Here is a 69,985-nt window from a genome sequence, read left to right as displayed (position 1 = left end):
CACCAAATAAGACTGTCAGGACCCTACATGTACTTTCTCAAGAAAGAGATATATAGAATAGGTAAATATAACTCCAATCCTCAAGTGAGAATGATTATATTCTTAGAGACCAGATATAACCATTTTACTTACTATAAAACGATGAACAAGTGTCATTTTTTCCTGTCCAATTCGGTGGACCCTGTTAATTGCTTGTGCTTCTGCAGCAGGATTGAGAAGTGGCTCTATAAGAATGACGTGTTGTGCTTCTAAGAGATTAAGACCATTGGCTCCATGTCGAATTAAGAGTAATAGCACTTGAAAGGATTTCGTTTCTGGTTGAAGAGTCCCATTTGCAGTGGTTTTCTGTCCTTTGAACTGTGTGACTGCAACATGTGATTTCCTGTTGTTTCAATACCCAGATCAATTTCAGAAAAGAACTAACACATAAATCAGCTTAACCATCCAAAAAATAGAGATTTTAGGGACCTTCAAACAATGTTCCACATGACTTTCATATACTAGATGGTTAGGGCCATCTGATTAGACTAATTTGTGGTTCTGAGATCTTTTAAGTGGGGTCCAACAATGTGTTGCCCCTGCTGACAACCTTTGTGGTAGGATAGGATGATTAAGCACAACTGGAGGAACTATTCAACAGAAGCAAGACTTTATGTGTCTCAAATTCTCTCAATCGTACACTCCGGATATTAAATCAAGAACTCAAACTCAAATAGTTTCATGGAAGAAATAAATTGAGATTTGTAAGGCTCATTAAGACTTAAACCCCTTATAGTTAGGAATTCTTAATCCTGCACTCCAAAAATTGAAACAAAAAATTAAATCCAATTTAAAAAAGAAAAAAAATGGATAAATGGATTATCCTCTAGAACACTTTCTTGAACAAGCAAAAAACTATTCTTTTTTTTTTTAATAGATAACAAGAAAAAACTCTGAAAGTTGAGTAGATTTGACAAATCAATTCATCTCGAGGCAAGTTTAACTCCAAGTTGAGTATTGCGTTACCATACCAAGGCTCAAGCTTAGTAGGAGATGCTTCTTAATTTAAAACTTCAGCCACATTTAGTCTGAAGCAACATGACACACTTTAAGAAGAGATATATCAAGTTAACCAATATGATTGAAAACATGACCATCTGGACCCACAAGACCTCATATCTAAAGAAATAGGATTTATTTATATTTCCACGGCAGATTAACTGAGTGTGAGCCCAAAATGCAACTTGAAAATGTTACAATGGAAATTTTTCTTGAAAATATATGGAATAGGAAGTTCAGCTAAGTGAAATCCAAGCCAGAGGGAAATTGCAGCTGAGTCATAAAACTTGAGGGTGCCAGCTCATTAAGTTGGTAAGTGGTAACCCAGGTTCAAACCCCCCTTCACACACTAGCCACTAACCATATACTCTTTTGTTTATCAAAATAGAGGATTCTAAACCAATAGCTTCAGCCTCAGAAGACCATATTTCCAAACCTCTACTAGGTGGCTCCGGCGAGTTCCATGTTGAAAAAAGTTTCTTAAATATGCTACAGGCTACACATTATATGCACAGTACAAGTGGAGCACATACAAGAGTCTGGCAGCCAGTATTTGATGAGTCCCACCTAAATGATATTTCAAGAGCCAAAAATCAACCCAACTGGATGATAGTAACTACAAGATTCTCTTTGGATCTTTCAGCTTTCACCAAGCTTCTTTGGCAATCCAAAAGAATGTGATACATGGCTGGGATTCTCTAACTGGGAACCATTTCGGTGTATGATATCTCCTACACAAGGCCTAAATTGGTGGTTTCTATCCCATGCAGGTGTGCAAATATATATCATCCTGTCAACAAATTTTCCTTACGTCCAACCAACAGGTGCCAGGAAATCAGGGATATTATTCCTAAAATAGGCAGTTCTTGAGCTCATCAGACATCTGGGAATGCCAATGGACGGCCACTTAACGATGCTCGATTGGAAAAGGAACAGATTATCCCGGTTTGAAGACTATCTGTTTCAGTTCCAGGAACGAAACCAACATGAACCAGAACCTTTGGACTATATTAACTTCAGGTAATAGGTGTATTGGCACCTGAAGCAAATTGGAGCTGGAACCAGCATAAGTAACAGTAGCAAGGAAGTTAGGTTTCTCCTAAGAAAGCTTTTTTTTTTTTTTAAACATTTTGTAATCCAATAGGTATACAATATCTGATAGGGAACTGGGATATTTGTCGTTTCCTGTCCTTGGCGCATCCAATACAAGGACCAAAACTGTTGAACATAAAAACGTTTTGGTTTCAGATACATTGATACCTGAACAGGAACCAACCCATTGACATTCCCACAGACACCACAGAAGCAGCACAGATTGATTTACCAGAATCGACTCTTCACTAGACATACATACCTGCCTCCTTTCATTCTGATATAACTGATATGATTAGCAGACAAAGCATGCTCCAACACGTCAAGAACATCATTCCAACTTGAGAAGACAAGAACTTTTGCTTTTGAGTCAGTAGCCTTGATCCACAGGATTCTCCTCGTGACTGCTTCAATCTTCATTACATATGAACAAAATCCAGTGTAGAAAGTTTAAGACTACTTTATCAAATATTATAATAACTTAACTCACAAGTAAACTTAAGACAAAAGAAGGAAAGTTGTAGCCAAAGCTGGACAGCACATGATGGATCTAGTAAAAGGTACTGTCAAGACCACTAAATTCAAGACTTTTATGAAGACTATAGTTTAGGAACCAACATGAAATATCACTTCAAACGTGTGTGTGTGTGTATTTCTATATGTATGTATATAAAAGTTGCTGTTCATTTCAATCAAACTTATCATTTTCAGTGATAAGTTAAATAAAAGGTTCAAATGGGAAGACAAACCTTCGTTCCATATGAACCTTCAACATCTATAGAAGCTTCAGTCTTTTCATGACCCTGGAATGTACTTGGCATAACAGAATTATAGGCTTTGTTTTGTCTATCATCAGCATAGGCAATATTCCCAACACATGTATGTTGTCGACACGTTGGGCACATAACCCATTTATCTCGAGACTTTCCATGAGAAAAAAATCTCTTCTCTGTCAATGCAACCAAACCTGCAGTGCAGTAATTAGAGATCATCAGAATGAAGAAGAGGGTACAATCCCTTCTTGTCAACAAGTAATTGTTAGTATAAAAGTGGGGCCGATCTAGTGCCCTAGTGGTTAATGACGTGAAGGTTACAAAATTAATGTCACGTGTTAAATTCCACTTCACCCAATTATGCATACATGTATATTTGTATTATTTTTTAAGGGGAGATAGAGTATTGCCACATGGTGTAAGGATGGTCTAAAACAGCATTGCAATACGCATGCTGCACACACAAGGCAGTTTTCATCACTTCAAGGATCCTGCCTAGGATATTTCCTGCAGCTAACCTAAAATTGAGCAAGACTAACTCATAGACTTAAATTTTCATCCTCCATTGTATTTCTTCGGCTCATCCATAAGAATGAGATAGATTGGATGTCCAAATTTTAAAAACTAATCCCCACTATTACTACAACCAAGGTTGGTGGGTCTCATTGAATGCTAGGTCATACAACCCTGACAAGGTTGCTGCTACTAGTCCTTCACGGTCTATAAAATGGATACCTAGTTTCAAGTACTTGGCATTTGGGATTAGCAACAAAAGATAGATAAGTGATTTTAATGTGTTCAAGGAACTTACATCTACAGCAAGTAACATGCCCACACTGAAATACCATCTTCTCGTTGCTGAGACTTTCATGACAAACTGGGCAGGTTTCATCATCAGCCGTAGACATGTATTCACCTTGCTCTCTCATAAGAGAAGCAGCTGATGAGTTATCTGTATCTATGTCCATGGATGAATCAGGTGCGTCCACCGGTGCTTTTTGTTTAGAAAGAACCAGTCCCTGGAAAGAATTTGTTGTAAGTACTCCGGATGCACCAAAATAAGTTCATACATATTAAGAACTATTTTGAGAAACTAACTACATAAAAGGTAAGCTTAAGGTTTCCCCAAGGTAGATCATAAAGGTCTATTCAAAACATCCAAATGCACGATGGACCATCACTTAAGGAGATCTCCCTACACTAGACATCACCCAACCATATGATCCAAATCATCCAATCTACAAAGAAAAAAGTTTGAATAGTTAAAAGAAACACAGATAACTTTCCATGAATAGACTTCAGATTTTACACTCATTCTTGGATAGATCTTTGTCTCATGAAATCTCCTATGATCAGCCTACTGAATGGTGGATTCCACCCTCCCATATGTGCCCCCAGCTGACCGTAAAAAAAAATACTAATAAGAAATTCAAAAAAAAAAAAGAGAGATAATGGTCGAGACAAGAGTCCTTAAGACAAATCGCTACAGAAGTGGCCAATATTTCGCACTGATTATTAGGTACAACCATTTGGTAGTCATCCTCTGAGTACCTTAGCAATCCTCATTATGCAACAACTAACAATGGTAGTATCTTGAAGAAAGTTCAAAGTATACAATAAAAGTTGAGAAAGAATACATATTAGTACCTTTAAATAACGAAGTTGCCCTTTAATACGTGATAACTGGGATAAGGACATAAAATTTTCACTAGAGAATTGCACATTAGCTGTAACTAGTTCTTCTGAACTTAATGCGTCGATAGAAGTATCATTCTTGGTATCTCTTAGGCGTAACCGTGATGTTGCCATCTTAATTTCATCATGAGCACACAGAATTTGCGCTTGAGCAGTTGCCAAGGATCTTGTTTGCACATACTCCTTGCGCATAGCCTGAACCAAAATAAGCAGATTTCGAAAGAGACGTCAAGCATGCAATCTAGAAATATGAAATAAATAACTATGATTACACAATTAAAATGGATGATCAAATACAAAAAGGTAAGTACAAAGAAATTATGTAGAGTAACATAGTCTCAATATTTGACATAATTCAGTTATATATATAATAATTAGCAAAGAGGATTATGACAATAAAAGCAATAGTGCATAACACCCCACAATACAGAAAGAGCACAGGGAAAGTTATACCTCAAAAAGAAGTAGCTGCTTTGCAGCTGCTGACATACCCTCTTTCCCTAGCAGTGCTTTGGCGTAACTCTTCATAACCCCAAGGACTATCTCCAATTCTGAAGGAGATCTTGAAACCTTTCACAGATATGTGAACAATATCACCACAAGGAAAATGACCAACTAGAACGAAGTTTGTCATATAATCTTTGTTTTGATTGTCAGTTAGTTAAGATAAAATAGAAACTAGAGATTCTTGGAAGCAATAATATGGCATTAAACTCAAATCAGATTACAGAAAGATTATTTCACGATGTAAGCATGATTCTAACAGCACATTAGCACACAAATGATTGGAGATTCTTCTGTGACTTCTGGTTCATGCCGGTTATTCAAATGTTGTATTGGCCACAATCCATTGTCTAGCATCAATATACAATGAGAAGAGTAATGAATCAAATTTTTTGACAAGAGAGAGCATTCAGGGCGCTATTTAAAATGCATGAGACTCTTGATGCTTCTACATCACGAATGTGACAGTTAAAAAATGAAGTCCCTCCATCAAATGAACATGTTGTGGGACATTTCAAATGTCCAATATTAGGGTGGCTAAACATTTGAGCACTCTGGATCACCAATTATATTGATATCGTCCAATGCGTGTATGGAGTTCAGAACCTAAATTAAATGTTTAGGCTAATTTGGCCCTACTTTCGTTCCTTTTCTGATAAATACGAGGTGCTTCAAATGCAGGATGCTCAAATATCTATAAGCCCAAGGTTGTCAAAAAAAATTGTTCAAAACATCAACAATATGAACAATTAGAGTCATTTAATCTGGTTTTTGGTGTAGGAGATTTCCAAAGTGAGACCCCCCCTATATTCACCCAATATGTACACTTATGCTGTTGTAGTGACTGCTCTTTGGGTCTGCACTTAGCTACACTAGATTTTATCACACATATTAAATGACACATGTAAATTGAAACTAACCCTTGACAAATAGAAAATTGGATGGGGGTAAGGAACTAACCACAACTTTTGCCCTGACATCCCTCTGTTTTTTATTCTCTTCATTGCTAACAATGGATGAAGTTGAGTCTTTATTGGGATGTGATAAAGACCAATAGAAACGATTCAACGCAGACCTCTTCTTTTGCAAGTCAACCGCCTCCTCAGCTGATGCAATCACCTCTCCATCACCTCCTTTTGTAAGACGAAATAGCCTAGCCTCATATACCTGAAGAAAGAAGGGTGATAAATTAAAAAAAAAAAAAAAAATAAAAACAAGAATTCAAAATCATTTGGTAGTCAAATATCTAGAGTTAAAAACAAATCAAGTAGCTGACCTGAAATAACTCATCCAGTTCACAGAGAACACAGATAGGACCGTCACCATTATTTTGGCAATTTCGACAATATCTCACACGCACAACATCTTCATCCCTTGGTTTCTCCATTGTCTTGTCAATTTCCAAAATTAGATCCAGTAACGCTTGTCTAGAGGTTTCCAATGTATCCAGACTAGCCTGGATTAAATACTTCAGACCACTTACACTTCGAAACCTGGATTAAGACCCAGACACAAAGTAGACACATGCTTACACAAAAATAAAATCCATTCATTGTTATAAGAGGTCATTTCTACCACAAGTGAAGGCAAGAATCTTTTTATGTATGAGGATCTCTAAAATAGGGTCGGCTTTTCCCACTGTACGCTAATTTATTAGTTACACTCAGCTAAATCTACTCACATTTATAAAGTCATTGCAGAGCTTTATAGTGCACGGAAATACTTTCCTTTAATAATCTCATATAATTCTTTCCATTTTTTTTAAATAAAAAATCATCTGATTTATGTATAACAAAAATATTTTATACTAATACAGTTGTATGGACGTGTCTAGATTGGTCTTCTCAAGGTTGCTCTATCAGACAACAACGTCCATGTTAAATACCAATTCATGTGACCATTCATTCTTACAAATTACACAAGCAACCAAAAAATGAGAACTAACAACTAACCTTGAAGCAATTCTCGATGACTTGGAACTGTTCAAAGTTCCAGAAACAGCCTCACTAACTTTTCTAATCAATTCATTTGAGGAATCATTGTTCTGCTCTACATGATCAAGGGTTTCCAACCACCAATTTATATGCTGATTTTTTTGCTCATTAAGCGCATTACATACCTGCAGGGGCATGAAAAACATTGTAGACACCAACTAAAAATTGTCAAAAATAATTGAAAATAATTTCAGGATGAAACTAGAAATGACAAATCACAGGACAACAAAATAAGGATGTAGATTTGTCAGTCAACTGAAACTTGACGAACGACAAATTGAGTCAGTTATTGATGAGATTATTGGTTAATGTTCATGACTCTTCAATTCAGAAAGCAACTATAAAAGAAAAAAACACAGGACGACAAAATAAGGCTGTAGATTTTTCAGTCAAATGAAACTTGAGGATGAAAACTTAATTCAGTCACTGGAGAAATTATTTATTCATTTTCATGACTATATTCAATTCAATTATAGAGTAGTAGAGCTTCAATTAAAGAAAAACATGGTGAGAAGTGAGAACCACCTATGCACATACTATATACAGCATATTAATCATATGATAAACTGAAAAAGCCAATTAAAAAAAAAAAAAAAAAAAGTCATATGTGAGTAACAACTTAGAGCATTAAAACATTTAAGAAGTCAACAAGTTCATTTTACAGGTTATTTTTGACATTACATACATCCCCAATTGCAAATGATCTGAGTACTCAACATTTTGGCATGGCAAGCAATATCCATTTTCCAAATATCAATCTTTTTTTCCAAATGATCAGAACACTCAACGTTTTAGCATGGGTATTTCTGTCTCCAGAGTAGGATCTACAGCTCAAATAAAAGTCATGAAACAAGTAGCTGGCAAATCAAAGAACTGGCTCAATTCATGGAGGGGAGGAACAATTCGATGTTCTATTTACTAGGCTTCTTCTCTTGCTTCCAAGAAGGTGCTCTGCTCACTAATGAATGGAAGGAACGAAAGAAATGTGTTCCGACTTCCGACATCAGACATATTGAAGAGTCCCAATGAACCACTAGATAAGAGGATTTTATCAAACTATAAATAGATTGGAAGAGGCTTTTATTCTGATAAAAAAGAAGATGCTTGTGCATGGATATAGACCCCTAAAGGGCACTTCTTCATTCAATCCTTGCATTTCACTTTATGGAAGCTACCTAGGACAAAGATTTTTTAAATGGTCATCTGACACGGTCTTTTAAATGAAATCACCAGTGATTAATATCAATAGTGTTTTGATCTACAACAAAAAGATGACGAAAAAAGAGGTCCAGGATATCTCAATCCCACGGTGCCTACAAACAGTCGTTAGATTAGGTGTAACAGTAGTGAAAAGATTTGGGGGCACTTAAATCATTATTAGAAAAATATTTAAGTCAGTTCAGATGGACGGTTGATATTTGTCTTAAGTCCTACGTTAGGTTCTAGAGTTTTATTTACATATATGTTATGAGAGCATTTAAGGGAGATTTTTTAATTATTAATGAAGTTTTGCCTTTGGATTCATTTTGTTCATCTAGGATTGCTTGGATTAGCAACCCTGCATGAAATTTTTCCTAGATTTACCCATCAAAAAGGTTTTTCCTAGTTTTTTCCCCTAAGAAATATTTGTTTCAACGGTGATCCAGGTTATTTTCCTTACATCTCTATTTCATTGTTCTAGCTAGATAGCATCGGTCCCCCTAGCATCAAGTGATATCAGAACTAGTTCTTGCCACAGATTAGAGAGCATATTCAACGGTGTAGGTTACGAACTGATCAAAGTCAGATGTGCAATTTAATACGTGAGCTTAGGCAATCTCAAGTTTTAGAAGTGAACATGGTAGAAGATTTTTTTTTTTAATAAGAAAATATGGTTGAAGATGGACACATTTGCAATTTAATGTGTGAGCTTAGGAAATGTCAGATTTCAAGGGAGATGCTACATACTCTCAGGAATGCAAATAATTGTATTTGAAATACATGGAACATGGTAAACATGCTATTAAATCAAGATTAAAGAGAAACATACCTGCATATATGAATTTCTAAATTCTTGCTGAGCCAAGGATAGCTTGGAAATGAATACAGACAAGTACTTCTGTCTAATATTTTCACATGTTGTTCTCAAACAACCATCATTAAGGGATCTTGATGATACTTGGGGCCGAGTATCATATTCCGTACCCTTTTCCCCCTTTGCACCAACCACTAATTGTTCAGAAGTAAAATCAATTAGTTTCTCCTGATGTTCTAGATTCCCATCCTCGACAGTTGAATCTGAAGTGCTCCCCTTGTTAATCTTCCGTCTCTTCACATAGTATTGATCAAACTTGTCAGCTCCAGACAATCTGAAGGCTTTTTCTTCAGGGTTTTCAGGGAATTGTCCTACCATTGACTGGCATTTTTGTGAATAATTTGATGTAACTGGGAGTATCTCAGCCAGATTATGATGAATGTGAAGATTCAACAAAGGGTCCAAGCGAAAATCATCTGAGTGCTCTTCAGCTAAATTCAGTGCTTCTTTGTACAGTGATGCCGCTCGACAAAAATCCTGCTCAATCATAGCTATCCCTGCAAGCCCATTCAATGCAACAACTGATTTCCTGAGAGCTTCCTCTCCTTCTACCTTGGTTTTACCTACGAGAACCTACACAAACAACAAAACGAAAAGAACCAATTGATATAGGTACACAGCTAGGATCTGCAAAGTTCTTCTGTGAAACTCACTCCTAAAATATCCTCCATGGTCATTGGAGACTGTTGCATAGAACGCAATCCAGAACTCCCTACTTGAGGATGGCAGCAGGCTTGGCGCAGCTTCAAGAGTGAGTGCAGCAATTTTGAGGCCTCGTTATGGGTAAGAATATGATCACATGAAGCATCCAATGATTCAGAACCTGGATAGGAATAGGCATGGTAAGAAATTAAATGAACTGACCAATTTTTCTTTAGTAATTAAAATTAGCATGAAAATTATGTATTACCTTGGACTTTCCTTTTATGAATATCATCCTTAAAACTTGCAATAACTTCACGGGCATAACTCACACAAGTTTCATGTTGCCTCTGGTAAAAGTGTGCCTCAACTGGTGAGAAAGAAAGTCGGGACACCCACTCCTCCTGTGGGGGCAGCTGTAACTCGTCTGCCACATGTACTTTAGATGAACGCCACATTAGTTGCTTAAAGAACTTGTGTGCAAATTCCATAGCTCCCGGTTCCCTTCTCTGAAAAGGGAAGGGGGGGAAATTAGGAAATAGGGGTAAAATCAAGGAAAGTAGGATCCACAAGCAGCTTCAATGAATACAAAAGGGTAGGAATAGCCAGGCTATGTTTCTAGAGAAAATCTGAAAAAATACTATCTATGAAGAATCTAAATATAAATCCTAGGATGTAGAGCAAGAATTAAATGTAGGCCTGCGGCAGGCGTATTTGCACTGAAAATATGAAGTTTAGCATTCATAAGAACAGAGGACAAGTGCTTTTAAAAGTGTGACAGGCATAAGCCTCGAGGTGCACCCAGTTGAGAACAAGGAAGCTCTTTCCTGACAGCCAAGGATCAGTGTCTGCAGAATTTAACTCTTTGATTTCAGATTATTTTTTTCTACCCTTCAAATTCTTCTCCAAACTATTGTAAGCCGTTTTACAAAATCATGCCTCAAAATGCCTGAGGTCAAGTGCAAGGATCGAGCCTGGTATTTTTATTTTATTTTTATAAATAAAAAATTCATTAGGGAAAAGATGGTTGAGATGACCAGCTACAAGAACAAAGAAATACAAAAACAAGAGCAACTAAGGGTCAGCTATACAACAAAACCAATCCTATCTACCCACAAAATCTCCGAAGGATTCTTTGAAGACCTTGCACCAATAAAACAAAATAATCATAATTGACATAATCAACTAGTTTCCCTTTGAAGAAGCGACGGTTACGTTCCAGATTCCCCAACAAACCGCAAAGGGAGCAATACTGCAAAGCAATCTCTTTGACCATTTGAAAGAGAAACCCCACCTTGCCCAAGGCTGTGATAAATTTGGGGGTCCAATTCAGAACCAATTGGCTATGAGTGGAGAGGCCCAGGAGCTTATAAGGAGACAAACAAGGCAATTTGCGTCTGATGTGGGACTAAACTCAACACGCCCCCACCCGTGTGGTCCAGATTGAGCCAAAGCGCGTGGAGATATGAACTGGGTGATGTGGAGGAGAGAAAGACCCGCTCTGATACTATGATAAATTTGGCAGTCCAACTCAGAACCAATTGGCTATGAGTGGAAAGGCCCAGGAGCTTATAAGGAGAGAGACTAAGGCAATTTGTGTCCGATGTGGGACTAAACTCAACAGGCTGAAGTTGATTTATTTATTTGATCTCACTTCTTAACCAACCCCAATCTTTGGGATAAGGTTTTATTGTTGTTATCACTTCTTTCTGCAAAATAACCCCTCCCCCCAACCTTTGGAATAAGGCTTTATTGTTGTTCTCACTTATTTCCACAAGGTACCCCAAAGCTAACTTTATTGCCCTACTTTTCCCATTTAGGAGATACGTTCATAGTGATCAAATTTCCCATCCAACTTTGTTTAGTTGCTTCGTACAAATTCCTAGAATCCATTAAATATTAAACAAAGTATTACATGACCTTTGGTGTAACAACTTGTAAAACTATTACTAGGATCTCATTTTTCCAGTTTATAAAAATGTAAAAATAGCTCCAATAAGAGAAAGTGGGCTAAAATGGTTTAGGCATGTTCAATGAAGGCTGATTACAACCCCAATTAGAAGAAACATTCTAGTTGAAGGTCTTAAAAGAGCAAGAGGAAGACCCAAAGGAACGTGGATGGAGAAAGTGGAAGCAAATATGAACTCGCTCTCAATAGCAGAAGACTTGACTTCAAAATTATCAAAAGCTAAGGTAAATCATCAAAAAGATGACAAGATTATTTGTTCTTTTCTCATTGATTATATTTGATTCTTTCATTTTCTTTTTATTTATCCAAAAAAATAAGTTCTTTTCTAAAATTGTTATAATATAAAAATTATTATGCCTCACCTCTTAAGAGGGATACCACCTTGTATATGCCTTGAGTTCCTTAAAACACTAATTTTTTTTTTTTTTTTTTTTTTTATCAGTAAAAATATCATCTCATTAAGGCAGTCAAGAAGACCAACGAAAAGAAACAATACAAAGGGGACACTCAAGAAAACTCAATTCTACAAACTTAAAACACAAATTATACACATGTACGTCATTTGTATTAAATTCACCGAACATTCAACTAAATAGATAACATTGTAAACCAGACCTGGAACCAAGCAAAAGCTTAAGTTTGCAAGGTTAAAACCTACTATAGAAACAAGTAATAAAAATATATCACACACATTTACAAAAAACCACTTTGCAAGTAGTTGTAAGAAGACCGGGGGGGTAAGACATAAAATAATTCTATATTACCTCATATGGATCCCGAATAACTTCAAGCCACCACCTATGGACTTCGAAAGGACTTGCATTGAGGAATCTCAAAAGTCCATACAAGTCTTCAAGCCTACGTTGTATGGGAGTCCCTGTAATACACCAACGATACTTAGCATGTAGACGCAATGCCATTTCTGGCGCAGCAGCTCCATTACTCTCTACCATTTGAGCCTCATCCAAACAAATCCTCAACCAGAATATTCTAGTAAGCAAAGTTGGAATGACCGGATACCTACAAAAAATTGACAACTCTTAAGGGAAAATCATTTACATAGAAATATTTTGGATAGTCCACTTAAAGAAACACCCCAATTTGCAAGTGGCCCAAAATAAAACTTGAACAAAATCATTTAAGCACAGCCTATCACATTTTAGACAAAGGTATGACTATAAAATAACGTACGTTCATTTTAACACCCCCCCCCCCCCCCCCCACACACACACACACACACACACCGCCAAAAAAGGAAAAAAAAAAAAAAAAGATCATGCAAGTGAACATGAAAATAATATTATTATGAAGTATCAAAGGAGATGCTTAATGACTTTTTTTGTATAGGCAACACTTAATGAGTAGACCATTCGCAAAAGTTGATTGAAGGTCAATCAAGCTCCCATTGTTGGAGTCAAAAAAAAAAACAAAAAACAAAACAAAACAAAATAGAAGAAGAAGAAATCAGTGTAATACTTAAAGACTACAAATAGTACGATTGAAGGCTTAAAAAACTACTTCAAGGCAAACAGAATGATCAAATGACAGTAAGTGTTCAGGGAACAGCAAGATTACAAAAATCTTACAAAGATTTTGAAGAAGCTTCTCCAATTGAATGATGTGCATTTTGGAGCAATCATGCATTGGGAATTTGAAAACATAACAAGAAAGGTACTATAAATGTAAACAGCTCAAATATAAATGTTGCTGCTACAAAAAACTCCTTAAGTGCCTGTTGAAAGCAACATCCCATAGTATTTGTAGCTTATATACTGAAGTAATTATCCATTTTTAAACTAGAACCACCAAAACATTTGTGGTTATTGAAACAAAAATCCAGGTCAGAAGTTTAAAAAAGAAAAAAAGGAATTCTGTGAAGGAACCTCTTCTTGAATCTCATTAAGCGGCGATCTCCTTCATGCCTATCAACATCGTGAGATAGGTCCTCTTTCAAAACATCATACGTTGTTAAGACAATATCAACATCAATAAGTTCGTTAATATCCATTGCAGATGTGGCTGAAAGGGAAGCTTTTCCTACACCTTCGTAAACACAAATTCTGAGAGAACCTGGTCTTGTATGACTAGGATAAAAAACATAATAAGTAAGCTCCATCTGCAAAATGTGATGTTTCAATTGTAATAGCAAAAAAACAAAACAATTTCTCAGTGTGCAATAATTTGAGTAGTGTGCTTTGGTTGAAAATATCATTTGAACAATTTCCTATTTGAAATTGGGAAACAGTACAAGCAACCAACCTTGGCGGAAAAACAAATAAATATTAAATGAAAATGTGATGCCACCAAGGAGTGACGGAAATGTCTCGTCTAATCTTTTCCAAGACTGTCCATAGCCAGAAATCGAGTTTCTCGTTAATGTTTCCTTCAGAGATGAGTATCATTTAGGGCCTGCTTCTATGGCACTTGGTTACATAAAGTTGGAGTGGGTCCGACAGGGACTCGGGTGTAGTGGTATGGAAGTTACTTTTGCAAGCCATTTTTACTACAATTATCTTAAGAAGTGGGAGCAGGAGCAACATAAGGAATGGAAGCGACACCCAGGTAGAAGTTTCCTGCAACTAAGTAGATAAATTTCCATTTTTGTCAATTAGTTACAATTAAAGGAAGAAAAAGAAATGTTCTCACCATTTCTCTTAAGCTTATTTGAAGGAAGTTTTTAAATTTAGCTGCCATTCCTATCATGAATTCTCATCCAGGCTCCCATTTCAAGAGTCCATCTATCAATTGCTTGCGGCTTTTAATTTGTACTATTTGTAGTTCTTTATTATATTAGGAGCCTAGATACATTAGAAATACATCTGCACTAAAACAGTTAGAAAGATGTAGAGTTATTGTATTTTTATTAAATTAAAATGTCATATTTTGTAAATTCTATGTGATATTTCACATTATATTCCTAGTAGCTCTGAATTCCCGACTCTCTTCAAACCACAGCTTTTACTCTGTTGCTCCCACTAACTAAAACTAAGATCCTAAGCATCAGATAAATTTCTCAGATAACACGGGATCCTAAGTTTTGGTAAATCGAGCTATTTTTGGTAGCTGGACTTGAATGTTCATGACCATATACATATAGAAAATTCTAAAAAGAAGGATAGCCAAAAAGAACAGCATAATGAATTTAATGCACTTAAAAAAGATGCTATTATTTGCTGAGTAACAAAGATGGTAGGAGAAAACGTAAAGATCATACCGGATGATTTCAGAGTGCCATTGGTGTAATATTGAAGATGGACACACTATAAGAGTTGCACCCGTGGTAACTGGAGAGTGAGCAGCTTGGATCAATTCCAAGCACAGCGAACAATTATGATTTCCATCCACCTCAATTATGTTATTAGCATCTTTCTTTTTCAAGTGTTTCCATAACTTTACAGACGAATCATTTTTTTGACTTCTTCTCATGGAAGCTTTTTGAGATTCTGAAGATTTTCCAGCCGGTGAGTAACCAACACAATCTGCGTGTTGCCAAGCATCACAAATATCACACTGTACCCATAATCCTTTATATTTGGGGCTTTCAGTCACAGCCCCACATATACACTCGACACGTTCTCTTTTCAGTCTTTTCGGGATATTTGTCTGACCTCCACTACCTTGGGTTTCATTGTCAGAAATGATACCGCCTTCAGATGTTGACTTACGGTGAGCAAAGATGCAAGCAAGCAGTTCAACAGTTTTACCCAGACCCATCTCATCTGAGATAATTAAATCATGTTGAATCATGGTTAAAGCAAATAAAGACATGTCAGATTAGACCAGGTTTACTACCTCAAACGAATGTAAGCAATACAGCACCATAAGAAAAGATAAAGCATCATACTAAGAATGTCAAAAACTTACATAAGTGTAAATGAGAAATTAAAAAGTTAAATTTCTGGTAAGATAAATCCAATTTCTGACTAGGGATTAATGATTTTATCATTTTGTGAAATCTCAAGAAGTGATGCAAGTTTTTATCTAAATAAACAATGAAGCTTACCAGCAAGGATCCCACCAGACACATATGACGATGATGATTCTGGGAGCAACGAAACATTTCCACTGGAATGAAATGTAACCAACATGAGTAAATGAAGATGGTAATACAGTTCCATGAAGCAAGTAAGAGATAATTTTTCTTTCAAAAAAAATCACCATAATTGCATGGAAATAAAATGTTGGGAAAAGCAAAGTTTAAGAACATGAAATCTATCTTGATAATAAAAAGGGAAAAAACCCTTACAATCCTTATGAAAAATATTATTTATCAAACAAAAAAAAAAATTCCCACGAAAATGTAATCAACATGATATTTACATTTGCAACGATGGTTAGTGAGAGGTTAAATATGGATGTTTCGGAGTAACAGCATTAGGTACACTCATGATATGGAGGCCACAGGATTATCAGAGAGAATCTGGATTTTCAATGATTTGGACCTCGCAAAAATGGGTCCCTTTTATTTTTTACAAGTAAAGGGTCCGGTTTTTGTGGAAGTAATTTCCAGAGATGACGTGATCAGGAAAATGTAAAATATCTGAATATTAAATTCCAAAAGCAAAATGAAGTGCTAGCCATTTGCCAACCAGAAAATTGTCAAAAGTACGGTGAAAATCATACCTGAATGGATTGTAGAACATTTTAGAATGTGTGTGAAGGAAATCCACAGGTACACAAAGAGGCCTATAGAACTGAATTTGATCCCTTTCTCCCCAATTCCCAAAGGCCCCTTTCTCTCTTTGAACCATCCAATAAGCTGCACGCCGCTGGTATGGTCTCAGTTCAGGAAGCAAGTCAGGAAGTTCGTCCTCCAGCATTGGCTCCCCTCTGTAAGCAAGACGTGATACTTGTGAGAGAAAAACAAGTATTTGCCGAATAAAAGGTTTAGTTCTATAAATACTAGAACTCACTTGGACGGCTTAATGGCTTCGTAGAATCCAGAAACATCAAACCTAGTATGCTTTCTTGCTAAAGAAACAGTGGCTCCCGTCTGCATATGTGGATCAAGCTCCATGACCTCGGAATTATTAATTCTATACTTTGTCTCCTGAGTCGTAACTTCAGGTCGCAACCAAGTCATGACACTCATCATACTCTTTTTCCATAGTTGCCTGGTGTTCTCCAAAAGTGACTCGCATGCATCAAAAGTACTCTTAAGTATCTCGACCCTCACCCTAAGAGTTGAAACATCCTCCAAAACTCTTGTTTCCATAATTGGCCTCACCATCAACATCTTCCGACTAACCAAATAAACAAGACCGGAAACGCCCTCATCCGGACCATCAAAACTCCCTGAAAAAATTATAGAGTCCATCACCTTATCCTCCAACTCACATTTATCTAACAACTCCAAAAAGATATCACTGTTGGGGATCACAGGCCAATGACCAAATCTAAGCTGATCCTCGTAGTCCTCTAGGTTGCGCAATCGAAACCGAAAAGAAAACTTAGAATCCTGATAACAATCCTCGGTCAACCCCGAAAACCCTTCTCTACACATCGAATCCGTGACAACAACTTCTGCAATGTCGAGGTGCTCGTCCGAAGTCCAATGACTCTTATCAATTTCCACGAATCGACTAGAATCACTAGCTTCTTCTTTAATTTGTGCATCTGTGGTTTCATTGCCATTAAAGTTCTCTGGTTTCCCCTCAGAACTACCAATGTTCACTAATATTCCTCCCGACCTGTGTGGTCGAGCCTGTTTCTTTCTACCCATCACTACATGCAAATTGAAAATGATATTAAAACTTATTCAGAATTCTAACAAATCCAAACATAAAATTTCAACTTTCAAAAGCTTCTCAAATATTGATTATAAGTAACGGAATTCGAATGAACCAACGAGATTTAAACTGAAAGTATGGTTTTCTTAAAAAAATAAAACAAAGGGGGGAAAGAAACAAAGATGACAACTGGATATTATCCATTGTAGACTGCACAACACTAAACTTCGCTCCAGACTTCCAAATTAGACATGAAAATGGTTACATGGAACTTGAAAGAGGAAGGTTGACTGAAGAATTGGGTTGGACTTAAAATAAGTAAATAAATAAATATAAATATATTTTCATAAACTGGGAAAGGCATCAGACCAGAGAGTGGGAAACTATTGAATGGCATGTATAAAGGTCGATGATTTAAGAACAAATATATGAATAATTTGATTCTAACCTGAAATTCGATAGATTTTTGTGATTTGTCTTCAAAGCTCAGGTTGGGAGAATTTGAGCATTCTATGTTGACTGGAATTTCAGAGAGAGAGAGAGAAAACGAGAGAGAGGTGTTATGGTTATGGATGTATTTTGTTCTTTTGCTCTCGAGGTTTTTTCGTGGCGTTTATAGGCTTCAGCTGCGAGGCCAGCGCCAAATATCCACGTATCCGGCGATCCAACGAACAGTATAGCTTGATTAACTTTTAAAAAACAAAAAACAAAAATATATACAAGGGTGGGATCTTATGGTTATAAGTTTTGGAATGGTAAATATTTTGTGAGTATGGTTGGAGGTTTCACTTAACTTATAAATCATGACGGGATTTCAAGTTTTAGAATGAACTAATTTTTTTTTTTTTTGTTATCGTGATCTCCTCACCATAGAGATTATATTCACAAAAAATTGGCCCATTCCAATTTTTACAAAATGGTCAGTCCAATGTTTTTATATTGTCACTCTATACATCCATTCACGAGTCAATGTTTTAGATCTCCTAATTCACATAATGATCAAGCATTTTAAGATAGAGGCATTCATTATATTATTTTCAATTTCATCATCTCAATTGTTATTGATATTCATTTCAATATCTTCCTCTACTTCTCTTTGTGTTTGTAATAAAAATAAAAAAAAGTATCTCAACTATACCATGGATGTCAATGATGAAAGAATACAGTTGGGGGCACCCATACATCTATACTAGAAAAATTATAGAAACACCATTGTAACTATGCATTTAAAGATAATATTGGCTATGGAGTCTATTTTGATTACAACCTAGAGAATTTATGTGTGTCCCCATAATAAATTATTGCAAAACCGACCCAAGCATCTGTAAGAGATACTCACCAAGGTATAAAAGAAACAATAACATCCAAGCTATTATCTCGAATACAATAAGATAAAGAATTCAAGGCGGTCTAAATTATAACTAAAGATGGAAATATTCACATTTAATACAATATCCATTAATACTTATTAGAACTAAACTAACAACGACATGCCCTAACTCACCAACCCCAAAATGAAAAAATCGATTCAACTCATCAATTAATGTATCAGGATATTTTTTTTTTATCAAACTCAAGTGCTAACATTAATAAGGCTTATGAGTAGAACCTGAGAACGTAGCCACTTGTTCTAACCAGCTTATGACCTACTCGACTTGTACACTTGGACAAGTCATGTGGTGACATGTGTCCAAACTCGAGGTTATAAAACTCATGCTCGAAGTAAGGAAAAGGGTTCAAAATTTTGAAAGGCGAAAGCAAGTTTAACACAAATCTTCTTTCTGAGATATAATGTTCATCGTCTTTTCTAAACTACCTAAATTCTAGATTTCTTCATTAGCATCATTCTAATTTTTAACTTGACTTTTGGATAATCATTGGCAAGTATCATACTCGGGCCTCGTCCTTCTTCATCCACATCACCAAAAGCTCGGATCTGACTTCACCACCTAGAGCAAAAACAAGGAAACATCAACTAGAGCAGAAGAGTCAATGGATCAAGATCTTCCAGACCTGATCAAAGAGCATTATGCATCTTGGTAAGTGGGGCCTAAAAAACCCTCCACATTGGTGATTCATATTTCTTGTAGTTGAAAATTATTGAAAAATATAATCTTTTGTAATTGACCAAATTGGAACTTTTCCCATCATACCAACATAAAATTAGTTGAAATACTAGTTGGCATTTGAAGGGAAATAAAAATATAAGAGGAGATTTTACATGGATATTTAAAATAATAATAAAAAAGGGAAATTTACTTAAAAGACCCTAGCGGATGGATTTATTTCTAAATAGTCCTTAAGTTTGGGCGTTAGCTTGGTAGGACATTTAGTAATTTTTTTATTTCGTAATGGTCCCTCGTTATTGGCGAACTCACCATTTTTTATTTATTGTTGAGTTTACCACTTTTTATTTATTGTCGAACTCACCGCTTTTTATTTATTGTTGAATTCACAATTTTTATTGTCGAACTCACCACTTTTTATTTATTGTCGAGTTAGGTCCTCACTCCTCATTTTGGGGATCTTTATCATTTTATTCATGGGACGCTTTACTTGCATTCACCTTATGTGCTCTATACACCCACTTTCTATTTGCGCTTTTTAAAATCCCTTCAATCTCTACACACCCATCATCCAAACCTAACGTTGTTTGTTTACTCTTTGTACTCACCACCCCCAATCTTTATTGCAATATTCAATAATCGTTACCTGGGCTATTGGATGAATTTTCATTTGATTTAATTTTTTATTATTATTTTAAAATCCCTAATAACCCCTATATCAAGAGTTGAAGTTTTCATGATAATTTACAGCCGACTTTGTTAGTTCTAAGCATAGTGCTTCTTATATCACAAAATCCTCGTTGAAACATTTGTTGAAACCTTCGTAAATGCAAATAAGAATGAGATAGTGACATGAAAGGCAGAGCAACAAATGAGGGTGGGATATAATGCTTTGTAATCATGAACTAACAAATTGAACCAAGCTTTTGTAATGTTTAAATGATGTTTTTTTTTTTCTTTAATTAAAATGGGATAAATAATTTAAGAATTACCAACTCTCTTATTTAAAAGACCGGCACTATATACACCCACTTAAATATTAAATGTCAATAATGTGTAATTACGTAAATACCTTTTGAGGTTTATTGTGTTTTACTACATACACCTACCTAGCACTCATCGAGCAAACACGAATTTTTCTTTATACTGATTCGAAGCATATCAAACTCTATAGAAAACATCCATATCCAAAATCCTATCAAAGTTCAATTGAATCCACATAACTAACTGATTTTTCTTCAGAGATTCATCAAACGATCATGTTTTGATTCATTTGTGGTGACATTATTCATTAAAATCTGATTTTTTTTTTAACCATTATTTGATATAATTAAGTATTTTGATAGAAGAAAGTGAGTTTTTATAATTTATTTTCATCATCTTTTGGTATTGGAATTATTATTTTTTCATCGTTTTGCAAATGAATCATGTTAAACATTGATTTTATCTTTATTGTTTGCATCAAATTGTTTTCCAAAATTACACTTATCAAATGCATTTTTTTCACATGGGATCCCTATGTAAAGAACTATTTGATATGTACCTACCACATGATAGTATATTTTTCAGCATGTTTCTATTGAATTCATCGTTCTTAGATCGATGGTTACATACCAAATAATTTCTTACATGAAACCCCATGTGAAAAGTATTCAATATGTTATTTATTGAAAAGTTCGATAGATTACAGTTTGTTTTAAAATAAGAGTCCCCTTAGATAAAAAGTAACTAGGAATAAAGTAATTTTAAGAGAAAAGAATTTTTAAAAAATAGAAAGTAATTTATTTTTCTTTTTTCTTTTAAAAAAATTAATATTTTTTACTTTTAAAAATTAATTTTCTAAAATGAATCGTTTCAACTTTTTAACATTAGAAAGTGTAAAAAATTACTTTTCTATATGTATTCAAACGAGCTGAAAATAAGTGGGTGAAAGTAACTTACAAGATGCTGCATACACCCACAAGTACAATGGGTGTGTATGCAGTAAGTGGGTGTATGAAAGATTATTATTATTCTATCACGTCACGTATCGCGTATGTTAAATTGGTGGATTTTTTATTCTAAAATTCCATATTTTGCCCTTGAAATTGCAGAGGATATGTGACATCTCAACTTTTCGTCGGATTTGCCGAGCATCGTCTCATCCCAACCGTTCATGTAATAGAGAGCCTCAGACGTCGTTTGACACAAATGTTTCTCCAGCCGTCCAGTGTCGTTACTTGCAACTTCAAACTATGCTGGTAGTATGCTGTGATTCATGATGCCACGTGGCATCCCGTCACTCACGCTTTAAGTAAAAGATCGTAAATGAGGCAACCAAATCGTCCACACTTTCTTCGCGGCAAAATACGAGAAGCAGACCCTGAGCGAGTTCCATCAGACTCGCTAATGGCGGTTTCAGCCTTCAGAGGCGTTGCTTACGGCCGTCTACCCCTCTTCCATCATTCTAAGGTTTACTTCTTGTTAACATCCGCACCCCTGTTTCTTCAATTTTTATATTATTTAGGTGTTTTACTTGTTCACGACAAAATCGTGCGTTTTCAGTGTTCTTTTCTGCTCGAATTGTGATTTTGCGTTTTCAGTGTCTTTTACCTTCGTTATAAACTATTGGGGTCAATCTTACATTTTAACATGTTTCTTGAGTAGCCAAAATTCAGCTCCATAAGGCATAGTTGGCTTTAGTATCATCTCGTAAAATATTTATTCTAATTCGATTGGGATTTGTTGGTTGTATAACACTCTAGAAGCACTTTAACCAAATCTAATTATATGGGCAATATCCTCTTCAATCTATCAATCCTTATGGATGATAAAACCAAACTAGAAAAATGGCCATTTTAGGATAATCCTTATGGAGGACAATATCCTCCTCAATCTATACTCTACATACCACCCAATACTATATGATCGACTGCGTCATTGGTCTTTCTAAAAGAGAATTCAAAAGCTGAGTGGGTTCCTTGTTTTAGTTTGTAGGGTTTCGTTTCCCCTAATCGTTGTTTGTCACTGTTCGAGCATGTACACTCGAGCTTATTTATAGGGTTTTATGTGATAAATTATTCAATTTTAATATTTTGATTTACTATACTCCCTCAAGTGCCCTACCGACTAATCTATTCCAATGCACTCATTGATAACATTACATGGTATGGTCATTTCATTGGCTTGAATCCGAGATGCGGCCCTTCCAAGAGTTAACCTACCAACTGAGTGTGTGTGGAATCGATGCAAAGGTGGTTCATGTTTGTTGATTAGAAATTCTCCATCATTTATGTTTTTCATATATTTTCACTGTCTAGGGACTTATCTTCACCAATGTTTTGTTTGGTAACAATAATTTTGTTTCTCTTGGTTATAGTTGCCTGATATAAGTACATCGGTCCGATCGAGGAAGATAAATGGTCACTCAAATAGATTATCATTGTTTGCCCGGTATTCGGCAACCCAAGATTTTTCTTCCCGTCTTCAAGGTAATAAACTGTACTTTGTGATTTGATCCTCCCTCGCCCATCTTTTCTTACTCATTCAGGGAAACCATCCTTTGCTTTGTAACTTCTTATTCTTCTTTTAACTTCACACTTTCCGTCATGGATTGTCACCAAGGACTTGCCTACCTTGCATGGGATATCTAATCAATTGTTAGCCAACTCATTGCAAATATGGAGATCCTTGATATCTTTTTGTCAGAAGCATTCAATTAAATACTTTTCTGATGAAGTAAGCAAAATAAGCAGTGATGGAATGGGTTCTTGTTATGTACACTGAAACCATTGAGTCATTGATTTCACCATGTTCTAGCAAACACACCATCCTTGTGTAATTCTTTTTCTTCCCTTCTTCGAGGGTATCAACTATCTTGGTCTTTGGCCCTTCCACATGTCAGGTCCTAAGACCAATTTTTGAAAATTTATTCACCTATGGGAGCTTGATAGGAGTATATCCAGTGATTCGTTTCAATGTTTCTTTTACTGTCTTCTAATTTCATTTCTTGTCTCTCTTACACTAGTGTAGTATATCCATAAACCTAGGTTTGAATTATGTTTGTCTCATTATTTTCCGATATTGTTGCACACATTTATGTTCAGGTTAATGATTAAGTCAATAAATTCTTTACTTTCCTCCAGACAGTATCGACAACTTGCCCAAGTTGGTGGAGGACATTGTCCAGACATCTTTAAACACAGGGCCACGAGGAGCCATGAGGCTAGCTCAAGGTATTCGAGCTGTCATTTGGGTTGGTGGAGAGTGGCTAGCAGATGTGTCTAAGGTATCATTCAACTTAGTTTTGTGGTGAGGGTGTTTCGCAGCACATTTCTTATTGAAAATACTTTTCTTCTCCATTGTTCTTCTGTATATCAATTTGTAGCAAAACAAGAGAATTGATAGGTGATATTATTAATTTACTACTTCCCAGTTGTTGGACCCTTCAATTTTTCATGTTCTTTATAAATCTTTGCATTATTGGTGGTTCACATTGTAAATGGACAAGCTCATTTAACTCCCCAAGGATGTAATTAGAGCCATCAAGTGGCATAAAATATTATGGAGATGAATGTACTCAAAAAGTGTCATGTTATTAAATTGAGTGTACCAAAGACGAGGATGTTGAGAAGTGAACTGAGATGGTTCAAACATGTTCAACAAAGGCCAATTACAGCCTTAATTAGAAGAAATATTCAAGTCGAAAAAGTGTGAAAAGATGACCCGAAAGAACATGAATGGAGATAGTCAAAGAAAATACGAACTCATTCTCAATAACATAAGACTCGACTTTGGGCACAGTGGAATGGAGGAGCGTGATTCATTTGGCCGATCCCAAATCTTGGGATAAGGCTTTGCTGTTATCGGTGATGTGGTATCGGAGTATATTTGGGTTATGGTTTTTTGTGTGGGTGACTAGTAAATGACCACATGACTTATGGAGGCTGAGGTTGTGAGATATTCTGAAATTGAAGAAGCCTTACAATACTTGGAGCTTCCAAAACTTGACTCGAGCCTCATGTTGATGCTTACAAGTGTTCTATTCTAAGTGCAGTTTTGTTCTCTATCCAACAACGAAATCAACCATGACCTCTGATGGGGATGCATTCAACCATGGATGCTAAGTTGATTACTTGTTTGCCTACTCTAACTTATCTGAAAAATCCATGACGAAGATCTTGATTGGAGCAATCACCTTATCAAGGCGATTATTAACCAAAGAGATCTCCTTGGTGGGTCCACGTGTGTGTTCTGACTTGTGCAGGCATTCTTGTTTTCTGGTACTTCACTGATTAATGGTAATTATTGCCTAAATTAAAGATTTTCCCATAATTTATGTCACGAACTACATCTGTAAATAGATAGGAAGAAAGTAGAAAATGAAAGAGAACAGAGACAGATTTAGGGTTGAAATGTGTCCAGAGACCTCCTCAGACACACATGCACACACACCTACACACACACACACACACACACACACAAATGTATGCCTTTTAGCAGTTTATTTGATATATTCTAATTTGACCTTCTCTTTCTTTCTCTCTTTCATTTATCTTTTTTTTTTTTTTTCTCTTCCCTTTTAATTGACTAAATAATTTAGACAGCAATAAATGTTTCTAAATTTTCTGCAGACAGCGAATGCATCTACAGGATTGCCAACTCAAATGCAGTTTGGATTACTTTCTCCCATTTATTTAAGAAGATTATTTGAACGCATGGGAGCAACCTATATCAAGTTAGGTCAGGTGAGCCTTTGTTGGTTCTCTTACTGAGTTTTATTTATTGCTCTTACAGTTGAAATCTGTCATGGCTTATCCAGTCTTCTTGTTTTTCTTCTGATACTTCATTCATATGCTGAAGCTCACTATTCTATGTGTTCACGCTGCCATTAAGTGGTAAACTTTTGATGCTCTTAGTTACAGACTATCAGCATCATCTGGCAGTAATAAAATCACTAAAGGCAATCTCCACAATTCTGTGTGGCTGCCCTGATAAATTTGTAGCACACAGGTTTTAGTTTCTTATAGTTTGCTGTTATTTTTCTTGATTAATCTTGGTATACACTTTAATGTCTGTTGATGGTTATGTAATCTTGCAATTGGCAGTTCATAGCTTCAGCACCAACTTTGTTTCCTTCAGAATATGTCCAGGAATTTCAGAAGTGCTTTGATAGGGCTCCAACAATTCCTTTTGAAGAAATTCAAGCTATTCTGCGAGAGGAATTGGGGGGGACAATAGATACTGTCTATGAGTATGTTGATCCGGTGCCAATTGCCTCAGCTTCAATTGCGCAGGTTTGTATGTATATGGCTTTCGAATTGTATAATTTTTTTATTTATTTGGAGCAAGTATTAGGAATTGTAAACCATTTTTCTGCAGGTTCATGGTGCAAGGCTTGTAGGTTCCCAGGAGGATGTTGTGATAAAGGTATTAAAGCCTGGAATAGAGGACATATTAGTTGCAGATATGAACTTCGTATATATTGTTGCCCGCATTTTGGAGTTCTTGAATCCAGAGCTCAGCCGTGCATCTTTGGTACGTAGTGGACTAACATATCTAAATTTTACCCATGTAATGACTTCAATTCCATTTTCGAATGAAAACTCTAATAGTTCCTTTTTCTTCTTCTTCTTCATGATTTGGTAAGTGCTTGTTATGATTTTCTGGATTAGACAATACCATTGTGATTTGTGAATGACTGCAACACCTCACGTTATTGGAACATTAAACAACAAATACCTACTTATGCTTCATTAAAATGCTAAAATGTCCCCTCTAAAAGATTGCAGTCGTTTTAGTGTAGAAGATTCACTGAGTTAGTTGTCTGCAATACCAGTTTTGGTTTTTTCTTCTTCTTGGTATGCTCAGAAGTAATTATGTATTGGTAATCTCCATTTTGAAATGACAACAATGTTCCTGAAACTAATAGATGTTACCTTTGGGTTAGTACTTAGTGGAGGAGCTAGAAAATGCAGCTGGGATTTTTTGGTGACTCGTTTTTCTTTCTTTCCCCACACACCATCTTTCTCCTTTTTTTATGCTGTAAACCTGACTCAGCTAGGGGTAATTGGCACATTTTCATATTTATTTGTTTGTTTCTTCCTAAGGCTTTAAGACTGGCCATACTTTATAGTTAAATTTGGGAAATCAAGAAACAACATATGCATAGATTAATTGCGATAAAAAAAAAAACATTTGCATAGATTAATGTAGCAGAGAAGAGGACGCTGAGATGGATTAGTTGAAAAACTGGGAAAGATTATGAACGTGCCGCCTCGGTGAGGTGGTAAGTCTGCATGCGGTAATATCAAAGAACTGGGACCAAAACCCTGCTTTCATGCTTAAGCTATTGAAAAGAAAACAAAGAAAGATAAAATTGTAAATGAGCGCATTCGGGAAAATGTAGGACTAACCTCTATGTGGTAAACTAGGGGAAAATTGATTGGGATGATTTGATCATGTGCAATGAAGGTCAATTACAGCCTCAGTTGGAATATTCAAGTTTAAGGTTCTCACATAGTAAGAGGAGAACCAAAAAGAACATAGATGGAGGTAGTGAGAGCGGATATGAACACGGTAAAATTGACAGAAGACTTGGTTTTAGATAGAATTGAATGAAGGAACAAAATTTTAGCCAAACCCAAATATTTGGGATAAGGATTTGATGATGATGTCGGTGGTGATTTGTATGTTTCTTTTCCTATTCTTTCATTCTGAAAAAGAGAAGAAAGCTAGATTTTCTGTTATCAATCTTATGTCCTCTTTGTCATCTATTCTCTTATTCTTATAGGATAAAATAGAAGTCTGTAGCATGTACTATAAATTTTATGGATCCTTTCAGTAGGTTGCTATCGTCAAAGATATAAAAGTATCAATGCTTGAAGAAGTTGACTTCAAAAAAGAAGCTGCAAATATTGAGTCTTTCAGAAGATATCTAGAAGCTATGGGACTCAGAGGGCAGGCCACGGCTCCAAAAGTTTATCAGCACTGCAGCACCCGGCGAGTATTGACCATGGAGAGGCTTTACGGAGTTCCTCTCACAGACCTAGACTCTATAAGTTCCCTTGTTTCTAATCCGGAGACAAGTCTTATAACTGCGCTTAACGTGTGGTAGGAAATTAAATAAACTACATTTGCACTTGGCAGTTTAATATTTCAATTGCATTGACTAGATTCAAAGTTTTTTATGATGTTAAGTAGTGCTTTTTGTCAAACTTATATTAAATAAAAAAATGCTGTTATCTCATCATTTTTATGCAGGTTTGGAAGTTTGCTTGCCTGTGAAACCTTCCATGCCGATGTACATGCAGGAAACTTGTGGCTTCTTCGTGATGGTCGTATCGGTTTTCTTGATTTTGGTTTGTGTTCAACTCCGCTGAAAAGCTATCTTTTTTCATGGAATCTAGTCAGTTGAAAGAAATGTCTTTGAGATAACTGCCAGATTTCCTGCTTAGTCGAAGTTAAACCTTGAAATACTGTAGGCTTGCTTAGTTGCATGCCTTTTGGTTACCATTAGTTTGCTACTTCACTGGATTTCTGAGTTGTTTATGGTATAAATCCTCTAGATTTCGTGGATTTGTTCCAATATGTTGTTCAAAACTCTGCAAGAATGTGATTATCTATTCTGAGTAAGTTTCTCTGATGTCTCTGAATATTCTGCAGGAATTGTTGGACGCATATCCCCTAAGACATGGGCTGCTATGGAAGTATTTTTGACATCAATTGCAAGTGAAGAATATGAAGCAATGGCATCTTCCTTAATTGAAATGGGTGCCACGGACAAGGATGTGGATGCTAAGTCATTCGCTAGAGATTTGGAAAAAATATTTTCATCGATACAGGCAAGCACTCATTATTTGTGTATGACATCGTTTCAGCATTAGGAATATAAACTCACCCATTGAAAACTCTGCATTTTAGGAATGTCTTACATTTGGTTAGACCGATTCCTCATTCTTAAAGGATTAGTGCCCTGCATGTCATGGTATAGATATGGGCATTGTCCACAATCAAATAACCAATTCATGGTGTTGCCCCTTAGATGAATGGTCTGCATGGCCACATTGTCCCTCTTATTCACTGTTGCATTACACAGTTTACTTTGACATATTTGAGACAAGTGCACTGACAACAATACTTGAGTAGCTACACCAAAATTGTTGCCCCATTACCAAAATCTTTGGGTATGCAATACCTTCTACATACGAACATTTCATGTATTGGTATGAATGTGCAAGATTGGTTGAACCGTAGAGGTTATCGTCTGGATAGTTGTAACTTTAACCGAACCAAAATAACTTGTGTGCAGGAAAATATAGCTAAGAGGAATATGATCTACAGTCTATTAGCTAATTGAATAATAAGGCAATCAAACCAATCACACAAACAAGAGACTCAGGATTTTTTTTTTACGTGGTAAAACCCCAAATTAGGGAAAACATCCATGGCCGGGTTATTAGGAAAATTTTCATTAATGTCCTTCATTTTAAATTGTTGCTCATCTCGACCGCCAATTTTTTCTTTAGTTTGATAGACTTGTAGTGAAGGGTTGTTGTTTGATGACTTCAAACCCAGAACTTAAACTGAGAACTATGTATTCACAGTATGAGCTTATTTGCAAGCCCTTGCTTTTCTCAGAGTTTTTGATTTCTGAAATAAATGTTTCTCTTATTTTTATGCAGGATTTGGACACAGAAATTATTGTTGCAACGGGTAGGGGGTCGAATACGAATGCGACTGCTGTCTCTGCCAATCTTGTTGTTGATGATAGGCAGATGAATGCTCTATTTCTTGATGTGGTAAGCTACTTAATTGAAATCCTCAGTTGTTCATAAGATGCCATTTTCTTGGGTTTGTGAGATATTAGCCCATTGTACTGCCCCATAGGTTCCAGCACCTTGGATCTCTCAATCAGTGTCTGACCACCGTGATGGTTAGCAATGGATATCTGATTTTTCCAATAACACATTTCAAATAAAATAGTTGCAAGATCAGTATTGTTGGAACCTACAGATCCACTTTGATGTAGTGGCTTGTGAGTTACTTGATATTTCCCACTTAAATTAAATAAAAACTATCTGGCATTATATAACCCCAATATTTGGGATTAGGCTTTCTTGTTGATGTTGAATCCGCAAACTTTCATAAAAAAAGCGCTCCTGAATTTTAGAAGTAAATGACTAAATGAGTCCATGGGTTCCAATGCTACTGATCTAGCAACAAATGGTTTCTGAACTGTGCTGTCGTAAGTCTTCTCATTTTCGGTTACTTACATCGACAGGTTCAAGCACTGTAGTTGAAAGATCCTCAGTGTTGACATCTGCAATACCTTTTCAGTGACCTTGTGGGTTATTTGATGTGCTCTATTAAAGAATTCAAATACAAGATGTAGATTGTCATGAATAAAGATCGTGAAATTTTACAATTCATCGAATATCAAGGACTCTCTCTTTGAAAAATGTTGACTGAAATCCTAGATAACATCCATAAAAGAAGTTCTGAAGTCAAGGCTTGAAAACCTAATTGATTACTCAAAAAGAAGGATAGAAAGAAGAAAACGATAAAATGTCTCGAATTGATTCTGGGCCAAAGGAAATAACTCGTTGACACTTGATTTAGCTCACAAAATTCTGTCTGGTACTGGAAAAGCTTGATTGATCTAAAAAGAACACTTTCAAGTTTTAAGTAGGAATCAAACCATGGTCCTTCAAAAGAGTCTAGATTTGAGTTCTATAGATTAGGCTTTGCTGTGAGCGGCATTTTTTTTATTGTGAGGAAATTCAGAGGTACCCATTTTGTAGGTCCAATGGATGATTAACCTACAGGAGACCAATAAAAGTAGCACTGGTGGACTGTTGGTAGATCATTGTGGGTCCACTGAATGGGTATCTGGGTTTGCCTCATTATGGTCTCATCGGCCAAACATGTGTAGTTTTTCACAAACAAATGATGGTCTCATCAACTAAACATTATGTTTTTGTTCCTTGCTACATCATGAACAATGTAACTATTCAGTTATCTCTACAATCTTGTTTTACAGGTGCGGGTCAGTGAATCGTATGGGCTGAGATTTCCACGAGAGTTTGCACTTCTCATGAAACAGCTTCTATATTTTGACCGTTATACCCGATTATTAGCTCCCAACCTAAACATGCTCCAGGATCAGAGGGTCACCATTGTCTCAAATCGAAGAATCAGCAACAGGGACCGTTTCCAGTGAATTTCACCAATTTATATTTTCTGCTTGCAGGTACACTTATCTGGCAGCTTGATTTCCTTTTACATGTATGTAAACAGAATTGAAAAAACTTTACTTAATAGTTGCTAGAAATGTCCCTAAAAAACTTTTGGGACAAATGTAAGAAAATATTCTCAATATGTCACTGTCAGGTTACACATAAACTTCCTGGTGAGGCAGATATTAAGCAATATTTAGAAAATCGTCTTAGATTATTGCTTTCTTATATGTTATTGCTAATGTAATCCTCTTTCCTCCTCTCTCCCACATATGATATGATACCAAATGATTCAAATTCAAAAGCATGTAGGTGTCCGCTATGCGGTAAGTTAAGCCCTCATATACGTGGAGTCATGACACAAGCAGCACATGATATAAGGGGTGGGGATGGATGGATTTGGGTAGGAGGATGTGTAAGACAAAAGAAGGCACGGATTTAACATCAAGATTTTGTTAAAAATGCGGTTGGCACACTAAATATTAGTGCATCAAACTTTCTGCTCAATTATTATTATTATTATTTTTTTTTTAGTATCTTGTTCTTGGATGGTGGCTACCAAATTGGCAAAGGGCCAACCAGTTGAATAAAGAATGCAGCGAGAAAGCAACTTGGGGGCTAGTGGGGCTGTCATGGGTGATCCGATAATCTATCATATTTGTTTTGGACCAACTGTATATCCCAATCCAATAGGAATCCGATCTGATAAGTTTTGAGGAAATACGTAAATTATTCTACATACTTGGTTAAGATATCATGTATCTGTTATTTATTTATTAATTACAGATTAGCTATGATCTGATCTTAGACGTAATCCATTTGTTATTGGATAAAAGTCAAGATCCGATAGCCATAGGAACCCAACCCAACTGAACCGATTGGGAATTAGTTGAAATGAAAATTTTCAAATATTTTTGCATAAAACCAAAGTTGTTTTGGGAATTTACATAAATTAGGAAGGTTGTGAGATCCTGAGATGTTCCTATTAACAGTTCACTAATCCCTGTGGATCCTAAAATTTTCTGAGGGTCAACTTTTGTGCTAGTTCCTCGTTACCATTTTATTTTTCCAAAATTTCACCATTCTTGGGTATTGCTCCCAGAATTCATTATTCCTCTTTGGGATTGGTTATCTCGACTTTCACAATGTAGGGAAAAAAAAAAATCTGGACCAAGCTGGGTTATACAACAATCCCTTTAGACTTGTCTTAGAAATTATGTTAAAACTTGATATTAATATTTTGTAGAGTTATTCTCATAAATAAGGCGCCTGTAGCTCAGTGGATAGAGCGTCTGTTTCCTAAGCAGAAAGTCGTAGGTTCGACCCCTACCTGGCGCGTTTAGCATTTTATATGATGTACAACTTTTCCATTTTATCTTTCAGAAGACCACGGTCAAAAAGGCCATTGTTATTGAAAACGTGAACGAGGGTAATATCGTCATTCAGAAAACTTTTAGCGCTGAAACCAACTCGAACCAAAGTTTCAAACATCAAGTTAAAGCATATTCCAAATCCGGAACGGATAGGAAAGCCTATTCTTAGCTGGAATTAATTAATTGGCCATTCACATTGGGCCACGTGTTAGTTTTTTTTGGCAGGAATTCAGTTTTGGCTTTGTATATATATGTGGTAAAAGTGAGTCGCGCGTAGATTATTACTCTCTGAAACGACGTTCAAAGGCAATTAATTCCCTTCGCCGACTCTGCAACCTCCAAAAGGTTAGATCTCTCTCCTTCGATTATGTTGATTTCGTTTAATAGGGGTTTCGTTTCGATTTTTTGTTTGAAGTCGTTTCTCGTTCAGTCATGAATTGTTGGATTTGTTTAAATAGATCTAAAATATTTGATTTTTTTTATTTTTTATTAGCTTTTAATCCTGTTTCCCCATTTGAATCGAATGTGTTCGGTGATATCTTTACTCTTCAGTTTTCTTTCAACTCTATTTTTTAAGGTTTCTGCCTTTTATTATATTCTGATTCGTTTCTTGGTTGATTACGGATCTAGGGTTTATTTAAATCAATTAAATCCACCGACTTTGATGGATTTCGGTCCCAATGTTGAGTTGGAATCCGTTGTGGTCGTGGATCTTATCAATTTTCATAGTTCTTTCCCTAATCTCTTGTACACGTCCCTCTCTTTCTAGTATTTTTTTTTAAGTTTTCTTTCCAATTATTATTATTATTTTTGTTTTGTAAAGTAACGATAATAGTAAAATTGGCGAATTTCTCTAAAAGTTGGATATTTGATCTTGTTGGGGCATGTAAAATTTTTATTTAGATCTTAGGTTTAGGTATGTTTTGTTAAAAATTTCCCTTTTATTGTGCCTTTTACTGCTTATAGTTTTTGAGGGTTTCTACTGCTTCATTTATGATCTTATATTGGCACCTTTCTCAAATGGAAACAATTTAAGTACTTTTATTAATTTTTAATAATCTCCTTCTGAATTCAAGTTTTCAAAAGCTTGTTATATTTGTGCTTTATAATTCCATTTTGGAGTGAACGTTCATAATTATTTCTCATTTAGTTGAGGCATGTGATCTGAGCTTGTTGATATTTTTTGTGGATGCCCTTTTTTATTCTTTACTTTCTTCAAACACTTTTTTATTTTTATTTTTTTTATTTATAATTTCCTTTTATTTTTTGAACATATGCTTTCTCTGTGGGTTCAATTTCATGTTTGCCCACAAATCTCTATGAAATTGTACCGTTTAATACTAGTATACTTCAACATCCCTTCTTTTCCGATTTAATGGATTTTAAGATCTCCATGTGCATCCCATTTTATGCCTCTCTCTCGCTCTCTATCTTTGTTTATTTGTGTTAGAAAAATATTCTTTATCTATTATCGCAGCTGACAAGGGATCGAGGAAATATGTGATGCTCCCTATAATCACTGAGAATGATGCCCATATGATCGGGTCCATTTCATGTTATTATTGTAGGGATCACATAACTATATTCCTCTCAATAGGCTGAAATTTCAATCCTTTTGTAATACTTAGCCATTGGTGCGTTTCTGGTTTTCTCTTTATGCAAGCAGAGAAGGAGCCACTTCCATTGTGACTGGGCTGACTCACTTTATTTATTTTTTTGATAGGACCCACTTTAATGTGTTGTAGCCATACTCTGTCATTTGAACTTTCTCTATACTTTTGGTTTCTTTTTGTATGTTTTTAACCAAAGAAGTTCTTTTATGCTTAATTTTAGTTTATTTATGGAAAAGATCTCGAATTTTGCATACTTGTATGTTACTAACTTTATATCTTCACCTTGCCCTGCAGCATTGACTACTTGCTCTTCATGAATTCAAGAAGTGTTATAGCATCCAACGTTTCCTGTAAATCGGGAAACAAAAACGACTTCTTCTGGATTCTATTTTGCTTACTCCCAAAATTCCTTGGAACATCTACTGCACACGTGAACTACCAATTATTTAAGGCCATTGTTAAAAGTCCACCTTCATCCGTTCGCATCTTGGAGTCTTTTGGAGAGACCTGTCTATGCCAGTGATTATTATTTAATACTTAGCAAGATGGTTCTCTCTCAAATACCCTGTTTGAATGGGACCCACACATGCAAACCCTTACAGTGCCAGCTGCATCTATCAGTGGGACCTCCCGATGCTGATGTATCGGAATTCGACGAGTTTGACTTTTCTGATGTATTTGGTCCTGTGCCAGTTGAAGTCTCAAATGAAGTGGATTCTGGAAATTCTGTACCAGATGTAAATGAATTATTGTATGATGATACTGTGGTCGTTTACAACCGGCGGTCACATTCTTTGGTGGGGCCAACAACTTGTGTTAGTCAATCATTGAAGCTCAGCAAGCTCACCCTCACCCCAACAGATGAATCACTGGAACACATAGAGTGTGTCAATGGAGAGACATTGGAAGAACTTGAGGAACCTTCTATTGATGACGATGACGACGACGATGATGATGATGATGTACAGAACCCTGACCACCAGGATAAATCCTTCAAGAGCCTGGCTGTAGGACTTGAAGATTTTGAAATTATGAAGGTTGTTGGGCGAGGTGCATTTGGAAAAGTGTTTCAAGTGAGGATGAGGAGTACTTCTCAAATATATGCAATGAAGGTCATGCGTAAGGATAAGATAATGGAAAAGAATCATTCGGAATACATGAAAGCTGAGAGGGATATTTTGACAAAAGTAGACCATTCCTTCATAGTGCAGCTTAGATACTCTTTCCAAGTAATGACTTAAACTATTTACATTTTGTGATTACGGTTGGAATCCTCTCAATTTTTTGTTTTTGTTTTGAAGATCTTGTAACCTGGTTAAAAGGTTTTTTGTCCTATATAAATATATCTTGTCACTTATCTAAATTATTTTGAAATATCTAAAATATGATAAAAAAAGTCTAGTTTATCATAGGAAATTATTTACCTTGCGATAAGTTATTTTATTTTCTCCCTAAACATTGAACCATACCAAGTTTTATGGTATTTTGATTTTTCTAATTTGATGTATAATATTATTTGAAGTTTCTTAGTTTATAAATTAATGCAATTAAAATTTCCCCTGCCAAAAAATTCTCAATGGCAAGCAACCTTTACGCTAACTATGTCAGTGGTCCTTGATCAAATTGTTCGATTTTCTGATTTTTATATACATAATTATAATATAAAGCTGGTTTATTTTTGTCTTAGCAGACCAAATATAGACTTTACCTTGTACTGGATTTTGTGAATGGAGGTCACCTGTTTTTTCAGCTCTACCGTCATGGTCTCTTCAGGTACTTTCGCAGATTAATGTTTTGGATGATTGTGAGAATTCCCAAAGTGTGAGGAAAAATAACACTTTTGATTTGTTTTAGAGAGGAGCTGGCACGCATATATACAGCTGAGATTGTTTCCGCCGTTTCTCACCTGCATGCAAATGGCATAATGCATAGGGATCTCAAACCAGAAAATATCCTTCTGGATGCGGATGGTCATGTAAGAATCATTTTTCATCTCTCTCTCTCTCTCTCTCTCTCTTATATAGGTACAGTCACAACTCACAAGCCACTGAGATTTTACCTGTGCTTTGATTTTAGGCTATGTTGACTGATTTCGGCCTAGCAAAGCAATTTGAGGAGAATGTGAGGTCAAACTCAATGTGTGGGACATATGAGTATATGGCACCTGAGATTGTTATGGGGAAGGGCCATAATAAAGCTGCAGATTGGTGGAGTGTGGGAATCCTGTTGTTTGAGATGCTCACTGGGAAGGTTAGTGTACTTCTACAATCCGGTTGCATTGTTTTAAGATGTCTGAAAAGTACTGTACAAATGTGGGCATGTGTGGGGGAAGGCAAGCACATGCCTCAAGAGCCAGAAATGCAATGTTACCTTGGCACTTACAATTTCCAAGTATCTGTTGATGTGACACGTTCAGGCCGCCCTCTATTGGATTTTTATATGGAGTATTGATAGTGTACTCCATTAACTTGGATAGCCATCCAACACCAAGTTTCCTTCATGTACCATGAGTCACTGGAATGCTAATTAGAATATCTATGGTACCAGAAGATAAGATAATATTTATACAGTAGGGCCACCACATCGAATTTCTGAATGTTTCCTTGCTTGATTCATTGGGACACGTTGACACTCGGCACCCCTGCCACGTGTCAACATCATGCTGCTGGAATGCCTGCTGACATCTGTCGAGTCATCTACTGGTTGAGTAGGCATATCATTTGTTATATATCAGTTAGTAAAAAAAAAACATGCAAGGAGCGGGCAGGTGGAAGGTTCTAAAAGATTTAGGAGAACAAAATGAACTTGGATTAGGATAGTACGAGCAGATACTAAGACACTTAAGTCGATAAAAGACAGGGCTTTGGATAGAATAGAATAGAGGAACAAGAGTTGTCAAGCTGATGCTAGACAGTTGAGAGAAGGCTTAAAAAAATGGTGGTTATAGTCACAGTTGGCTGAAGTTGAAGTTTAATGAAATTGTGGTAGAAGTCTAGAACACTTTCTGCTTTTGGATATTAAAAAAAAGGCTGTTTGGAATCTCTCTTTGATCAGTTTTTGAAAAAATACCGATCTTTTTTATACTTCATAAAAAAGAGAACCCTTAAGATATGTGCAGATTTTGTTGAAATATTTCAAATTAGTGCTAATTTGGTAAATCCCCAATGGGGAAAAACGATCTAAGCAGGGTTAATGCCTTTATTGCCTTATTAGCCAGCAAATAAGCTGCAAATAAATATCATGTTTCAAGAAGCACACCTATAAGAATTTATTGAAATTCTTTGCATTACCAAATATTTTATTTATTAAAAAATGCTAATCAGAATACTTTACCACGATTTATCCCTCCAAGCAAGCTATTCAAAAGCCTCAGTACCTTAAGAGCAAATTGCAGATCTTACCATTTCATTGATGTCTCATCGAATTGCTTCCGTCATTTATTGTTTTTTATTATTACTATTATTATTCTCATAATTTTGCTCTGATTCTACCTCTGCAGCCACCTTTCCTTGCAAGTAACCGAGAGAAGATTCAGCAGAAGATAATAAAGGATAAAATCAAGCTTCCCCCTTTTTTGTCTAGCGAGGCACATTCCCTTTTGAAAGGGGTAAAATCTACTTTTCCTATACTACATTTACAATTCCTCAATGTTAACTTCTTTCCTCCATTGAGCTGATATTGATAATGTTGCATGCAACCATGTACTTTCTCACCCATCTGTACCAGCTTTTCATTAGGGGTGTGATGGGCTGGCTTGGTCTGATGGGTTTGCCTGGTCTGCTATTTTGTCCAGTCTTAGGCTTCATTCATAGTCCCACCAGTTTGTGATTGGGCTAAATTTAGGGCCTGTAGATGAATAAGTTGGGCAGGGGCATGGCTTTTAGTTTGCATTTATTCTGCTTGGCTCCCAATCTAATGATGTACATACTGGCTGTCGTATTTGATGGGTTTTTAGGCTGTTGTGGTTGCGCAGAGCGTGCCCTGGCCCAAATGCAATTCCTACTTTTTATTATTTCATTCATTTTATCCTCTGGTGGGGAAACCGAAAAAAGAAAGAAAATAAAAATAAAAATACATTACTGGTTTTCTTTTGGTTGCAGCTGCTTCAGAAGGAAGCAAGCAAGCGGCTCGGAAGTGGGCCAAGTGGGAGCGAGGAGATAAAGTTCCACAAATGGTTCAAGCCAATCAATTGGAAGAAATTGGAGGCCCGGGAGATCCAGCCTAGTTTTCGTCCTGAAGTTGCTGGGAAACACTGTACCTCCAATTTTGAGGAGCGTTGGACTAACATGTCACTGTTAGATTCTCCTGCCTCGAGCCCAACTGCCAGCGACACCAACTTCAAGGGGTTCACTTACGTGAGGCCTGCTGCTTCTTTTCTTCAGAGGAATGACTGAATTACCTCCTATTTTCTCTCTTTAAATTTAATTAGGCGCGCTGATGTGAGTTGGTGGTGGTTATGAATGACAATCATCCTATTTTGTGTTTCCATTTTCACGTTGTGGTGTTGACAATGACATTATTTATCCTCCCCTAATATCAACAATCTTCAGATGCCTAGAATAACTCCTTCGAGGTTCCTTCATTCTTTGAACAAATGCAATTAGGTGTCACCCTGTAATCATGCATTACTGCTTAGTGTTCTTTAAGCTATGCTTCAAGGCCCCATGGGATATTTAGCTGGGCATATTTTAATTTAATGGATTACATTACAATGCTAGCTCCTACTATCTGCTTTTATCAACTTTGTTTGGTCTTTATATGGAACAATGTTGAGCCGGATAATGAAAAAAGTATTCTTTTGTTCTGTCTGCCAACACAATAACGTTTGATTAATTAAGACCTTTAAAATTTTCCAATATTGGACTGCTCAATTTTTTCCTGAAAATTGGTCTTTACTGGTTTGATGAAGGGTTGTTCATAGGGTCCAAAAGAGTGTCATTTGTCATTTTGGGTCCCTTGATTTGAGGCATTTGAAGTGCATTATGACATTTTGTGCCGAATGCAATGTCCATTTGTCTCTGAATGGTTAAATAATATACCCAAATTGACAAGGGATAAGATAGGTGCTGCTAAGGCCATCATGGTCTGTGGTCGGTTTGTGAGGTAAGGGTATTCTGAAAATTTGCCCAACTCAAACCCGACCTATTTAATAATCTTGTAAAAAATTTAAATCCAAGCCCGACACATTTGTTAAATAAGTGTAACATTTATTAAATAGATAACATGACCTAACTCACGTAACCAATTTAGTAAAATTCTAATCTTATGTGAAAAAAAATTAGTTCATTTCTACTATCAAAAAAAATTCCAACGTTTTTAGAACAAAGAAGGCATTTTGGATGCCACAAGATAATGAAGTTCAGAAACTTTCCTTACCGCCTTGCTAAGGAAAGTGTTTTTCTTTCCTGAAAATGTTAAAGACCTTAAATAATTATTGATATTTGAGATACATCCGATGTTTCATGATTTGAATGATACATTAATGACAAAATAATTAAACAGGTTGACGTCACTAACCTAGATAGGACTTATTTAATAATTATGTTAAACGGGTCAACGTTATTATGATCCAAACCCTATTAGACTTGATCCAAATCCACTAATTTTGAGTCTTAATGGCCAGTGTCAAGATGGTCACCTGTAACGTAGGGCAAGATATTTTCAAGCCCATCATGAAACACTCATAATCTTCAAATTCATTCTGAGCCTAAAGAGACCAAACACAATACGGCCCAAAGACAAACAAAATGGGCGCAGTAGACTAAGATTATAATAGGACTAAGCGTTCGTTTTTTAATATACCTTTCCACCAGGTTGGGAGGTAGGAAAAGAATGAGGTATTTTATAATACCTCTTTTTTTTTTTGGGTTTTCTTTCTCTTTACACCGCTCCGCGCCTTGATCCATGGACAAAGTGCTTTTTATTAAAGCCATGCAACCATTCAAGACAAGGGGGAGTGGTGATATTATTCAGTGAATTTAGATAGATATATGAGTCTTGGTTTGGGTGAATATTTGAGGCACCCCTCGGTTTTGAAACTGATAAGATACCCTAGAATGTGGTCTTCTATCAGAGGCTAATAGAAAATGGCCGAAAAAACACTTGATTTCCCCTTCGTTGCAATAATTTGATTAACTACTTGATCTTCCTATGGTTTCCCTAACAATTCGATGTATTTGGAGATATCCCCTTAAGTTCTTTTCTTATGCATTTTTTCACGGGGGAAAATAATTTTAAAAAATAAAAATAAATTGCTATTAATTAAGTGTATTTGCGCCAATAATATCCACACCAATCTCTCATTGTAATGTAATAATACAGAGACAACAATACCCATCCTTCTCTCATTAGAATTGTAATATATTTATATATTATTTACATAAATATACTTCAAGTATATATATATATCTCTAATGATTCCTCAAATTCAAGCAGTTGAATTTCAGTTCATATATATATATATATATATATATATATATATGGAATTTGGAATGGTTAGAGAAATGTGTCCAAAGCATCTTTCTTCTTGCAACCCCAACTACGCCTCCAAGCACACAGGGAGTTGAAGAGACTAAGCCTATAAGATTGAAGAGAGATGATGTTGGCTGTTGATTGAGACTTTGGTAGAACAATTTCATACCCATCATTCATATATTCTGTCCCCTCTGGAAATAACTGCCATATAAAGCTACCACTTCCACTCCCTCCTTTCTTTGCTGACTCCAACATTATCTTATACACTGTATTAATAAATGTGTCTCTGTACGACGAGCTGTATCCGTTGTCCTTGGAAGATACTCCAAACTCTGCAAAAACCACCGGCATCCCAAGTGTTTTCTCAGCATCGTCGATATGTGCTTGCATCCATGACTTCACAAACTGGAGGTGAGCGTCCGAGATTGATTGTGAAATCCTACACAACAACAAGTTCAATTAGTTCAAATTTGTGGTTTAATTTTAATTATGCATACTAGAGAATCATTACTTTTCCAATATGTATTTCTCACCAAGAGTCGGCATAAATGTGAACAGATGCAAAATCAACACCAAGAGCTTGATGGTTCCGAATAAAGTCTGTCCCTACTTGTTGTGCAAATGTGTTGGGATTAACTTGAACTCTGCTCGGTGTTGAAGGACCGTAAAATCCTTCTAATCCAATCTCCAATAGGTGCTTTGGATCGATCGTTTTCACGTGCACTGCCATTTCTTTTATCCATTCCTACAAAATCAATGGGACGACTACATAAATTTTATTTATTGGAATTTAGAGTCAATTATTTCCTCAGCTGATTGTTGAAATAATCAAACCTGCAACTTATCACCAGATGGATCCGAAAGGCATCTTGGCTCATTCATCAATTCCCAAGCGAAAATGGTTGGGTCATCCTTGTAGGTCACGTTGGTGAACGTATTTACTCTCGTAAGAACCGTCTGCCTCCCCAAGATAGAACAAGTAATTTTTGTAGATTAAAAAAATATATATATTAGAGGAGTTCAATTAGAAGGTGGCAATTGGATGGGATTTGAATCGGATTGGTACCAAATTGATATCATAATAAATTTATTAAAACCAGACACTATCTGGATACAATCCGATCCACCATTTCAAATCTGAAACCAACAATTTTGTTTGATCGATCCTAATCCAATTTGATTAATTATTAATAAAAGTAAAGATCTTACCATAATATCGAGAGAAGAGTAAGTATTATTGAACACAAAACTATTACAACAAGATGAGTATTATTGTCATAAATCTACAGAACAAATCTAAGTTAATTTTTTTAAATTAAAAAAAAAAAAAAAAAAAAAAAACTTCCAATATATTGGATGACATAACAAGATTATCTACTTTAAACTTTTAAATTATTCTTTCAAAATTCTCTTGACTAATAACAAAATTTGAAAAGACAAGAACCCATAATTTTGAATAAACTTGATAATTGAGTTGCAAGTGCACATTCCATACCTGCTAAAAATACAACATATACAAATATTTAAATAAAAACTCGTTCTAGAGTGACCTCAAGATTATACCTCATATCTCGCACGTCCTGACGTGAAAGTGTGTAGGAACCATGGATGCTTTTTGACTCGTATCTAGATGACAAGCATCCATGGTTTCTACACACTTTCACGCTAGGATGTGCGATGTGAGGTACAAGCTTGAGGTCAGCATTATTCTTAAATAAAATATAACAAATAAATATACATCATTAATTTATATATTATTGGACAGGCTCCTTCTTGGAACCTAATTCCTTGATCTTGACCCGTATATTTCAGATAAGAATGGATCTGATTACGGATATTATCCGATCCAGTGATAAGTCTGGAACATAATAAAAAGGAATAATAATAATAATAATATACCTTGACATAATCCTTATAGTAGCTTTTGAGTGTTGGATCTGAGAAGAAATCATCATCAGATGTGAGATTGAGGCCAGCGGATTTTCCCCATTTAACATATTGTGCTTTGCCCCCATATGCTTCCCAGTTGTTAGATAATGAAAGTATAAGCCTCATCTTATACTTCTTCGCTTCACTAACTACGAAATCCAGTGCCTACGCTTCCAAAAATAAATAAAATAAGGACTATAATTTTGGATTTCTAGTTAGTAAAATAAAATCAACAAAACTATCCCAATGTCACATTATTTTGGATCGGTAGAAAATGAGTCCTCTTGTCCTGAAAATTAAATTTCATCACTATCCCTTTATTTAAAAAAAAAACGGGCCGGGCCGTATATCCGTCTATAGATCAGATCCCAAATCCAAACTATTGATGGCCGGCCCAATAGAGTGAATAGTGAGATAGAGTAATAGTACCTTGAAGACGTCTTCATCGAAAACTGAAGGGGATTTCTGAAGGGCTTTCCATCCGCCATCATTAAAAGCCCAAGTCCGACATACAGTCAGGCCCACCGAAGATGCTTGTTGGAAGAGCTCGGTAACCTTACCTCTAGTAGATTTATCCGCAGCAAATACCATCAACCAATAGGTGTTGAACCCATTTACATAAAATGGTTGGTTGTTAACCACAAATTGGTTCCCTTTCTTCTCCACCATCTCCCATTCCCCACCTCCTCCAACTCCAAGCACACTCCACGAATCATCATAAATCCTAAAATTATAAATAATAAATAATAAATTATAAATAATCGAAATATGTGAATTAATATTTAAATAAACTTATCAATTTTACTGGTAGTGGGTTGTACCCATGATTTCCCTCAGAATAAGAGAAATGATTCTCTGATCTCTCCACTATTGATCCAAAATACTCATCATCTCCACTTACACCAAGATCATTAGAGCTTGATATTTCAACAAAAATCAAAAGCATGGATATCATCAAGAGAAGGGGTGAGAAACAACTGGTTTTTCTCTTGTGGGTGTCCATCTTCTTGAGTGACTCAATCACAACTCAATTTTGTTTTTCTTGAATTACATGTGTATATAAGTATAGCCAGAGTTGAAAGTGAAACATAAGAAAGAGTATGGAAGAGGGCATGATATTTGACTTGGAAGCAAAGAAATTTTCAGAATTTGCTGAGTTCTAGCTTAGGTTCCTCATCCCCTTGAGAATTAAAGATTTAAAAAAAAAAAAAAAAAAAAATGAATTAGAAAATAAACAATGTTAGGTGGGAACTAGCAAAACCGAATTCTCACAAAATAAGTCGTGCAGGGGTGACAGAATTTACTCCGATTCTCACAATTCTGACGTGGACATGCATACATAACCGTAGATGGTTTTTACTCGTATCTCGAGGAAACACATCTATGGTTATGTGCACATCCCACGTCAGATTTGTGAGAATAGCAGTAAATTTTTTTTTTTTGTTGTCATTTCAGCATTTTCCTTTAAAGTGTGAAATAAAGAGGAATCACTGTTACGTCTAAGAAATGACGTCATTAACATCTTTATTAAGGCAAAAGACTTCTAAAGTGTTGCAAAGCACCCCCTTTTGATTCATCACAATGTAACTTACCTTGGAAAGGAAGAAAATAATTTTGCTCATCCACTACTGGACGAAGATCACGTGGCATTCTTTAGACCCACCCATTGACACCCCATTAATATTATTTTGTATCCAATCCGAGGAGGACTAAATCCTCAAAATCATCCATGTTTCATCATGGGCTCGTTATCCATCCATGGGCATGGGCTCAAATCCAGTGACTACGAAATCATTGATCTTGCCGATTTGATTCAGCTAGTCCAAAAGAGTTTTCGATGTGATGTAGATGTATACGAGGGATGGATGGATGATCAAAATAGAGTGAAGGCCACCCTCTGATCCTTACATGCAGATGAGAGGGAGAGAGAATCTGACAAGTTCAGGTTTCTCTTGTGGGGTAACTTGTATTCACTCGAGCTATTTCAAATCATCTTCGGAAAGACTTATAAAAAAAAAAATTTTAATTAAATATTGTTTTACGACCACTAGAGCTATTAAACCTTTACCTATCCTCCTCACGGGTAATCATGGTGAAACTGGGAGTGGAAGTATAATAATAAAATCTTAATTCGGTGAACAAGGATCCCACATAGATTCCATTTCTTCTTATATTGGTTGGGAGAGTTGCGTTTCGAGTGACAAGTGTGTATCAAAAGACAGACAAGTTTGAGCATTTTAAAAACGTGTTGTGTGCAAGAAAACTAAATTAAGAGATAAGAAGGCACTAAATCCCGAGGTGTCCAACTCTGAAAGTAACAACACCCAAATCCGAAAAAAAAAAAAAAAAAATCCTAACAAGCATTTAACTTGACCCTGACAAAAATGATTCAAAAATATATATATATATATATATAAGATCCAACCGTCCAGTTTCTTCCCATATCCAAAATAATACAAATCTACTTGGGATTGTGTTATTTTTCCTCAGTCCTTTTCCGTGAATCAACTAAACCAAGAGACCAGAGACTAGTAAGAAAGTACCAAAAATCAAGAAAGCTCAGTAAAATAGACACTGCAGGGGACCGCTTCTGTCACCTAATAATGCACATCCAAATTTGACAATTTGAACATGAACTGGACCACCTTGAATGATCAAATTTGTTGCCAACTGTCACCATCTGTTACCCTCGCTGCTGCTGCATCATCACCCCTTTCCGTCTCTCTCAAGTATCACTACTACAATACATTTTGATAATATCCTTGTATTTATAAATTTCAAATAGTAATCACCATTCTACAATAAAAGGTCTTTCATTTTAAAAGCAAATTCAAATGTCTTTAACAGGATTCCAACAACCTTAGTGAGCCAAGTGATGCTAAAATGAGTTTCGTCATTCAATATTACATTAGAAAAAAAATGTTCTTGCTACGCTATGAAGTCTCTCAACCAGAACTCAACTGATAACATGCAATTTTCTTCAGCAAAAGTCTAAGACTTCGGGAGAAATATCTGATCAACTAAAAATGAGACACCTGCCCAGCTTATGTGCCAGCCTTGCGTCGTCCAACGCGGGCAACAAAACCAGCCTTGATGGGAGCCACTGATCGCCCAGAGCCACACTGCAAAAGGTCCCCAAAAAAATAAAAATTAAATGATATTGTCTAGGGGAATTTTTGAAGTCCATGTCATACTAGAATGTGCAGTCTCCTGCTTACAACATTCTATTACACTATTACTAAGACAACAGTACAGAAAAAAAAAATCTAGGAAAAAATTATTGCCCAAAAGCTCTCTTCCACTTGATTGAAGCAAGCAGCCAACAATTTCTTTTTCTAAAGAGGCCTCAGAAAGGTTGTAGATTCTTCTTATCATGGACGAAAAAATCAAACAATGTAGGCAAATATCTTTGCAGATCACCAAGGTCCTCGTTCGAAGAAAAAAACAAAGATGAAATAAAGAAAGGTACTCAACAAAAAAATAATCTAGGAAAAAAAACTGTCCAAAAATCTCTCTTCCACTTGATTGAAGCAAGCAGCCAACTTTCTTTTTTCTAAAGAGGCCTCAGAAAGGTGGCAGATTCTTTTCATCATGGATGAAAGAACCAAACAAAGTAGGCAAATATCGTTGCAGATCATCACGGGTCTCCTCCGAAGAACAAGATGCACTGAGAATAGGTACTCAAAATCCACATCACCTCCCAACATCCAATGATTTCTCCATTTCAAGATTTATCAGCACCATTTTCATGCAATACATAAATGTAGATAAAACCCCTTAAATATATATATATATATATATATCGGTGGGAACTTTTTCACCCCCTTTTATTTTGGTACACCTTCCCTCTTTATTTGGCATTTTCTTTTGTTAACAAAGCATTATGTAACAAAAACTAAATTTTGGTCTCCACTCAATCTGAATGTCTGATATTTGTTTGTACGAGCCTGATCAATGACCATGAGGTCATTTCTGCAGCAAACAAATAACTACACAGGACAGTAAATAAATGTACCTTTCATATAGCTAGAAGTGCTCCAAACAGTAATATTAGCAGAGTTGACCAACGTTTAAATAATCCAAATTAACAATACAGCATTCACAAAATATAAAACATTCGAAGTCACACAGATTGTATAACATAAACATTGACTGAACACTAAATTTGGCCAGAAAAAATGTCTGGGTAATAACAGATTATACAAGGGATTACCTGTTCGCATCTGAGAAAGAACAGCCGGTTCTCCTTCGAAAGAATTGTATCTGGACTTTTGCAGCCATTGCATATAACATATTCATCTGGGAGCACGGTAAAAGGTAACAATGAAAAACGAAATTTGATAATAGCAGCAGAGACAGGACAGCTTGACAAGTATCTTTAAAGGATATACACAAGTTTGTTGTTCTCCACGGTTCTGGCAAACCAGTCACCACAATTGGTTGAAAACACAGCTTGAGTTTTTTATTATCAAATATCAAACCAAATACCAATTCACACTGTAGGGCACAGCATAATGGTTATATAGAGAAAGAATTAGTTAACCCATGTCTCAGCCTGATCATCTGTGGCATGGACAACCCTGCTTGAGCAGTTGGACCTCCTGACTGAGTTCTAAAACTATCCGAGGACCTAAAATTCATTTACCATCCATAATCACTGGATTAGATTTACCTTTGCTCCTCCAGAAAGTGATGTATATAGGCATTTACTTTTATTAGACAAAGCATGACTATACAGCAAGTATGGAATGTATGAGATAAAGAAAGAAAAAGGCCATGCAAGCAAATAAACACTTGGGAGAAAATGGAATAGGAAGGGAAGAAAGTCTATATATCTACTGTCCATACAAGAAAAAAAAAAGGACTTACTGACATATCTTCGCAAAATCCCTTCAAAATTTTTTGGAGCAAATCTTCCCTTAACAACTAATCTCTGTTGTCCATCAAGGGATCCACTTGTTCCCATTTCAGCAAGTAAGAAAGTCATGACATGCTCTGGCTGCCTATGCATCCTGGAAAATGAAATGTGATAAAACTTAGGACTTAGAAATGGCAAGAAAACTTTCCCCTTTTCTTCTAGAGTTGACATCAAATAGCATATCTTCTAGCATTGCTACCAGGCCCATATATCCATCAACCAATTCAATATTGAATCAAATTGCAATGGTGTAAATGATGAATGATGACATTTTATATCCTGCAGGAGCCCCATCAACCCCAGTTTGCCAAATAAGAAGACATCCACATCGTTAGCTGATCATAAACTCAATGAGCACCAAGATCATCAACCAGAAGCAAAAATTGTTATTAGTATTTTCAGGAAACTTCAACTTGATTGAACAATCCTAATTTCCGTTGAACAATATGTAGCTAAAACAACATGAAAGCAACTTATCTACAGGTTTAATAACATACCAACAATCCTCACAAACTGAGATGCATACCAAAAGAGCTCATTTTTTCACAGGCTTGAAAATAAATCAACAATACTCATAATTTTTTTTTATTGATGATGATTATTGGAAGTCATCACCAATAAAACATTATGGGTTACTCTCCAAAAAAAAAAAAAAAAAATACATTATGGGTATTGTCAGTGTGTTTCCCAACTTGTAAAAAAAATGAGTTTGGCATGTATTTTAGTTTGTGTGAATTGTTATTATGTTACTATGTAAATAAATTATTTTCATGTTGTTTTGGTTACATGTTGCTCGATAGAAACTACCACTATGCAGTCAAACTCGAGTTTCCTAAAAACTATTTTTTGTTTCTTGCCCATGATTTTGGTGCTCCTTGAGTTTATGACTAGTTAATGATGTGAATGTCTATTTCTATTCAGCAGGCTTGGGTTGATGGGACTTTTGAAAGAAATAAAATATCGCTATTTACAATATTGCAATTTAATTCAGTATTGAATTGGTATTGGAAATAATCTAGTTGTCTAGTTGTTATTTTAGTTCTAGTTGTTTTCTACTAATAGCTTTATTTATTTATTTTTATCTAAGGGCCGTTTTGTCTTTTTACTCTTTTTATTATTATTATTATTATTATAAATTCCTGCTAAGATCTCAGATTGAGACTTGACTTGATTCTTCTCAAATTCTTCTATCGGAAGTCGTCACCACCAACAAAGCCCAACTATCTGGGATTGCCAGCATGATCCATGTCTTTCCATTCCAACAATGTTCAATCTATGCATGCACCAAATTTACAAATTCAACAAGCATACAATGAATGTTCACCGAACATTGAAAACAAAATACATTGTTTAAATGTTTTAAGGTACCGCTAGAGCTATTTAATATTTCTTTTGGTCTGAATCTTTCCAATTCTACAAGATAATCCATTGATAGTGAAAGGCTTAAAGAATACGAATAACTTTACAACGATATCAAACCTGCAACCCAGGCTTGACTGATTTGTAAATGTTGCCATCACTTGTATGCCAAGTAATCGACAAAGGTTAACAAGGGGATTTTTCACTATGATAAATTAATGCACTATCAATGGTCAACTTGCAAGCCAATAATTGACTCTGCCTTGGTAATCATTGACCAAATCAACATTCATGTTTATAAATAGCAACACCAAAAACTGACTTTACCTCAAATCATTACCTGTCTTCAATATCCACACCTTTTGTAATTGTCTTTTCCATAGAGCTTTACTTCTCTATTGAATGATTGTACACCTTTCCTGATCTATCTAAATCTACAAACCTATGCTTGAATATTTTGATAGTATATGCCCATATTTCTTTTTCTTTTTTTCTTTTTTGTTGATACGTCTATGTCTACATTTCTCACTCCCCTCATTTGCCAAGTTCCTGAATGCTTTCATCTCTTTCCTTTTACATCAGTCAATATCTTTTCGCTTGCTTTATCTCACAATATGGGATACATATTTATCTTCATAATTGGTTACTATCTTTAAATCATCTTTAACCATTTCCTAAAAATCCACGTCTTTGGTGTTGACTTGGAAGAATTACATTACCGCAAAATTAGTATACTTGTTTGGGAGCCAAATATATTAACATCTATCATGCACATGTGCTGATACAATAACAATACTAAATAAAAATAAAATGTAAATGAGTCATCTATCTCAACAGTCAGCAACCTTGCAAAAACATTACTGATAAAAGAAACAAGTGGAGCAGACTGAAAAATCTCAACGTACGTCTTACACAGATCCATAAAATTAACGAAGACTGTCTTTTTTGTGCCTTCACGTAGTACTTGTGGTGGCCTCATCACTGTCCTGCGTCTATCTCCTGCAAGCTCTGGATTGTTTTCCCGCAGGATGTTGAACACCCTACCTAGAAGCTGCAATAGTAATTGAAATATATATATATATATATAACATAGTGAGTCACAGGCATGAATTATATTCTTGCATACGTTAATGACAAGGATACACAATATAAGTCTTTGCACCAAACAATTCTTTGCAGCACTCTAGATAGTTTTTTTACATCATAAGAGAACATTATGATATTAAAAAAAAAAAATAAAAAATGGTGTCTATGGTAAACTTAGTTAGATCATGCGGTAAGCATAGTGTTCTCACATTTAAGTAACCAGATTTAAACAATTCACACCCACGACCACAGTTCTTAATATTTTCCTTCACTTGTCAGTTGTCACTGAAAGAACTCATACCCAAAATTTCATTCTCAAATATAAATAGTAAACTAAACAAACATAATATTTATTTCATTGAAATATTAACCTGCAGATGTCCTGGTCTAAGTAAAAAATTAAACATGAATGGACATGATGACTAAAGATGCAGCTTGGTGTGAACGAAAATATTAAAAAAATACCTCTTCATATTCATAATCACGATCACTTCCTTCCCATGGATGCCGTGCTTGCAGGACAATCCCTTCTCCTTCTTCATCATCTCCTATATTTTCTACAAGATGAAATACCTTATGTCAGTTTTAAAAAAAAAAAATCATAATTTAATTGAAGATATTAAAAGAAGGAAACCCTTTTAGATTTAGCACTGTCAAATAACAGCTTTGAACATAAACCATTTCTTTTTTAATAAAAAGTGAATATATACATCTTAGGATTCTTTTTTTTCTCTCCTGAAAAGTGCAACCAACAAAAATGAAATCTGCTTTAAATAATACGAGTCCTTACCATCCAGATCTTCTACAACGCCAACGTTTTCATCATTCATAAAATCAGTTTCTACCTGCCAGAATGAACTCCACATAATTCATATTGCATGCAAACAAAGAAGTTATAGTAATATTGTTACAAACATGCTTAGGTAGGATTCACAAACTTACAGGTTTCTTCTTTTTCTTCTTTAAACCAGTAAATGAATTTTCAACCCCATCAGAAACTGCAAATGAGTTATCATAAGCCTCCAAAAGAATGATTATGTGCAATGTTAAGCATTTTAACCCCCCCCCCCCCCAAAAAAAAAAAAAATAATAATAAAAATAAAAATAAAAATAAAAATAATAATAATAATAATAATAATAAAAATAAAAATAAAAAAATAAATTAATTAGTTAACAAAAAAAAACAGAAGAGCAAATCTAATGTTTTGAGTACTTGGACTCTAAATGATCCTCCTGAAGCATAAAGGTCTTGACATGTGTTGAGATAATGTGCTTAAATATGTACATATTCTGTTTTGAATGATTGGACTCAAGACATTCCAAAAGAAAGTACAAAATAACGTAAATATTAGAATATTCAATTTGACAACAAATTCTAATTTGTTGAATTTAAATATACCAGACAAGCTTTCAGTTTTCTCAGCCAATTTATCCAAAGAATCATCTGCAGGATCCTGAATTACAACTTTCTTTTTCTTCTTCTTCTTTGTAGGGTCGAACGGGGCTAGCTGCAAGGAAGTGGTTCACGAGAATCATAATGTCAATTGTAACATACATGATGTGAATTACATGACCAAAACACAATCAACATCCATTTGTCATCATCATCATAAAAGCTTTATCCCAAAAATTGGGGTTCAGTTCAGCTAAATTGATCTTGTTCCTCCTATCAATTCTGCCTAAATGAAGTGTCTTTTGCTAATTCAAGTGTGTTAATAACTTTTTATTTTTATTTTTATAATTGAAGATATCTTCTATCATCACCTCAATCCACATTCTTTTTAGTCTTCCCCTATCTTTTTAGAACCTTCAGGCTTCAACTTGCAAAGTCTTATTAACTGTAGTAGTTCAATGCACGACTTAAATTTTTAATAATGCATTCATTTATAAATTTACCCTTCTTAGTTTTTCCATTCATTATTGAAGTCATATCCTAAAGATTTGGGATATCAATCATCTTGACATTTAGATGAATTTTTCCATCCTAGTGAGCATATAACCCATACCAGCATCAATTTTCTCACGTAAATTTTAAGCGGTCTGAGACCCATCATATTTCTATATCATCTGCATCTTTGTTCGTATGTACAACAATTCGTACCCTATTGTATCCTCCTGTAAACTACCCAACTTAACAAACTTGACAAAACAACAAATCCAATTTAAAAACTGAAAATACCTAAAGAAATATATTTTTCAGGGAGAAAAAAGAAAAAAAAGAAAGGAAACTCACTTCTGCCCCCTCGTCCTTCATGTCAACAGCAGGATTTTCTTCCGCCATATCTACTCCAAATCGAAGAAGAGAAAGACTGAAAGATTAGATAAAATATCTCTAAACCATGACAGTAAAATAAGGAAAATTTATTATTGAAGCAAACTCTAAATTACTCAACACACACACACACACACACACACACACACACACACACACACACACAAAAAGGACCTAATAATGTGAGATTAAAAAGCATCACAGTAAATCCACATAGACATTAAACCCTAATCCATCTTAAAACGTGAAATGCAAAATCCAGAATGAGAAGATTATTAAAAAAATACAAGCATGGATTGCATCACCAAACTGAAAAGAACTACAGAAAAAAAAAAAAAAACAAATTACAGAACTATCAACCGAAAATGATCGATAACTTTAATCCAGAACAAAATAGCTAAAGTACATGTCGAGAATCTACGGATAAGTAGCATAGAACCACGAAATTTAAGGATTCAAAAACCCTAAACGCATTTTAGCATGACGAAAAGAGTCTGAGATAAAGAAAAATTAAACAACAAAAATGCAATAAGACCACATAAATCTGAAGCCCAATAAAAAATGCAAACCTTAGAATAATATACCTTGGAAATGGTGATTGAGATCGAAATTCGTTATCCACTACTTTTTCTTGTTATTATGGGATCGCCTGCTGCTCCTCTTGCTGATATGTCTTTCTTTCCTTTAAGAGGGTCTAGTTCTTCGGTTGCTTTACAATGGGTGCTCTATTTGCACACACCTAGATGGTTAATTGCACCCATTTTAAGTGAATTTTTTTAAAACAATAAAAGAGAAGGCAAATTATAATTTTACCCTTTTATATTTATTTATTGCACACACCACAATCTACTGGATAAAAAAATCCACTTCTTCTTCTTTTCTCTCTCCATATTCACCTCTTTAAGAATTGTAAGAGATTGAATCAATGGCGATTAAGTTTTCAAGTTATCTTATTTCTTTGAGATTTATTTTATTTTTTTTATATTTAATCATCAAGAAAGATGAAAAAAATCACTATTAAAATCTTCAAAACGACAATTTTGAATTGAATAACTCAAAGTTTTTTGACAGATTTTATTCAATAAATTTAGACCGAACTTGATTTGACAAATTTGATAAGTACTTACTAAATATTACCAAACAGATTCGATAAGTACTTACTGAACAAAACTTTCTATTAAACATTATAAAATTAATTCGATAAGTATTCACCAAATAATATTTTTCATGTAAACAACTTTGACGCGATTGAAAGTGTCAGGATAAGAAAAGTAAGTAACATCAAAGCTTAAAACTCTCATTAAAACCTTTCTAGATGCAAAGAAGAAGAAGAAATGTGTGTGAGACAGAAGAAGTTGTTTGGTACCTTTAAGTGGGTGTAATGAGCAATATGCATTCAAGTGCATTTATTAGATGAGTGTAATTAGGTTTTTTTAACTTTTTGGTGGGTATCGCAAGCAAGTGTGTACAATTGGTCATTTTGATGTGTGCAAATAGAACCACCCCTTTATAAATGGTCTGTCATATTCACACGGGTATGATCTTAAAACTTGAGGTTCTTGCTCTCCATGGGATGAGATTTGTAGATTACTTTAAGGTAGATTTTCAACTCCCATGTCTAACAACTATTTGTGGGTGGGGCGACCTTTAAAGTTTGCTTCTTGAGGTTCCTCGTTAGGGGGGTGGGGACGAGCATCTTCTCTAAGATTAAGGGGGTAAAATAAAAATAATAATAAAGTTGGAAGGATACTATTAAAACTCTTTGAGATTTCGGGGGTAAAAGTGTACAAATAATCAAGTTGGATAGGTATTATCTAAAAAAGGAAGTACAAGGACACGAACATCCTCCTTAGGTTAAATGGTAAAAGAGGAGCGAAGATAAAGTTGAAGGGGATACTATTGAAAAGGGAGGTAAAACAAAAGGAGAGGTGGAGAGGAAGGACAATCAAGTTGAAGGGGTAAAGAGGAATGGGATACCCCACTCTAAAACTATAGCTAGAAGGGACGTCTATATCTCATAACTGAGAAGTCCTTTAGTTATGCTTCCCATCAATTTTCTTATGGGAGGTTCTTGTGTCAAAAGATTTTTTCTATTTTTTTCATTTTTTGGATCCAAAGGTATCCAGGCTTCTCGGAGCGTCCCACTAATCACCAGGGCACATGTAGTCCCCTCCCTCCACATGCACCAAGTAATTTCTGGGACAAAGGTGGCCCCGAAGGGGAATTAGAACCCAAGACCTTTGCTTCCTGAGGCAATGTCTTGGCCATCTCACCGCTCCTTGAGGGTTCAAGGTGTTCTCATTTTTCATTGTAACATCAACACACACTATCAAAATTCATACTCCCTTACCACTTATTAAGACAATTTGTGACGTTCTACAAGTTCCAGCTCTATCATCTTGATCTATGATGTCTCAGCTTGGGGCAATTAAACTTTAATGACTTGGGGAGCCCAAAAACTTTGTAAGGCATTTATGACTATTTCCCATTCATTATTAAAAAAATGCGGCCCACCACACATTTTGATCGGACATTTCTATATTTGATTTTTACATCACCAATATCATTAGATGAACCTTATAAATAATGAACCTGGAACCCTCTTTTCGAGGAGGATTTATTGGTCACAATGTATTATTTAATTGGATTGAATCGCTAATGATCAAGATTTAATTCAATGTGGTGGGATTAGATTACAGTCAATCAGACTGTTGATTTCTAGGCCTCTTTTGGATGCCATAACAATTCCAATACTTGGCATCACTGCACATGCTTCCCTGTTACATTGTAAACAAGAGGGAATAGATCCATCACGGTCACATTAACAAACAAGAACAAAGAATATCTCAAACCTTGCTCTTAGCTTTAAATAAATGATCTTGATGAAGGCTCAACATATCATCTAAAACATGGAAAAAAAGTGTTCGATGAACTACTTATAATACACCAAAAAAACAGATCTCTTTTTTTCCTGAAAACATACAAAGAAGGCAATCCGGTACATGTGACAGCAAATTCATTTAGAGCAGTGATTTACAGCATCAGCAACAGCAATAATCTTCTTTTGGAGCTCTGGCTTGTTGGCTCCCACAAGCTTATCCAGTTGTTGCCCATCTCTGAGAAAGAAGAAAGTGGGTGTGGCTCGTATATCCCACGAAGAACTGAATTCCTGCACCACATCAGACCACTCAAAATTCATTTATATCATCAAGAAAATTCAGATGAGATAGTTTTAAAAGAAAAACGCACTAAACTTCATTTATTAATTTAACATCCATTTCTTTGATAGCATTTTGAACACGTTAGTTATATTAGAGGAGCCCATAGAGGGGATGGGTGTATGGGCACTCGTACATAAAACAAGGGATTTCAGACTCAAAGAGGGTTCAATAGTACGGCTATCTCATGGGAATTTATGGGTAAGACTCATGGTAACTGATTAGTGGGTGAGGCTTTAATTTTTGTCAAAAGTAGGTCATGAAGTAGACAGAGGATCCAGGAAACCTGACATATTATGCATGATGAATATGTTATATAAAGATAATAACTTTATTGTAATGGTCTCCATTTCAATGTAAAACATTGTACAAGTTTGGGTTTGTGCAACCTGTGAATTGGCTGAGGGGACACACAGATTCAGTTTTGAAAGGAGAACCTTGAATGAATATCTATACAATTAGCATTCAATGTTCTGTGTTCCTCATATACCACACCAAACCTAGCTGTTTCCATTGGAAAATGAATGCCTGGATAAACACACCTTACTCTGTGCATTACTTTGTAACAAGTCCATAATCATTTTCCATTGTTACACATGAGCTTACCATAAAATCATGTTGAATGAGATTAAAACTGCATACATAAAATAAAAATAGAACTAAAAAATCATTTCCTCCCGACGGTCATCCCGTCCTCCAAGGAATATAAATAGAGAAAGAGTTTGCCCTACTTGTGTTAGACATAGCATTTTCTAAGGAAAAATTATTCTTTAACTCCTCATACAGAAGTGCAATCCTTTTAACTCCAACATTATTCACGAATAGCAGAACAAAAGTTTGTACATTTAGAAGAGCAAACAATCATTTTAGTGAATTTTTTTAAAAAAATTTGCTCAGCACTTTTTTACCTCTACCATACATGCACACACACAGACTAGAAAGCCAAGTGGGTAAGTTAGGTAATTACTTACAGTTAGTTCATCAACATCAACCGCAAGGAACATGAGAGAAGGATATTTCTCAGACAGCTCACTATAAAATGGTGCAATCATTCTACAGGGACCACACCATGTTGCAGTGAAGTTGACTAACACCTGTTGAACAATAAAAATGAACATCCTAAATGAAAAAAAATTGCAAGATATTCCATGAAAAAAAAAAAGAGGTTTTTTTTGCTTTACCTCCTAGTTTATAGGCCTAATCAGCAAAACACCAAAAAATTTAAATTTATTGGCATCTACCCCTAAGAATCATGTAAACATTATTGACCATAGATATCCATGAATATCCTACCTTCAGACATGTTAAGGAGTTTTCTCTCGGTTTTTTTAACAGGTTTTTGGAAAAATCAAAATACAGAACATCCAATCCACCTCAATTGCCACTGTAATTTTGAAGTTCCATAGGCGTTCCGGTAAGACATCCAGAGGCTGGGTATGTATGGATATTTTTTACCAATAATGTTCACCTGAATCAAAGAGGGGGGGGGGGGGGGGGGGAGATGCCAACAAATTGGAAATGTTGGATGTTTTGCAAATTCAACCAATTAATTAAGGAGGTGAAGCAAAAAATGCCAAAAAAACAAATACCAAATAAAGCTCATCAGAAACATGAAATGAAAACTTGATAACTAATAATAGCTGACACATAAGAAGTCAATAAGTGTTAATGAAAAAGAGGAAGGGTATTTCATTTTGTAGGTGGTATTGGATGATGTTTCTGCCCACATCATCGCATCCATGTACTTAGTAGATCTCCTAGCCCAAAACCAGCTTCATACACACTGGACAGAAATAAAATGTAAAGCCATGCTTGTAGGAAAGATATGCAAAACAATGTTCTTGGTAATAATTAACAATGAACTGCCCAATGGGTGACAAGGAAAAAGGTATGCATATGCCCAACAGAAATTAGCATGTTTTTCAAATGGCACCACAAAACGAATTTTTGTCAAATTGACCTCATCAAAAAGCTAAGGATGGCCACACAGACTATTTCAGCCTTCTCAGCAGAGATGTTGTAAGGGGCCCCATCTTATAGTTTGTGAGCGGCATATAAAATGCCACAACAGGTTCTCGTGCTATGGATTCGACAACCCATGGTGCTGACAAAATTGCAGAGTAAAGCAATGCTCTGCTTGTTTGCTTACAACCTATGTAACAAGGACATGAACATGTGTCTCAATATCCAACATGGGTATGATATGTCTGACATGGCGCCTATCATCATCATCGAAGCATATCCCAACAGTACATTAATTTTGTTCCTTAATTTGATTTTTCCTAAAACCAAGTCTTCTATAAATTCATGTATGTTTATAAAGATTCTAACCGTTTCCGACTGCAACCAGGTTCCACTAAAATGCATCACATCTGGGGAATGCCAAAGCATGAACTTAGATGAAAAACAGCCAACTGGACATAACTCTCCTCCTTCATCTGAGCTTGGGATAGACAATGTCGTGTGGGAAAAAAATATACTACACAGCCAGAGTTGTCCAACATGGTGATCATCATCATTTATACCTTATCCCATAATTTTTGGAATGTATCATAACTTCATTGCCCCCACCCACCACCACTACCCTACCACCCCCCCCCCCCCCCAAAAAAAAAATAAAAAAAAAAAAAAAAAAAAAAAAAAATAAAAAATTCTAATGGTCAACCATATTTGCGTATAGTAATTTAACTAATTAGTCTATGGAAGATGGATTCCACCAAACCTCTTTCAAAAGTTTTTTTTTTTGTGTAGAAATCATTAAAAAAAATTAGTTGACAATTGATACTACCTCTCATGTAATGTATGTTGGGGCACCATGTGTTGATATGTCTTTGACAAGGAAAAAATCCAAAGTGCTATGTCCTTGTTACATAGCTTAAGACAATGCACAACACTAGATTTCGGGACCGATGATGGTGGATCCCACAACCATTTAATCTTCACAATGTATTCTGTGCATGTCTTTCATATTGCAAGCAAAAACCTTGGTTTCGCAAATTAACTTCATCATAAAGCAAGTTTCCATCACCAGGTCAAGTTAGAAGGACCTACATTAGGCAGGGATATAATAGAAAGATTTTTTTTTTTTTTTTTTGATAGTTTTGGAGCAACATATAAAACTTTACTGTTGGTTCCAACATAGTAGATCCCACAAAACCATTCAATTACAGCATCTCATTAATTATTTTATATGTTTCCCAACTTGAGAATGGAACATCCCAAAACTTACAATCTTGCCATCCCTACTTGCTTCTGATAACTTTTCATCCCAAGCTTCGGTCGTAGTTATAAGATGCACCTGTCCGCTGCCAAAGTCTATATTATGATCTGAATCAACTTCCTTACGACGAAACTGCAAGTATTGTGTACAGTGAATGTCATTCAGAAAATGATGTGATAAGGTCTAAAACCAATAATTAGCATGATGAGATACTAAACCAAACTTTAGAATTAACACTAAGGAACCAACAAAAGAATTAGTTGTCTCAAAATGGAAATTCACTCTCTTTAAACTCAGAAATACATATAAAAAAAATTATATAATAAGAATAAAAATCATTGTGTGGGGGTTTAACATACAAAAGTTTTGAGGAAATGTTTGATTCCATTTTCTCGAAAATGATTTCTGCTAGAATATTTTTGGAAGAATCAATTAAGGACAAAATCAAGTGTACCACACATGTAATTAAATAACTTAAAAATGTTTTTTTAAGCAGACAAATTAAAATTTTAAGAATACTCCATGTGAGAGAGATGATACATAAGACCTACATTGTGGGAAAGGAAACATAAGACCTAAATTGTGGTTATACTTTTAGCATTTTAAAGAAGATTAAGGCTGTGTTTGAAAACCGTGAGTTATGCGTGAAAGTTGGCAACTCGCGCGAGTTGCTCAACATTTGGTGTTTGACCGTGTCAACCTGCGATGGTTGCCAACTCGCCAACACCCCAGCTCTCCTCTTTTTGGGTATTTCAACATTCATCATATCTGATGAATGTTGTCAACTCTCAACAGTTCATGCGTGAAACCCTTCAAAACACAGCATTCTCAAAAGCTTCTCGCTATCATGGTCTGCCCTGCCCTTGACGAGCAGTTGGTGGTGGATTGGAATCCATGATTTCAACTTGATTGATGGAAAATGTCTTCCATGGCTGTCGAGTAGGAGGTTGCAAGGTTAGCCATTTGAAAATCCATGGTTTCCACTGGCTTTTGGAGTTTTCTACCTCATTTTCTCTTGCTTCCATCTGAGAATTAATATTCGTTCTTTTGGTTATTTAAACAAGGAATCTTTATGAAATCTTTTTTAGGCCCTTTTAAGAGTTTTTCTGTTACAGAGCTTTGAAGGTGAAGACAACATAATCTCTCTCTCTCTCTCTCTCTCTCTCTCTCTCTCTCTCATGTATGCTATAGATGCCCTAAATCCATCTTCCGTTCTTCTTCTCCATCATAAGCTTGCATAAAACTCAAATCCTTTCTTTTATGAAAATCCTTTGCTCTGTATTGATTTGGTTTTTGATGTTTTTGGAAATTTTTTTCTCTTTGCAATTTGGGGAAAAAAAGTAAGAGGGAAGATGAATTGTCACAACTACCAAACACAAAAGTTTTAATTGACTCCCACCCTCAACTTTTGAGAGTTTAACTTCAAGAGTTAAACTCTCAAACTCTCGAAAGTTCAACTTTCATGATGAACTCTCCTTTTCCAAACACACCCAACATAACTATACAGTTCAAAGATTTGGAATAATTTACAAATTTGGACCTAACCGAATAGTGGCTTATTATTTGAAAATTACATGAGTTATTTAAATATTATTGAAAAATGGTATTTTATAGTACAAACGGTATGTTTCAAAATGTTGTAATTATTGTTTATTGTTGCCAAAATATACTTGAACATTTCCAATCCTGAATTATGCTCTGGTTTTTTTATTTATTTATCAAAGTGACCATTTTTAAATGTAAAGGTGGGGGCATTTGTGATATCCAAATTTTGTAACTCCTCCTACTCCACTTTTTCTAGAAATATATTATATTAATTGATGAGATATTTCTATTTTATTAATTGTTGAGAGGGGTGTCATTATTATTTTAAAAAACTTGTAGAAACCCACAATTCTCAATTTCGCGTCTGATTTGTGTCGTTATCCCTTCTCTTTTAACTTTATCAACAAGAAACCCTACTTACGATTCCACTTTCATGTTGAGATCAATTACTTCTAGAGTTTAAGTCTTTGAATCAGGAGGAGAGGGTGTGGTTGGAAAGACAAATAGGGGAGGAGGAGGTTAAATTTGTTCTTTTCTTGATGAGTGGGGATAAGGTACCGGGACCAGATGGTTTTAACATGGAATTCTTAAAGCATTGTTGGGATATTGTCTCGAGAGATTTCATGGAGTTCATCAAGGAATTGTAAGATAAGAGGTGTTTGGAGTATAGTCTTAACAACACTTTTGTGGCATTGATCCCTAAGAAAATCGGGGCGGATAGGATAGAAGATTTTAGACCAATTAGTTTGGCTAGTTCAGTGTACAAGATTATATCCAATGTGCTAGCGAGCCGGTTGAAAAAAATTCTCCCTAATCTGATTGGTGACGAGCAAGGGACTTTCATTAGGGGTAGACAAATTTTAGATGAAGTGTTGATGGCCAATGAATGTCTTGATTGTAGGATTAAAAATAAGGAAGGGAGTATGATAGGGAAATTTGACTTACAAAAGGCTTATGATCACGTGAATTGGGATTTCTTAGAGTACCTGATGAGGAGGATGGGTTTTGGAGAGAAGTGGATCAGTTGAATAATGAAATGTGTTACAATGGTTTCTTATTTGATTCTTGTCAACGAGAGTCCGGCTGGTTTCTTTAGGGGATCGAGAGGGTTGAGGCAAGGGGATCAATTATTTCCGTTCTTGTTTCTTATTATAGTTGAAACCTTGGGTAGACTATTTACCAAAACGGCAGATTTAGACAAGCTTTCGGGGTTTAGAGTGAAAGCTGGACCTATGATTTCTCACCTACAATTTGCGGACGATATACTAGTTTTTCTGGAACATTCAAGGGATCAGGTGAGAGTACTTCGTGTTTTACTCTACTGTTTTGAGGCTATGTCAGGTTTACACATTAATCTGCAGAAGAGTAAGCTCTTTGGAGTAGGAGAGGTAACATATATTCATTTGACGGCCGCAGCGTTGGGCTGTGAGTATGATACCCTGCCCACGACATATTTGAGATTACCGTTGGGAGCACCATATAATAGTATCAAAATTTGGGATGGGGTGCTTGAGAGATTGGAGAAAAGATTGAGCACTTGGAAGGCCAATTATTTGTCGAAAGGAGGGAATGTTACTTTGATCAAAAGCACGTTATCGACTATTCCAATTTACTTCTTTTCGTTATTCACACTTCCGAGGTCCGTCGAAATTAGGATGGAAAGGCTGATGAGGGATTTTTGTGGAATGACAGGAATGGTAGGAGAAAGTATCATTTGGTCAGATGGAAAGTTATTTGCACACCTAAAAAGAACGGGGGGCTGGGTATAAGGGGGCTTAGATTAGCCACTAGAGCTCTATTAGGGAAGTGACTTTGGAGTTTTGGCAAAGAGAGGAGTAGTTTGTAGAGGAAGGTTATTAAAGCCTAATACGGGGAGAGGAGGTTAGGCTGGTATAGCGGTGAGTCCAAAGACCCGTATGGGTGTAGTGTCTGGAAAGGGGTTCTTAAAGGGAGGGATGAGTTCGAGAGAGGGATTAGAATCAAAACAGGTGTGAGAGATAGAATTAGATTTTAGGAGGATAGTTGGTGCAGCACATCGCCTCTGGCAATCCAATTTCCGTCTTTGTACGCCTGTTTTATTAAGAAAAACCGCTCTATCCAGCAGTGTTTGATTTGCAATGAATTTGGTCCTACTTGGGACCTGGGGTTTAGGAGAAACTTTAATGATTGGGAGCTAATCGAGGTGACATCTTTCCTTGATCTTCTGCACACGTTTCACCTCAACGACAACGAACAAGATAAGTGGGAATGGACAAGGGTTAAGGATTTGAGATTCTCTTTTAGGTTTTTCTATAAGTGGCTTACTTCCGATGCAGAGCGATCCCTATTAGGATCAATCAGTTGGTCCAGGTTAGTTACCTCTAAAATATCATTTTTTGTTTGGTTGGCTTCCCTTGGAAGGATTCTTACGTTGGATGATTTGATTGTGTAGGGTTGGATCATTCCTAATTGTTGTCCCCTCTGCTTGAGTGATAGGGAATCTTTTAATCATATTCTAGTCCATTGTTGTTTTTCTTATAAGATTTGGAAAACCTTTCTTGGTCTTTTTCGTATTAACTAGGTCCTTCCTTGTAAGTTCTCCTCGTTGTTGGTAGAATGGACCAGCAACGCCTTCCACACCAGAAAAGGATCCTTTGGGCTATGCTTCCCTCGGCTATTGCTTGGGGAGTATGGAACAAGAGAAACAACAGAGTGTTCAATAATAAGAGTAGTAGCTCTCATGCAGGTTTCTTGGAGATCTTGGGTTTGTTATATCTCTAGTCAAAGCAGAATATGAGTTCGCGGGGACTACTTTTAATGATTTTGCTTTTAGATGGGATTCTTTATGTAATCATTGACGTTGTTTTTTCTTTTCTTTGTTGCTCTTGAGGCTCTCTCGGCCTCTTTGTTTCTTGTTTCCCCTCTTTGATCAATATATTATACTTTTCAAAAAATAAAAATTCTTTCAAACCAAATTGCTACATGTCTTTGGATTTGGTAAGTATTATTTTCTGCACTTTTTGTAGATATTATTGTTGGACACCCATTTGATTTATTCCCTTCAATAATTTGCTCTTTTAGGTTTCTAGAATATAAAAAATGTAATAATGAATGTTTCTTAATCTGTTATTCTTTTCTTTTAATTGATTCAAGGAAATAAAATTAAAGAAGGTTCATTTTTAATTTCTTCATGCAAAAGAAGGGTTGTGCTAATTTTGATCGACTAGATAGTGCATTGAGGCATTTGAGGTCTGTAATTTAGGATTTATTCACTTAAAACCCTGATGAATTTATGGTTCCATCAACTTTTATGAAAATAAGGTGTTCATCAATTTTCAATGTTATTTTTTATCAGTATTTATTTGTTTCTGACCTTAGTATGAAATTATGATTTTTATTAATCAAGCTTAGTTTTTTTGTTTGAGTTTTGTTTTTTTTGAAGTAAGAATATGTAATAAGAATTATATTATATATATATAATTTATAATTTTTCAAATTTTATTTTCATAAACTTAGTTCGGTCCAGCAAATGAACTTTTTTGGGTCTGCCCCTGGTTTGAAGGTGAGGAAAGAATTTACTTGCAATAAACATTTACTAAAAACATAAGTATAGTCATGTTTGACCGACAAAGAACACTGTATTGCGTACACAAGCTTCCTACTTTTACACAGCTAGAAGTACATAAATATCATCATCATCAAAGCCTTGTCCCAAATACTTAAGGTTGGCAGAATGAATCCCATTCCTCCATTCAATTCTGTCTACAGCCAAATGCATGGATGTGTTTACTTCAAGCATAGTATTTTAATTGAACATATCTTTTTAATATTCTCAGCTAAAAGATAAGTAGTGTATATCTGCCATGGTTTTAAAACTCGGTTTCGCGTCTCATCTCGGATGAGTTTTCTGATACGTCTCTTTCAAAAAAATGAAAAATGAACGTGGGGTTCTATATCTCTTCCGAAAATTTGACTTGTCTATCTGTCTCATCCATGCCTGATACAGAGATGACTCGGACAATACGTCTCAGTCTCAGCTGAGTTTTGAAACCATGGTATCTGCTTGTGCCAATTCAATACATGTTGAACCGTCATATAAAACATATTTGAGCTACAGGAAAGCATATGTGCATCCATTACTAACAAATACTTTAATCCTTAGAACATTGTCATCCGTTATCCATATCTACTTTATATCAATTTTTCAAAATTATAACGACATCAGTTGACAGGTCTAGAGAACCATAGTTTATTTGGTTGTAATTAACACACACACACACACACATACACACACAAAAAAAAGTTTATTTGGTCAATCCAAAGATGGAGGTTGTACAGATTAGAGTTCTCGACTTGACCATGTTATGAGTGGTGGATAAAGATGATAAACGGGAAGCGGCATCTACAAGGAACTTTTCATTGTGGAGATGTAGCATAAAGGGCGAACCTTGAAATGGAAGAAGTGGCAAAAGAAGGTCTGGCATTTAAGGGTTAAGAAATTCCATCTAAGAAGGTCTGTGGACGCCATGCTTCCATGCGATCTTGATGGGAAAACCCTCAAGTGAACCAATTGAGGTGCGACGGGTTCAGCACGATATTTGATATTAGGGTAAACTTGTTTACAACAATGAATAGTACAAACTCTTCTTGTGGGATTTTTAACCCGATGAAGTTTGAAAACAACGGGGACAATAATAAAGAGTCAATTTCAACCCTGGCTGTGGCTTGCAGTTTAAATTAAAAGAAAAAGGGATGTACAACTAACTATTAAGAAAGGAAGAAAAGAATTATACAACTACCAGTAAAATAGGAAAGTAAAGAAGTGAAGGCACATTGGTGCAAATAAAAGATAAATTGGTCTTTGAAAAAATAATGTGCCTCTAAAGAAAGAAACAAAGAAATAACTATATTAAGCTTCTAAGCTAATGCATGTAATAGATGAAAAGCCTTACCTTGTCCATGCAATTTCCCATTGAAGTTTTGAGTACTGAAACTTTGCGATATGAATGCAGCGATGCCCTAAAGAATAGAAAGTCCTTTAAATTAATAAATAATATGCATGACACTGACCACGAGAAATTAAAAGATAAAAGAAAAATCATCTGATTATAGGAAGAAATATCACAACAATAAACTATCAGGAATACTAGAAAACATCCAACAAATTCTCATAGATCAATTAGCGATCAAAAACAAAGTGGAAACCATATGAACCCTGAATAACAGACATGAGATTTTTTTTTTGGTTGAACAAAATAGTGGGGGGGGAGGGGTGAGGTATTAATTAGTCAACTCCCAGCAACAACGTAGGCATTATTCACCATGTATGCCAACCCTGTGGAAATTCAAATGGGCATTTTTTTTAATAAGAAAGTTGAGTAGCGATTAGTATTTAATAGGTGAAGACGTTTGAACCCAGGTTGTGGTATCAACACTCCAAGACTTTAACCAAGTTTCCAAACCGGCACTTTCCTTCTTGGTTTTTTTTTCCAGATACATTTTGTGTGCGTATATTATTCACTATGTTAATCAATGCATGTCTTGCTAAAAAATTGTAGTTCTTCTTATCTCATTGTTTGTAACTGAGAGAAACATTATTGATTTATCCATAATGTGTGAAGGTATTGATGAAAATGTTTCATATGTTTAAAAGGGAACGATCTCATTGTCTTTTCTATCGACTCCACATGCATGAGATCGAGATCCTTCCCTTGCCCATTTTACTAGCTAGTTCAATTATGCCTTTTAACACAAAAATGGTAGGATTCTTGATGAATGTTGTCACTTACAGTTTGGAGGGATATTGGTTTTAAGTAGATTGGACGACAAGATGGAAATACTTTCATACGGATACTGCTTAGAATCAACCAGTTCAGTTCGATTATACCCGCCTTAATTCCTCCATTCAGGACAGATGAAACCATGGATTTGTTCAAGTTGGTCGACCAATCCCTCCTTTGTTTCCCCCTAATTAACAAACTCACCCCCAACACCAAAAAACAACAGAAAAAAAAAACGTGGCTTTAGATGGGACTGTGTGGAGGATTATGATCTATGGAGCCTACCCCAAATATTGGGATTGAAAATTGTAGGAAAACGTGACAGACGGATTGGTCACCTAAACCTCTGTAAGGTTTTATTCCATAATAAATTAAATTTCAGATAAACAGGAAAATTGAGTTCATCATCAAATGAGCAAAAGGCGGCACCACCCCTAAAATCAAAGACAATTTTGAAACATATATTATAAATAAATAAATAAAAGGAAATAATTACATACCTTGGAGGCTGGAGAGAACTTGTATCGATTGGATATATAAGTGAGAGTAGAAAAGGAATTAAAAGGCTTTCTATGAAATTTGAGGAAGAAAAAAGAGCAGAGCTTTAAGATCTATTTTTCCAAATGTGTAAAACACACACTCCCACGCCAGTTCCCACCCGTATCGTTTACCATAATAATCTGAGGCGTGAACTAGAACGTGAGGTATTAATTATGGTATTACCAAACAAGATTTTGGCCAATAGACCTGTCAATCGAAATTACCGGAATCGGATATGCTAATATCCGAATTCGATGGATATTCATTATCAAATTCCAAATCCGATTATGTTATCGGATATCTGGAAATATCCAATTCGGATTTGAACTCATGATTAACCTAGGGGTGTCAATGGATAGTCGAAATCCGAATTCGAAAAATCGGATATTATCCGAAAATTTCGGATTCGGATGTCATTTTAACATCCGAATGAGTTTCGGATACGAATTTGGATATTCCGATATCCGATTCGATAACATCTGCTCTGATAATAATATATATATCACGTATTTATGTTTTACAACGAAACTTTTATATATGTATATATATGTGTTATGTATTCGTTTCATACAACAAAATTTTATTTTTAAAACTTCGTCTTCTTTAACTGTCTAACCCACCTTAATGGCTAAAGTCGTAAACAACAGACGACGTAACGGCGGGTTTCGATCTATCTTCTCTTGTCGGCGAGCATCAGGTACGTACTCTCTCTCTCTCCGATCCGATCCGATCTAAATCGGTCGGAGTGATTTTTTGAAAAAATCTGTGGGTTTCGTCGTTTCAACTGTGCGAACTCCGACACATCTTCTTCGGCCGGCAAGCATGCAGGTAATATTCTCTCTCTCTGTCTCTCTCTCCCCGATCCGAACCGAACGAAGTGATTTTTCGAAAAAATATGTGGGTTTCGTCGTTTCGAGTTCGACTGTGCGAACTTCGACAGTTTGAGGATGATGGTATTTGTAGGATTTTTATCGAATCGGATATTATCGGATATCCGATGTATTTTTCGGATTCGAATTCGAATGTTTGTTAGGGATATCCGATCGGATTCGAATTCGAATTCGAATTCGGATAGTATCATTTATTTTCGGATTCGAATTCGGATATAGTACTATCCGATTGGATAGCTATCCGTTGACAGCCCTAGATTAACCCATTAAAACAAATTAAAAAGGAAAATGCTGGAATGACACAAAGGTGATAAAAATGATGTGGTGGCGTGCACATAACCGTAGATGCTTTATAGTTGTATCTCTCAAAAAAACATCTATGGTAACGTGCGCGACACCACATTATTTTGTTACCTTTGTATCACCCCGGCACCACTACTTAATTAAAAATTCAGAATCCGTCATCTTCAATCTCAATTTTTACGGTTAATTTGTAATCATCATCACAAAAAATCAATTCATTCCTAAACTTTTAGCCCATGACAAAACTTTGACTAATACTTTGATTCCCATTTTAGCAATCGAAAGATGACCTTAAAACAAATAAAAATTTCAAAATCCCTCGTCTTCAACCTCAAAAAATCTTTTTTTTTTCTTTTCTTTTCTTTCTCTCAAATCCATTCATATTTTTATTTATATTTATGCATAAAACAACCCTTATCTCCAAACCATGTGAAAAAAAATCTCATCATCAACCCATTCCTAAAAAATGATAGTGTCTCTATAAAAAATCAATGGTTTTTCGCTATAAGATTGAAGATGAGAGAGAGACTTACCCAAACTAAATAATCAGAGATCACCTTCATCGTTGAAGATCATCACTTGGTTCATAAACCATAAGGGAAAGGGATGGGAGATGAGGGTGAAGATTCTAATCAACCATGCTGATGATTTCGAAACTCGGTTTTCCGTCTCGTCCCATCCATGGAGGAGATTGAGTTGTCTTGGACGAGTCAACTCGTTTGGGGAGGAGATAAATCATATACTTCTGTTTATAAAGATTTATTTATATATTTGAATTAAAATAATTATAAATTCTTTTAGTATAATAAAAGAGATTAGAAAATATTTAATAAGAAAATTATGTTTGATTTATATTAGATATTTAATAATTAATTATTTTAATCAAAATTTAGAAAATCCTAGTTTACTTGGCTGAGTCATCTCATTTATCTCGTGAGATGGTGTGAAGAGTGAGACACCAAGTATATCGCCTTAATGATATTGAGATGACTCGGTCAAGTCTCGAACAAGATTTAAAACCATGATCTCTAGGTTAAAATCAAATTTAAAAATTATTTTGAATATATAATGTATTAAATATATTATTATTATTTTGGTTTGGATACTTTTGGATTCGATATAACACTGTAAGAATTTGATTAGTATTCGAACATGAAAATAACATTTGAATTCAAATTGGATTTGAATTCATATTCGAATTTTCGACTATCCATTAACATGATCAGGTTTGGAAACCAGTTTTTTGAATAGGTTCAATTCGACTCAGATAATAACGATCTTGTACTCGAATGAGTGAACCCTTTGACCTACTTCAAACCGATTCACATCAATTAACATATTTCATTTCAATACTAAAAAAATTCACGATCTCAATTATTAAGTATTCACCTAAAAATTAAGGGAGTGCCATAGGAAAATCACACCAACTAATCCACACTAGTGGGGATAAAATCTGATGATGACGTATGTCACCTAGGGTTTCGAAAAATATAAAACTATTTCGATTCATTCGATAAAGGGGTCCTTACAGGGAGGAATTCTCTTATGGTTAGGGTCAAGGAAACAAGATGACAATTTGTAAATCAGAACCAAACCGATGATCTAAAAGACCAAATCAAATCAATCCGAAATGCCTTGGTTTGATTCTCAGTTTGACCCGATCTTATGTGCACTTGTAAATTATATATGTGGCGTCTTGTTATTGTGTGCATGTCAAAGTGCAATAAATAGTTAAATACACTTTGAAATTAGATTTTGTATAAAAAATACTCTTAAAAAAATCTTTTATTACCAAAATACCATGGAATGCTTATTCTTAAAATTATTTATTGCACTTTTATGTATGCCTTAGGGTATATGTGAATGAAACTCTCTCTCTCACTTGCGAGCACGCACACACACACGTGGTTGGGATCCATTGAATTTTAAGAATGACTCATGAAAAAAAAACACATGATCCCAACCCTTTAAATATAAAATCCAATGATTGAGATTTATGAGTATCTTGATAACACAAATCTCGGAAATACTTGTCTCGAGAATAAATCTCAATCATTGGATTTTGCATTTAAGGGATTGGGATCATGTGTTTTTTTCATGAGTCATTCTTAAGAGTCAAGGGATCTTGACCCATATTGGGGTTGGGCTTGTAACTTATGTAAGTAGCCAACTTATGTGGTGCTTCTTAAAATGATTTTGTTCGTTTGTTGTAAGAAGTTAACTTCGACTCTAAGTCTTTTCTAGAGAAGAAAGTAAAACAAAAAAGAAATTCAAGAGAGGAGAGATTGAGATGTTTGGGAAGATTGAGATCTAAAAGAAGATGAATCTAAGTGATAAAAGGTTTCATTGTATCGATTTACCCCGTTTTCTTTATAGTGAAATCGAGTTCCAACACTCATACCTCTGTGGATGTAACATTTGGGTGAATCACGTAAAATCTCGTGTTGTGGGTATTGTGTTTTTACTTTTTTTTTTTTTGTGATTGTTTATCTTCTTTACATTTGCTACTATTAATTGGGTTAACTCTTTATTGTCATTATCAAACAAGATCTTGGAAGGTGTCGCATATGTGTTTAGTTAAGTACCCAATAGGTGTTTGATCAAATTACTAAATGAACTTCACAAGGGTATTCACACACACAACACCTCATCTCTAACCATAGATCTTGTTTAGCTAACTATGCCTCTTGAGGT

At 35.5% G+C, this 69,985-nt stretch overlaps 6 protein-coding genes and 3 non-coding genes across 12 annotated transcripts in view; 3 read left to right on the top strand and 6 right to left on the bottom strand.

Moving 5' to 3' along the window:
* The window catches only part of LOC147399345 (RING-finger, DEAD-like helicase, PHD and SNF2 domain-containing protein), a 20,927-nt gene extending 2,746 nt beyond the window's left edge, over nucleotides 1-18,181 (bottom strand). The window contains exons 1-19 of one of the 2 annotated variants that reach the window (XM_086444654.1): nucleotides 17,959-18,181; nucleotides 16,695-17,505; nucleotides 16,405-16,611; nucleotides 15,785-15,846; nucleotides 14,996-15,500; nucleotides 13,665-13,865; nucleotides 12,546-12,801; nucleotides 10,081-10,321; nucleotides 9,824-9,993; nucleotides 9,126-9,743; nucleotides 7,055-7,221; nucleotides 6,379-6,595; nucleotides 6,063-6,269; nucleotides 5,052-5,168; nucleotides 4,551-4,793; nucleotides 3,715-3,922; nucleotides 2,880-3,097; nucleotides 2,393-2,544; nucleotides 133-382 (exon numbers count right to left, since the gene is read on the bottom strand). In XM_086444654.1, coding sequence (XP_086300780.1) covers nucleotides 133-382; nucleotides 2,393-2,544; nucleotides 2,880-3,097; nucleotides 3,715-3,922; nucleotides 4,551-4,793; nucleotides 5,052-5,168; nucleotides 6,063-6,269; nucleotides 6,379-6,595; nucleotides 7,055-7,221; nucleotides 9,126-9,743; nucleotides 9,824-9,993; nucleotides 10,081-10,321; nucleotides 12,546-12,801; nucleotides 13,665-13,865; nucleotides 14,996-15,500; nucleotides 15,785-15,846; nucleotides 16,405-16,611; nucleotides 16,695-17,503 — 4,848 coding nt within the window. In that variant the 5' untranslated portion in view covers nucleotides 17,504-17,505; nucleotides 17,959-18,181. The remainder of the gene's footprint in view (nucleotides 1-132; nucleotides 383-2,392; nucleotides 2,545-2,879; nucleotides 3,098-3,714; nucleotides 3,923-4,550; nucleotides 4,794-5,051; nucleotides 5,169-6,062; nucleotides 6,270-6,378; nucleotides 6,596-7,054; nucleotides 7,222-9,125; nucleotides 9,744-9,823; nucleotides 9,994-10,080; nucleotides 10,322-12,545; nucleotides 12,802-13,664; nucleotides 13,866-14,995; nucleotides 15,501-15,784; nucleotides 15,847-16,404; nucleotides 16,612-16,694; nucleotides 17,506-17,958) is intronic. The other variant, XM_086444655.1, reaches the window with a different exon arrangement.
* A 3,689-nt stretch (nucleotides 18,182-21,870) lies between these two features.
* LOC147399344 (Protein kinase superfamily protein) lies at nucleotides 21,871-31,020 on the top strand. Of its 2 annotated transcripts, XM_086444652.1 has the most exons (11): nucleotides 21,871-22,027; nucleotides 22,935-23,046; nucleotides 23,701-23,843; nucleotides 25,189-25,302; nucleotides 25,663-25,851; nucleotides 25,937-26,092; nucleotides 27,402-27,667; nucleotides 27,818-27,915; nucleotides 28,220-28,398; nucleotides 29,239-29,355; nucleotides 30,597-31,020. In XM_086444652.1, the coding sequence occupies exons 1-11, from the start codon at nucleotides 21,884-21,886 to the stop codon at nucleotides 30,774-30,776; spliced, it is 1,698 nt and encodes a 565-aa protein (XP_086300778.1). In that variant the 5' UTR covers nucleotides 21,871-21,883; the 3' UTR covers nucleotides 30,777-31,020. The 2 variants fall into 2 exon arrangements, with proteins under 2 accessions (XP_086300778.1, XP_086300779.1); XM_086444653.1 differs by lacking the exon at nucleotides 22,935-23,046 and having other exon boundaries at nucleotides 21,899-22,027.
* A 1,037-nt stretch (nucleotides 31,021-32,057) lies between these two features.
* TRNAR-CCU (transfer RNA arginine (anticodon CCU)) lies at nucleotides 32,058-32,130 on the top strand. Its single transcript has one exon. It is a non-coding gene; the product is annotated as a tRNA-Arg (tRNA).
* Nucleotides 32,131-32,351: 221 nt separating this feature from the next.
* On the top strand, nucleotides 32,352-38,470 carry LOC147399342 (serine/threonine-protein kinase AtPK2/AtPK19-like). The gene is made up of 7 exons (XM_086444651.1): nucleotides 32,352-32,510; nucleotides 34,073-35,007; nucleotides 35,469-35,551; nucleotides 35,633-35,753; nucleotides 35,855-36,028; nucleotides 37,278-37,385; nucleotides 37,879-38,470. Exons 2-7 carry the CDS (start codon nucleotides 34,324-34,326, stop codon nucleotides 38,170-38,172), a joined length of 1,464 nt encoding a protein of 487 aa, XP_086300777.1. The 5' UTR covers nucleotides 32,352-32,510; nucleotides 34,073-34,323; the 3' UTR covers nucleotides 38,173-38,470.
* A 1,568-nt stretch (nucleotides 38,471-40,038) lies between these two features.
* LOC147399341 (mannan endo-1,4-beta-mannosidase 6-like) lies at nucleotides 40,039-43,370 on the bottom strand. The gene is made up of 6 exons (XM_086444650.1): nucleotides 43,003-43,370; nucleotides 42,611-42,905; nucleotides 42,152-42,346; nucleotides 41,087-41,209; nucleotides 40,786-40,997; nucleotides 40,039-40,691 (listed from the first exon to the last, which is right to left on the bottom strand). Exons 1-6 carry the CDS (start codon nucleotides 43,182-43,184, stop codon nucleotides 40,274-40,276), a joined length of 1,425 nt encoding a protein of 474 aa, XP_086300776.1. The 5' UTR covers nucleotides 43,185-43,370; the 3' UTR covers nucleotides 40,039-40,273.
* A 1,605-nt stretch (nucleotides 43,371-44,975) lies between these two features.
* On the bottom strand, nucleotides 44,976-52,548 carry LOC147399338 (eukaryotic translation initiation factor 2 subunit beta-like). Of its 2 annotated transcripts, none has more exons than XM_086444647.1 (10): nucleotides 52,401-52,548; nucleotides 51,778-51,827; nucleotides 50,944-51,052; nucleotides 50,487-50,542; nucleotides 50,335-50,389; nucleotides 50,010-50,101; nucleotides 49,364-49,509; nucleotides 47,051-47,193; nucleotides 46,395-46,480; nucleotides 44,976-45,303 (listed from the first exon to the last, which is right to left on the bottom strand). In XM_086444647.1, exons 2-10 carry the CDS (start codon nucleotides 51,823-51,825, stop codon nucleotides 45,226-45,228), a joined length of 813 nt encoding a protein of 270 aa, XP_086300773.1. In that variant the 5' UTR covers nucleotides 51,826-51,827; nucleotides 52,401-52,548; the 3' UTR covers nucleotides 44,976-45,225. The 2 variants fall into 2 exon arrangements, with proteins under 2 accessions (XP_086300773.1, XP_086300775.1); XM_086444649.1 differs by having other exon boundaries at nucleotides 51,778-51,853; nucleotides 52,401-52,517.
* LOC147399340 (small nucleolar RNA SNORD34) lies at nucleotides 45,521-45,612 on the bottom strand. Its single transcript, XR_015179557.1, has one exon. It is a non-coding gene; the product is annotated as a small nucleolar RNA SNORD34 (small nucleolar RNA).
* LOC147399339 (small nucleolar RNA SNORD34) lies at nucleotides 45,739-45,830 on the bottom strand. Its single transcript, XR_015179556.1, has one exon. It is a non-coding gene; the product is annotated as a small nucleolar RNA SNORD34 (small nucleolar RNA).
* A 2,110-nt stretch (nucleotides 52,549-54,658) lies between the features above and the next one.
* Nucleotides 54,659-66,249, bottom strand: CXXS2 (thioredoxin family protein CXXS2). The gene is made up of 5 exons (XM_086444646.1): nucleotides 66,059-66,249; nucleotides 64,731-64,797; nucleotides 58,264-58,386; nucleotides 56,006-56,128; nucleotides 54,659-54,985 (listed from the first exon to the last, which is right to left on the bottom strand). The coding sequence occupies exons 2-5, from the start codon at nucleotides 64,749-64,751 to the stop codon at nucleotides 54,833-54,835; spliced, it is 420 nt and encodes a 139-aa protein (XP_086300772.1). The 5' UTR covers nucleotides 64,752-64,797; nucleotides 66,059-66,249; the 3' UTR covers nucleotides 54,659-54,832.
* Nucleotides 66,250-69,985: the final 3,736 nt, after the last annotated feature.

The sequence above is a fragment of the Akebia trifoliata genome, chromosome 6 (assembly GCF_017979445.1).
Source record: "Akebia trifoliata isolate Shusen 1 chromosome 6, ASM1797944v1, whole genome shotgun sequence".
NCBI lineage: Eukaryota > Viridiplantae > Streptophyta > Magnoliopsida > Ranunculales > Lardizabalaceae > Akebia > Akebia trifoliata.
The sequence above is the reverse complement of the archived record's forward strand: the minus strand, read 5'-3'. Positions and strand labels throughout refer to the sequence as shown.

Bases quoted from the DNA above. Each gene is read 5' to 3' on its own strand.
- LOC147399344 (XM_086444652.1), top strand. From the start codon at position 21,884: ATGAGGCAACCAAATCGTCCACACTTTCTTCGCGGCAAAATACGAGAA. The intron at 23,047-23,700 runs GTAATAAACTGT...ACTTTCCTCCAG, and splicing joins TTTTTCTTCCCGTCTTCAAG to ACAGTATCGACAACTTGCCC. The intron at 26,093-27,401 runs GTACGTAGTGGA...TCCTTTCAGTAG, and splicing joins AGCTCAGCCGTGCATCTTTG to GTTGCTATCGTCAAAGATAT.
- LOC147399342 (XM_086444651.1), top strand. From the start codon at position 34,324: ATGGTTCTCTCTCAAATACCCTGTTTGAATGGGACCCACACATGCAAA. The intron at 35,008-35,468 runs GTAATGACTTAA...TTGTCTTAGCAG, and splicing joins AGCTTAGATACTCTTTCCAA to ACCAAATATAGACTTTACCT. The intron at 37,386-37,878 runs GTAAAATCTACT...TTTTGGTTGCAG, and splicing joins CACATTCCCTTTTGAAAGGG to CTGCTTCAGAAGGAAGCAAG.
- LOC147399341 (XM_086444650.1), bottom strand. From the start codon at position 43,184: ATGGACACCCACAAGAGAAAAACCAGTTGTTTCTCACCCCTTCTCTTG. The intron at 40,998-41,086 runs GTTTGATTATTT...TTGATTTTGTAG, and splicing joins CATCTGGTGATAAGTTGCAG to GAATGGATAAAAGAAATGGC. The intron at 40,692-40,785 runs GTGAGAAATACA...GTTGTTGTGTAG, and splicing joins CACATTTATGCCGACTCTTG to GATTTCACAATCAATCTCGG.
- LOC147399338 (XM_086444647.1), bottom strand. From the start codon at position 51,825: ATGGCGGAAGAAAATCCTGCTGTTGACATGAAGGACGAGGGGGCAGAA. The intron at 47,194-49,363 runs GTACGTTGAGAT...TTCATTTTCCAG, and splicing joins TTTATGGATCTGTGTAAGAC to GATGCATAGGCAGCCAGAGC. The intron at 46,481-47,050 runs GTAAGTCCTTTT...CCGTGCTCCCAG, and splicing joins GATTTTGCGAAGATATGTCA to ATGAATATGTTATATGCAAT.
- CXXS2 (XM_086444646.1), bottom strand. From the start codon at position 64,751: ATGGGAAATTGCATGGACAAG. The intron at 56,129-58,263 runs GTAAGTTTTGGG...ATTGTTCAACAG, and splicing joins CAAGTAGGGATGGCAAGATT to GTGTTAGTCAACTTCACTGC. The intron at 54,986-56,005 runs GTAAGTAATTAC...GATGTGGTGCAG, and splicing joins TTGATGTTGATGAACTAACT to GAATTCAGTTCTTCGTGGGA.